General features: G+C 40.7%; 6 protein-coding genes and 1 long non-coding RNA gene across 8 annotated transcripts; 5 read left to right on the top strand and 2 right to left on the bottom strand.

The window, feature by feature from the left end:
- Positions 1 to 7,719: 7,719 nt before the first annotated feature.
- On the bottom strand, positions 7,720 to 12,612 carry LOC121585660 (homeobox protein XHOX-3-like). The gene is made up of 3 exons (XM_041901980.1): positions 12,016 to 12,612; positions 10,542 to 10,777; positions 7,720 to 9,523 (listed from the first exon to the last, which is right to left on the bottom strand). Exons 1-3 carry the CDS (start codon positions 12,386 to 12,388, stop codon positions 8,996 to 8,998), a joined length of 1,137 nt encoding a protein of 378 aa, XP_041757914.1. The 5' UTR covers positions 12,389 to 12,612; the 3' UTR covers positions 7,720 to 8,995.
- Positions 12,613 to 30,545: 17,933 nt separating this feature from the next.
- LOC121585659 (homeobox protein Hox-A13a-like) lies at positions 30,546 to 32,663 on the top strand. Its single transcript, XM_041901979.1, has 2 exons — positions 30,546 to 31,271; positions 31,709 to 32,663. The coding sequence occupies exons 1-2, from the start codon at positions 30,602 to 30,604 to the stop codon at positions 31,954 to 31,956; spliced, it is 918 nt and encodes a 305-aa protein (XP_041757913.1). The 5' UTR covers positions 30,546 to 30,601; the 3' UTR covers positions 31,957 to 32,663.
- A 6,693-nt stretch (positions 32,664 to 39,356) lies between these two features.
- On the bottom strand, positions 39,357 to 42,755 carry LOC121585658. Its single transcript, XR_006003881.1, has 3 exons — positions 42,665 to 42,755; positions 42,254 to 42,373; positions 39,357 to 39,734 (listed from the first exon to the last, which is right to left on the bottom strand). It is a non-coding gene; the product is annotated as an uncharacterized LOC121585658 (long non-coding RNA).
- A 2,794-nt stretch (positions 42,756 to 45,549) lies between these two features.
- On the top strand, positions 45,550 to 48,688 carry LOC121585656 (homeobox protein Hox-A11a). The gene is made up of 2 exons (XM_041901978.2): positions 45,550 to 46,436; positions 47,280 to 48,688. The coding sequence occupies exons 1-2, from the start codon at positions 45,794 to 45,796 to the stop codon at positions 47,510 to 47,512; spliced, it is 876 nt and encodes a 291-aa protein (XP_041757912.1). The 5' UTR covers positions 45,550 to 45,793; the 3' UTR covers positions 47,513 to 48,688.
- Positions 48,689 to 49,997: 1,309 nt separating this feature from the next.
- Positions 49,998 to 55,988, top strand: LOC121585655 (homeobox protein Hox-A10). Of its 2 annotated transcripts, XM_041901977.2 has the most exons (3): positions 49,998 to 50,165; positions 52,988 to 54,019; positions 54,991 to 55,988. In XM_041901977.2, exons 2-3 carry the CDS (start codon positions 53,131 to 53,133, stop codon positions 55,263 to 55,265), a joined length of 1,164 nt encoding a protein of 387 aa, XP_041757911.1. In that variant the 5' UTR covers positions 49,998 to 50,165; positions 52,988 to 53,130; the 3' UTR covers positions 55,266 to 55,988. The 2 variants fall into 2 exon arrangements, with proteins under 2 accessions (XP_041757911.1, XP_045082594.1); XM_045226659.1 differs by lacking the exon at positions 49,998 to 50,165 and having other exon boundaries at positions 52,914 to 54,019.
- Positions 55,989 to 58,536: 2,548 nt separating this feature from the next.
- LOC121586683 (homeobox protein Hox-A9) lies at positions 58,537 to 62,774 on the top strand. The gene is made up of 2 exons (XM_041903601.1): positions 58,537 to 61,263; positions 61,635 to 62,774. The coding sequence occupies exons 1-2, from the start codon at positions 60,687 to 60,689 to the stop codon at positions 61,877 to 61,879; spliced, it is 822 nt and encodes a 273-aa protein (XP_041759535.1). The 5' UTR covers positions 58,537 to 60,686; the 3' UTR covers positions 61,880 to 62,774.
- A 3,518-nt stretch (positions 62,775 to 66,292) lies between these two features.
- On the top strand, positions 66,293 to 68,875 carry LOC121586684 (homeobox protein Hox-A7-like). The gene is made up of 2 exons (XM_041903602.2): positions 66,293 to 66,951; positions 68,491 to 68,875. Exons 1-2 carry the CDS (start codon positions 66,531 to 66,533, stop codon positions 68,871 to 68,873), a joined length of 804 nt encoding a protein of 267 aa, XP_041759536.2. The 5' UTR covers positions 66,293 to 66,530; the 3' UTR covers positions 68,874 to 68,875.
- The last annotated feature ends 2,860 nt before the right edge of the window (positions 68,876 to 71,735 follow it).

Below are 71,735 nucleotides of genomic sequence, written 5' to 3'. Positions count from 1 at the left end.
AGGCAATGTTCCCTTTAAGGTAGTCATATAGGCAATGGTCCCTTTAAGGTAGTCATATAGGCAATGTTCCCTTTAAGGTAGTCATATAGGCAATGTTCCCCCAAGGTAGTCATATAGGCAATGTTCCCTTTAAGGTAGTCATATAGGCAATGTTCCCTTTAAGGTAGTCATATAGGCAATGTTCCCTTTAAGGTAGTCATATAGGCAATGTTCCCTTTAAGGTAGTCATATAGGCAATGTTCCCTTTAAGGTAGTCATATAGGCAATGTTCCCTTTAAGGTAGTCATATAGGCAATGTTCCCTTTAAGGTAGTCATATAGGCAATGTTCCCTTTAAGGTAGTCATATAGGCAATGTTCCCTTTAAGGTAGTCATATAGGCAATGTTCCCTTTAAGGTAGTCATATAGGCAATGTTCCCTTTAAGGTAGTCATATAGGCAATGTTCCCTTTAAGGTAGTCATATAGGCAATGTTCCCTTTAAGGTAGTCATATAGGCAATGTTCCCTTTAAGGTAGTCATATAGGCAATGTTCCCTTTAAGGTAGTCATATAGGCAATGGTCCCTTTAAGGTAGTCATATAGGCAATGTTCCCTTTAAGGTAGTCATATAGGCAATGTTCCCTTTAAGGTAGTCATATAGGCAATGGTCCCTTTAAGGTAGTCATATAGGCAATGGTCCCTCTAAGCTGCGCGCATCGCGGCCGCGGCCCCGAACCTCCTCCAGGACTGCCGCGAAGAAGAAATGCCAGGCTGCGCAGAGGCGCAAGAGATTGAATTGAGTTCACCCCATTAGTTTGCACTATATATACTGAACACAAATATAAACACAACATGCAACAATTTTAAAGATTTTACTGAGTTACAGTTCATATAAGGAAATCAGTCATTTGAAATAAATTCACTAATTTGTGGATTTCACATGACTGGGCAGGGGTGCAGCCATGGGTGGGCCTGGGAGGGCATAGGCCCACCCACTTGGCAGCCAGGCCCACCCACTGGGGAGCCAGGCCCCACCAATCAGAATGGCTTTTTCCCCGCAAAAGGGCTTTATTACAGACATAAATACTCCTCAGAACACCCCCCCACCCCCCTCAGACGATCCTGCAGGTGAAGAAGCCGGATGTGGAGGTCCTGGGCTGGCGTGGTTAACGTAAGGCCGGTTGGACGTACTGCCAAATTCTCTAAAACGACGTTGGAGGCAGCTAATGGTAGAGAAATTAACATTCAATTCTCTGGAAACAGCTCTGGTGGACATTCCTGCAGTCAGCATGCCAATTGCATGCTGCCTCAAAACATGAGACATCTGTGGCATTGTGTTGTGTGGCAAAACTGCACATTTTAAAGTGGCCTTTTATTGTCCCCAGCACAGGGTACACCTGTGTAATGATCATGCTGTTTAATCAGCTTCTTGATATGCCTCACCTGTCAGGTGAATGGATTATCTTGGCAAAGGAGAAATGCTCACTAATAGGGATGTAAACAAATTTGTGCACAGAATTTGAGCGAAATAAGCTTTTTCTGTGTATGGAACATTTCTGTGATTTTATATTTCAGCTCATGAAACATGGGACCAACACTTTGCATGTTTCATTTATATTTTTGTTCAGCCCAGGACCTCAACGTTTTTTCTGTGATCAAATCAACATTATATCAGTCCCTTTTGAATGCAACAAACCAAAACAAATCTAACTTTGCAAGATTGAGTCTGTGATTTTGTTGTAGGCAGAGCCAGAGCGCAATGGACTAGAATTTGGGCGCGTAGCCCAGGAGGGGTCTTTCAATTACCTGCGAGTGAATGAATGTGCTTTTCAGATCAGTCATATACAGTGGGGAAAAAAAGTATTTAGTCAGCCACCAATTGTGCAAGTTCTCCCACTTAAAAAGATGAGAGAGGCCTGTAATTTTCATCATAGGTACACGTCAACTATGACAGACAAATTGAGGAAAAAAAATCCAGAAAATCACATTGTAGGATTTTTAATGAATTTATTTGCAAATTATGGTGGAAAATAAGTATTTGGTCACCTACAAACAAGCAAGATTTCTGGCTCTCACAGACCTGTAACTTCTTCTTTAAGAGGCTCCTCTGTCCTCCACTCGTTACCTGTATTAATGGCACCTGTTTGAACTTGTTATCAGTATAAAAGACACCTGTCCACAACCTCAAACAGTCACACTCCAAACTCCACTATGGCCAAGGCCAAAGAGCTGTCAAAGGACACCAGAAACAAAATTGTAGACCTGCACCAGGATGGGAAGACTGAATCTGCAATAGGTAAGCAGCTTGGTTTGAAGAAATCAACTGTGGGAGCAATTATTAGGAAATGGAAGACATACAAGACCACTGATAATCTCCCTCGATCTGGGGCTCCACACAAGATCTCACCCCGTGGGGTCAAAATGATCACAAGAACGGTGAGCAAAAATCCCAGAACCACACGGGGGGACCTAGTGAATGACCCGCAGAGAGCTGGGACCAAAGTAACAAAGCCTACCATCAGTAACACACTACGCCGCCATGGACTCAAATCCTGCAGTGCCAGACGTGTCCCCCTGCTTAAGCCAGTACATGTCCAGGCCCGTCTGAAGTTTGCTAGAGTGCATTTGGATGATCCAGAAGAGGATTGGGAGAATGTCATATGGTCAGATGAAACCAAAATAGGACCTTTTGGTAAAAACTCAACTCGTCGTGTTTGGAGGACAAAGAATGCTGAGTTGCATCCAAAGAACACCATACCTACTGTGAAGCATGGGGGTGGAAACATCATGCTTTGGGGCTGTTTTTCTGCAAAGGGACCAGGCGACTGATCCGTGTAAAGGAAAGAATGAATGGGGCCATGTATCGTGAGATTTTGAGTGAAAACCTCCTTCCATCAGCAAGGGCATTGAAGATGAAACGTGGCTGGGTCTTTCAGCATGACAATGATCCCAAACACACCGCCCGGGCAACGAAGGAGTGGCTTCGTAAGAAGCATTTCAAGGTCCTAGAGTGGCCTAGCCAGTCTCCAGATCTCAACCCCATAGAAAATCTTTTGAGGGAGTTGAAAGTCTGTGTTGCCCAGCGACAGCCCCAAAACATCACTGCTCTAGAGGTGATCTGCATGGAGGAATGGGCCAAAATACCAGCAACAGTGTGTGAAAACCTTGTGAAGACTTACAGAAAACGTTTGACCTGTGTCATTGCCAACAAAGGGTATATAACAAAGTATTGAGAAACTTTTGTTATTGACCAAATACTTATTTTCCACCATAATTTGCAAATAAATTCATAAAAAATCCTACAATGTGATTTTCTGGATTTTTTTTTCTCATTTTGTCTGTCATAGTTGACGTGTACCTATGATGAAAATTACAGGCCGCTCTCATCTTTTTAAGTGGGAGAACTTGCACAATTGGTGGCTGACTAAAGACTTTTTTTCCCCACTGTATTTAGCTAGCAACATCATGTAAAATACCAAACCCAAAAGTTTTTGCAGTTTGACTAACATAATTTTGGAAGAAACTTGTTGACCAATGCCAGAGTTACTGTAGGCTATATAATGATGAGATGGTCGTGTCTCCGCCCTAACAATGGGAGTCGTTGTCCCAAAGGTGGGAATGCCGACTTGGTATTTCCGAGTTGGATGACCGTTGAAAACCATTTTCCCAGTCTGAGCTCATTTTTTTCTAGTTCCCAGTTGTCTTGAACGCACTGAGTCAGAAGTTGGAGATTTCCGAGTTCCCAGTTGTTTTGAACGCTGCACATGTGAAAACCATTGTGAGGACTGGTCATGTGATGTCATGTGGTGGAACTTCTACATCAGATTTCACAACAATCATGTTTTATCAATGACACGCCAGGGCAGTCAGTTGGTGTTTACTACCCATTAGACTATTTGTTTTATTAAACACAGAAGTAGACGGTAAAACATTTTTTTTAATTAAGAGGAACTCAGTTTTGGTATAAGGCTATTTGATTGTGAACTAGCTACATCACCTATTCCAGTAGGCCTATAGGCTCCTAATGCCGCGTTCACGTCAACGATTTGGAGCTCTCAGGTGCACGGAAGGAACGCAAGAACTATTCTCACCATTGACTGCTGAACTCAGGGCCATGTTTGTTTACATTATCAGTGGTGCGTGACGCCAGAGTTCAGCATCTGAGAAAGATCGGGGTCCAGAGATCATACCCGAGTTTCTTAGTCATAATTACGAGTTGAAGGGGCGTACAGGTGCATTTTTCCCAGTAGGCATAGGTCGTACTTAAGATTTCCCGCCATCACGTGAACGCAGCATAATCTACGCGAAGTTCGTGGTGTTTCATAGACAGGGAACGTTAAACATATACCGTCTTATCATGAACCTGTCTACCGCCTGAAGCAAATGTACCGACGCTCCAACGCTGTCTAAACGTTAATACGCCTCGCTTGCAATATGGTGTTAGAGCAATTTGGAATTTTCACATCGGCAAGAAAAAAAAAGAAAAAAGGAAAGGTTAAATTAGGCTACTACACACCTTTATAGGGTTAGGGTTCCCACACCGCCATGTTACATCGTTTGTTTACAGAAGACAGAGGCAATCACCTGCTCTAATTAGCTTTTGAAGCATCTCCTAACACCTGTGGGTAACGGAATCGCCAGAATTAGTGTTGTAACCGAAAAATTCTGTCGGCTGCAACTGTGTTAAACGCGGTTAAAACGGTGTACAGTAGGCGGCCTAAGTGTATATTTTCTATTTGTGAAATTATTTTGATGTGATGTGAAAGTAGAGGGCTTTATGTTTCCAAAACCATATCGCAAGCGAGGATTATTAAGGTTTTTAAACGTAAAAACAGAGCGTCGGGATTGTAGTTCACAATCGGCCATCTGTGGTCCATACCTTCAGCTGAGAAACCAAGCAGGGGAAACTGGAAGCCCCCTTGAGCCCCCTTGGGTTCTCGAGGGCTATAATGTTTCCCAGAAGTGTTTGTGGAGCACAGTTTGGGTGATTATATTTGATAAAGAATCACGTAAATAAACAGGGATTTATGTAATCATATTGACTTAAAAGATAACGATAGCGTTGCAAAAAGAGGCAGTTTGAAAGCATCCCCTGTTTATTTTTTTATTTTTTTATTTTACCTTTATTTAACTAGGCAAGTCAGTTAAGAACAAATTATTATTTACAATGACGGCCTACACCGGCCAAACCCGGACGACGCTGGGCCAATTGTGCTATCTTGCCTCTTGCCAGCCATTGCTTTCTTCTTGTCTCTGGGGCTACATTGTGTGTAAACATATGGTGTAAACATGCATACATAAGATAGTGGGCCGTTAAACTCTGGCTTTATATCCATACAGCTCTATTAGTTGAGGGAAATTGTTATGGGCCAGTCTGAATTGACTCGCATAAACAAACGCTATAGCTACAACCTGTTTAGTTCCACCGGAATAAAATAACCGGTGACAATTGAAGAGTCACCCCAACTCTCTCATGTCACCAGCTCTGAGCAGCCGGGCCCTTCTACCTCCTCCCCCCTCCCGAGCCAAGCCCGGCATAAAAGCCCTCTCCCGTGCGCCGTAAATAATGTTGATAAAGACGCCACCGAAAACGACTTTCACGCGTCGCCCGATTGATTTAACGTGACCTCCGTTTCCAAATGATATTGGAAGTCTATTTAAACAGATGAAGGCTTAAATTGTCTCGCTTGTATGTGCATTAATTCCCCATTCATCATCATTACTCAGTGATTGGTCCATCCACGCCTCCTCGCCAGCCCGCGCGCTACGACAAGGGCCTGTAAATTAGAATGTAGTGCAATTTAAAGAGCAGCAGCAGCCTCGGATAGGATGGCTGTGTTTTTTCTCTCTTCAGTGGACAGCTGCTTCGCACCTCCCCTATCAAAACGCTATGTGCTAGTCAGGGTTCCGACGAGCCCGGAGCCAATTCTCACTAATAACATATTCTAAGGCCGAGGTAATTGCTGTTATGTGCGCAATATAGCAGCCCATCATATCTTGTAGCTCGGTCGTATACTTTCAGCGATTAAATGGAGTGTTGATGGTGGATTAGGCAATTGAGGATTTAACGTAGTGAGGGAGAGCTGGGGATCCATATGCGTTGTTGGGTAAATGTGGTTGTAATTTGTATCACTTATGTGTCATTCTGGCACTGTGACGCGCGTTTGAAAAGATGATCATATGGTGGTGGGGGTTGCTACTGTATGGGCCCCAACCAGTCCTGGCCGCTAAACATAACTCACACTGTCACTGTCCAATGGGAAACAATTGTGAAATGGCCAATGCATTTGAATATGTATTTCCTTTACATTTTATTTTACGTTATTATTTTATTATGCACAAGCCAAAACAATTTTCCTTTCCTTTCTGCAACCTCCGTGTAAGGTAAAAATATGGCGTGATGGCTGACATAAATCTGCCTTGTGGCTTCGCCCTGACCCGGGCGGCTTAAACGGTGTATTATTCCAAACATATGCATTTTAATCAGCTTGGTCACACTTACAAGAACGCCAGTTAATAAGGCGATCAATCACAAGGGCGCGCATGGGGTTGAGGGTATTTGGGGGGGGGGTAGCTGGTGCTGCCTGATTAGTACGAGCCTTTTACCTCGTGACACATCGGAATGCACGCCGGATAGTAGCATGATTTAACGAATAATTAGCCAACACATTATTTTCTCTTCAGATAGAAAAATAGATATAGGCTAATATATTTTAGAAACTTGTGTTTATAGGAAAGGGAAAGGTATCACGATAATAAGACCGTATTGTTTGCTAAAATGTTGGGCTAAGTTAAAATAACAGTAAGCTAATGCTGTCTCGTTTATTCGTTAGATAACCATTGGAGATGAGTTCATTAGAGCGCGAACATGACTTAGTTTATCTAATTTTAGACTCAATACATATTTAGGCCTATACAGATAATTTGTTACTGCGTTTTACAGGAGCATAGAATATTGGAACGCTTTTATCCACCCTCGATTTAAATGTCACACATTTTCACTAATCATTTGCTGAAATAACTTCTAATCTACCCTCTCGACGATGTAAACGCCTATTAAAAGCCTCTGAGCTCGTGGTGCTACAGCCTCTTTCTAGTGTCCCACTATATCCAGAAATCTGTCATTTACCGAGAGCGCACGCCTCAATTACGCGTCAACAAATTAAACTCGCGCTGATTGGTTGGGCCAGTTGGATCATCGATCTTTTAGCATTCCAATATCTTCTCGAGACAATTAATTCTGCCGTTGTCTATTAACCGGTGGGAGAGAAAATAATGACTGGCTTTAACCGAGCCCGGGGACCGCTGAGCTGTCATACAATCTCGCGCGCCCATCACAAGACTACGCCCAGCAATTCTGTATTTTGACACCGACCACTTCAGTCAAATTACTGCTTTTGTTAGGAGCAATATGCAATGACAATGCCCTGTACCTTAGGCCTATTGTATTTTATATTTTCCTATGGCATTTGTCTATAATAGTCCTACAAGTAAAGAAATCGCTAGGAAGTTCCATAGGCCTACTTCTATTATTTTAGGCCTAACAATGTGCAATTAATTCGTTCTATATCAATAGAATATGAATAACCTTTTGGAATATATATTTTTTTATTTGATTTAGATTAGGATTGTACATGTAGGCCTTCCCCTGATGCCAGGCTGCAATGAAAACTAGTAGGCCTATTCCGTGAGTTGTAGAATAAAACATTCGATGGATTTTGTTGTTTGAAATGCTGTTTATTGCAAATTTGAAGTCCAGAACAATCCAACAATATATTCAGCAAGAATTACCAGAGAGTTCAGTTCCTATATGAATTCGCTCTCTTGAGCCTTTTTACAGTACTATCCCTAAAACATGACAGGGTTATTTCGATAAAATACTATGCCAGTAACAGTGCAAAGCGATAAATGGACATAAAGAAATAATAGCAATTTCCTCAAACTATTTTAGAATGAGTATAATAAATATAAGGCTTATAGTATCAGAATCAGTCGTTATCAATGCATTTATCCAAGCATTCGGTCTTATGAATTGGCGGTAGGCAGGGGCGGAGAGGTGGTAGCAAGTGTTCAGTCGAGGGTATATGGGTGAGATGGGCAGCTCGAGCGAACTCGGCCTAATTTGCCTGGTGTGATTGTCCAATGGCTTCTCTCTCTTCCCGGGTCAAGCCAGAGCGAGCTAATCCGTTCCCCTGGCGCCTTGTTACCGTTTGGCAGAAACGATTCTTCCCGGCCTCCGCGCGCCGCCGGTATTATCATTAATTCAACACTCAAAATTCATCCGCCACGTACATATACATCACTTACTAATTTTACCAGCATCTGCACATTTCGGCCCCAGACCGTCAAAAAAGGGACACTCAGGCAGGGAGAGAGAGCCATAATGAGACGGTGCAGTCTGTTAACAAATTCCCTTGTTAAAAAAATAAGATGGAAAACATCATTCTAGTGTAACTAGCCTCCCCATATATGTAGGTCGAACTGGACATGTGAAGAGACTACAAATAATGATAAACCGTTAACGCCATCCATCACGGAGATAAACGTTTGTCTGTAATTCCCAGTCCGCCTGAGCTCTCTCTTTCCTCGCACCAAATTAATTTGAGATAAATCAAATGTATTTTTTGTACGATCTCGGAATATTTCATAGTCTGCATGGGATTTTGTAACTGAAATGTATTTTTTCAGTGGATAGCGTGATGTGTGAGATCATCGCGTTGGTGCTTGAAAAAATATAGCTTAAAAACTGGGTAGGCTATTTTTACGCTCCGAGCTCGCTCATCTCTCCTTTTTGTTATGTAGCAGGTGTATGTAACAGCACGCGCTGCAGTACCTGTCGTTTATGCTGCTGCTTGTATGGAGTCTGCTCCACAAGAGCCTTCTATTCATGCTGTTTGAGTCCTGTTCATGTGTTTTCTTTAAGTTAGATAAAAGCTCATCATGGTAAAAGCGTATGGCCCTTTTCTGCGCTTCATTGACCCAGTCCAATGAACACATGTGGATGTGCTCTCTTCGTTTTATCTGGTCAATTGCACCTCCTCTCTCTGGTCCAAAGTCACCGGTGAGGACTTGCTCAGCACCGACGGTGTAAACGTCAGAAACGCGTCAGTCCTGCTCGTTGGGGAGCACGGGAAGTCTGACCCGGTGGGCCTCTGTGGAAAGCCGTTTGTTTGAGCGGAGTGACAGGCGAGGCAGGAGCAGGGGCTCCCCCCGGGACCGAGGCCGTGGGCCGGGCTGTGGTACAGGGACGGGTGCCTGAACGCACACAGCAGCTCTGGCCTCTGGTAGGGATGAGACAACATCCGGAAACTGTCGAGGGACCTGAGTGGGTTGGAGAACGGGGTGGCGGAGGAGGCCGAGCCGGCTCCGACCCCAAGGTGGGAGTAATACGGTAATGGAAGGTGGGACGGGAAGGAGTAACCGAGGTTCCCGGTGGCGGCCGCGTGGCTCATCATGTAAGTATAGAAGGCGGGGTCGGCGGGGTGAGGCCACGTCATGGCCAGACGCTGCCGCTTGTCCTTCATTCGTCGGTTCTGGAACCACACCTATGGAACACAAACATACAGACAGGTGGGGTAAAATATTAACCTTCATATGTCTGTGACGAGACAGACAACAGATTTACAGCTGTTTTTGCACTTTTACGCAAGGTTCCAAATGGCCTTACAGTTAGAGAGCAGTGGCCAGACATACACGGAGTGTACAAAACACTAGGAACACCTGCTCTTTCCATGACATAGACTTACCAGGTGAATCCAGGTGAAAAAGACATGATCCTTTATGGATGTCACTTGTTAAATCCACTTCAGTCAGTGTAGATGAAGGGGAGGAGACAGGTTAAAGAAGGATTTTTAAGCCTTGAGACAATTGAGACATGGATTGTGACATTCAGAGGGAGAATGTGCAAGACAAAATATTCAAGTGCCTTTGAACGGGGTATGATAGTAGGTTGCAGGTGCACCGGTTTGAGTGTGTCAAGAACTGCTACGCTGCAGGGGTTTTCACGCTCAACAGTTTCCTGTGTGTATCAAGAATGGTCCACCCCCCAAACGACATCCAGCCAACTTGACATAACTGTGGGAAGCATTGGAGTCAACGTGGGCCAGCATCCCTGTGGAACGCTTTCCACACCATGTAGAGTCCATGCCCCGACGAATTGAGGCTGTTCTGAATGCAAAAGGGGGTGCAACTCAATATTAGGAAGGTGTTCCTAATGTTCTGTAAACTCAGTGTATAGGCCTATGCAAATTCTTAAGCTCGCCCCTTAAATGTTTCCTGTTTAATCATTAACACAATGAATCAACGTTTTATTTCGGTAAATATTGCCCGTGAAATTGCATTTACTGTATTGTTTTGAGAACCCACATAAATATAGGTTAAGTAGCCAAGGCCTCGATTTGTCTGATGTGATTTCAAGTGAACTCACATTTTCTTTTTAGATTTGCAACTAAGATATGTCCTTTCTATGCCAAATATGTTGTATGGGCAATAGGCCTAGATGTAGTGGAGAAACGTTATGATGTTGAAATAGGCTAATGTTAAAGCCGAAGACCCTTATCCTACCTTGATTGTGGTTTCTGGTAAATTTAGTGAAGCCGCCAGTTCGCATCTCCTCGGCCTGGACACGTAATTCTCCCGGTAGAATTCCTTCTCCAACCGGCCGATTTGCTCCCGAGTGAAGGCTGTCCGGTACCGTCGCATCACGTCGGCCCCGTAAGACAGCGAGCCCTGTCCTGAACTAATCTTACCAAGATCCATGCCGTTGTCACTCGGGTGGCATGGGGAATCACCGTTTCGACCTGGAATGGGTTTAAAACATGAATCAGATCATTAGTTATTGAATAGCATAAAGTAAAGATACATTTGATGACAATAGTTTCCTACAATTATATGTTGTACATGTTTTCTTTTGTTATTTTTGTTTTGTATAATTGTCACTGCAGCCTCTATTTTTCGTTTGATTGAGGTTGACATAAATCGAAAGCAGAGCACCACAACTACCCAAAATGCATCTCATCATATATTAAGCCTATATAGGCCTAGAGTAAACTAAATAATCCAGATAAATGAATACCATAGCTAACTGCAGAAGGGATAATTATATTAATCCATCATTGTGATATTTTATGCAGCACCCAATTGAATGTGAAGAGAATAGAATATATAATCATTCGTTCAACATGTAGGCTACTTTTTCCCATTAATTTGAAAACAGGTCCTCAAAATACATATGGTAATAATCAAATCAAATCAAATATTATTTGCCACATGCGCCGAATACAACAGGTGTAGACCTTACAGTGAAATGCTTACTTACAAGCCCTTAACCAACAATGCAGTTTTAAGAATATAAAAAAAGTGTTAAGTAAAAAATAGATAAGTAAAAAATGAAAAAAGCAAATAATTAGCATTAGACAATTCATTTGGAGCCTATTTTTCATAAAGACATGGCCAGTTTGATGTCAGTTCTCCTTGAGTATGGTCCCCAGATAATTCCAATCAGTCTACCAACGAATTAATAAGGTATTCTAGTGTTTTGGGGTCTGTCATTTTTATTTGTGGTTTGTTTACTTAAAATCTCTACTAGTAGTATACGTGCAAATTGGTTAATTTGCTATAGGGTGTCTGGCGCCGGGGTGACTTTAAAAGTGACACTGTGGTTAAAACCCTAGCTAAGGGGGTGTAACCCTATAACAAGCTAAGATCTCTCATGATTGTGGATGTAATAATCTATAGAGAAATTAATTCATTCCAAATGAACGTTGTTAAAAAAACAATAATTATGTTCAGTAAAATGTCACTCCTTATCCATAATTCAATCGTACGGAATATCTTGCATATGTTACGCCATAATTTACTTTTTTCATTCTGGACGCTGCATTCACAGAAATAGGCTACTACGAATCGATTGTAGACCATGTTTACAGCGTCACATCGATTGCATTAATTCGTTTAGATTTTCCCAACTTCAAAATCACATCCATGCAATGTGTTAAAGAAAACGAAATGAAGAGTGCCATTCCGTTTTATTCATTACCTTTCCCATCGGGGTAGTCCATGCTTTCTGGCGTGCAGCTCACATCAATTTCCTCATAGAAGTCTGATTCTGTGTCCGAGCTGCTCGTTTCTTTGTTGGTGTGATCTATCCGGTGTCTCTCCGTAGAAGAGGACATGCCAACCGGCCTTATATCGGCGCACACGCGTCCGTGTGCGCCCTCCACCTCCTCGTCCGCTCTGTCTCGCGAGTAGGGTGCAGAACCAGGGCTCAGGCAGTTCCTGTGGACCGTCTTTCCTTGCGGTTCTCGCGCGGGGCTTCCAACTGCTTCCGAGAAATTAGAGCTCGTCTTGCCAACCGCCTTGCCAAGTTGACCACCCTCCGCAAGCATCACCATCTCCTTTCTGTTTTCCATTACCGACGAACGAACGCGAGTCGAATGAACGGGCGCCAAATCACTATGGAGAGAGCCAAGCTGTCTGTGACACTGCAGGCTACGGGTGGCGAGTGGATTCAGTCGTGAAAGTGGAGAAAAAAGAGTAGAGGAATTGATTGAAATGAGAGGAGAGAAGAGAGGGGGATGTACGTTCTGATCCTGCGAGGCGAGCGCTTCAGAGTGCGGCACAAGCCCTGGGAGGGTTCACCATTGCATGCTCTTTCTCTGGAGCTGTCATTCTTAATAGGGCAGTCGTCATAATGGCACCCCTGATGACGCCACGCATCGATTGGATGTGGATAAACAGAGAACGAGCAATCACGACGGCGGGATGAGGGATAACAGGGAAGACAAGCAGCTTTGGAAAGGAGTGTAGGCTACAAGCACATTATCAATTGGTAGTGCATGCCGCTTGCAACGCCAGGGTTGTGGGTTCGATTGCCACGGGGGGCCAGTATGGGAGAAGAAAAAAAAAGTATGCACTCACTAACTGTAAGTCGCTCTGGATAAGAGCGTCTGCTAAATGACTAAAATGTCAAATGAGCTAATGAGCAAATTATTTTGTGCAAGTATCAAGAGTATATATAGTCCACTGAACGTCAATGTTCTCCAATCCTCAACCGTTCGAAACGATGAATTCTGAAATATCTTCAAGATTTCAATGATAGTTTTTTTTAAAGGTTCTAAAGGTCATTCTTAGGAGGTACTAAGTTATTAAGATGATGAACACTATTGATATGTAAATTACAATTATAAATAATGATTTACTAATTTCTAGGACACCAGGTTATGTGTAATGTGATGCATGAAATAATCCATATTATTAACCCACTATATACATTTTTGACAAGGGACACATTATTTGCGTTGTTTGTTGTGACGTGGTCATCAAATAACCCATACATATTTTGGGGGGAAATATTATAGTGTGTATTTGAAGCTAAATGGTGAAGCTAATTGGTTTAGCATTGTGATATTTGTAATCCACAGCAGGAGCACAATATAACAGTATGGTGACGTGTCTTACAAAGTGCCAAGGCTCCCCTTAATTGTGTTATGTAGTACTGTATGTGTGAGTGAATCTGAAGTTGTCAGCTTTCTGTCTAAAACAAAACCCAATTATTTTCAAACGTCTGTGAATGTGAAGGACAATGCATAACAATATAAAGCCTGTTATTCAATTGAAATTCTGATTGCAGTAAACTGCACTGGACAGAATGAAGACCATATTAATATATTTGCCACGTTATTCAGTTTCAAGGAAAGCGTTGCAAGCATTGCAATAAAAAGCATCGGAAAGCGTTACAATCAAAAGCATCGTGGCCACCAATGCATAGGCCCATCTTATAACAAAATAATCACGTTGTTCTAATACATTGTCCCTGAGACTTCAATTCCAAAGGGAAGTTAAAGCAGATCTATTCTCAGTGGTGCTTAATAGAGGCGTTTAAAACATGTTCCATTTGGAATAACATGCTTTATGCGCACCTCGAAGCGTCTAATGAAATGAAATGGAGATGTCCACTCTTTAGTGGCCTGTCCAAGTATCCATGGAACACTGCGTAATTGGAACGGAACACGCAATCTTCGTCACATTTCAGTGTCCCGCCCTATCCCTCTCCATCCCCTCTCTCCCCAATCTCTCTCCCTCTCTCACCCCCTCCTTAAAGTGGTGCCAAGTAAAGTGCTCAGTCTTGGTGGCCAGAGTTAAGATTACTGACCATTTGACTTGTGATTACATTCATATTAGTCTGAACAACCAACAACATGGGGCTACACAGCCTGGTCTCATAGACTATAGGTAACATAGTAAACGTAAATCCGGGACACCCAAATTAGTACATGTTACTAGGTATGCAGTGGCGGCTCCTGAAAAAATTCTCAGGAGGGGCAATTTTTCTGATGATTTAGGTGACCTACACACATTTTAAAAAAGATATGTCCAGCAACAACATGAAGACAGGGGCAGCATATAAGTCAATACCAGAAGCATTTATTGACTGATCTGGGGAGATGGATTCCAGTTTCTGTGACAGATTATAAATAATCTCTGATGCCTTTGTTATATTAGCTTTTGGTTGAATGTACTGTCGTAGTAAATATATAATGTTATAGCTTGGTCTGACTAAAATCTTGTGCATGACCCATTTTGTGTTGGGCGTTTGTTTTCAATCAATGCTGTTCCTATCCTATAACAATGGACAAAAGAGTCCTATCTTGTCAGCCTTGTCAGCAGGTGGCCAAGGACAACACCCACGCCATAGGTCTCTCAGTTCATCCAACTCACGAGTTCTTGCTCTGAGGACACACACACACACACACACACACACACACACACACACACACACACACACATCATCACTGATAACACACACACACACACACATCATCACTGTTAAACACACACACACACACACACACACACAAATCCCCTCTCTTTAGGCTGAACATTTGAAGACAGAGAACCCGACTCAGAGCCAATGCAACAGTGGAGGGGACCTCGCCCAACTCATCAGGACCAATCAGAAGATCAGAACTACTAGATTCAACCTACATCATTTATTGTATAAAATGTCTGCACACAATGTTTTCGGGGCTCTCTTCAGATAGCTCCCTAAGAGTTTGACGAACGAGTCCGTGCACGCGATTCCAGATATCTTTACCTCTGAATAAACTGCCTTTATTATACCATATCCACCCTGTCCAAAGTCTCTACTTGGTCTCAGTTCTCCAGTAAACTTGTGATTATCAACAGTACACAACGGTAACAAACAATTGGGGGAACTCACGGGGCAGATAGTAAGGTCGCAGTGACACAGAAAGCAGTTCAATGTCGGGGGTACAGAGTCGCTCTCTTACCAGGATCGATTTTCCCTGTGACTGTGTCAGATCGCGGTCCGCTCTGACCAGGGTGAAGCCGGCCGGCTCCACTTCTCTGTCCGGGACTCTGTCATCCAGCCAAGTCTCCCAGCTGTATTGGATTCCGCTGCCAGCAGCGTTTTCATTATTTAGTCCGTTCGTAGCGGGTATGTACACGATCAACAAGATCAGTCCAAAACCCACCACTGGAAATCCATGGTTGGCAGAATGTTTGTAAACTAAGTGTACAAATTAAAAACATAAAATAACGCCACTAAGTGTACAAATTAAAAACATAAGATAACGCCACACTGCAGGTCGCAACAGAGACGCTGCTAGCCGCTATTTTCTTAGTTACGTTCATGGTTACGTCACATATGACGAAAGCGCGTAAGTGCAAGCCCACAGACACCCATAGAGATTGTATTGAAAGCTTTGAAATTTGAAAAAAATAGATTTTACATGGGAGTCTATGACAGACTTCTGGGCGATTTTCAACATGACTGAAATCGCCCCAAAAACGGGCGGGGCCATTTGAAGCACGACTTTAGCCTGATTTGACATTTAGTGGCAGTCAGATCAGATTAGAACACTGATAACTACTGTTGCCGTGATATAATTGATTAGAAAAAAAATCCCTTCCTTTTCCCGTTTGGCAGTGCGTCGCCCATATCGCCCTATTGAACACACCGCCCCTGTAGGTATGGTTACATAGATGGTTACTTAAGGCAAAAACGAAAGTAGGGTGGTTGGTCGGGGTGGATGGGTGGGCGTACAACGCGAACGTCTAGCAACCCAAAGGTTGTGAGTTTGAATGGTATCATTTTTGCTAATTATCAACTTGTTTACAACTTACTACTTTTTAGCTACTTTGCAACTACTTAGCATGTTAGCTAACCCTTCCCCTAACCCTAACCTTAACCCTTTTAGCTAACCCTTCCCCTAACCTTAACCCTTTTAGCTAACCCTTCCACTAACCCTAACCTTAACCCTTTAACCTAACTCCTAAACTTAACCCTTAGCTAACTTTAGCCAGCTAGCTAATGTTAGCCACCTAGCTAGAACATATTATACATTTAGCAAATTCGTAATATATTGTACGTTTTGCTAATTCTTAACATATAATACGAATTGTAATTCATAACATATCATACGAAATGGGGGATGGACATCCACAAATGAACACATACCATACGAAACGTAATATATCATACTAGATGGAGCAACTCGGATTTACATAGAGAATAATACGAAATGCTCTGAGACCAGGTTGGGCTACATGAAAGGTTTTGATCACAACCCAAGACCTATAATTTAGGAAGCATTGTTTTACTGTAATTGCAGTTTTATCAGCTATACTATAGCCTGCATTATGGCTATGGCATATTTGAACATAAAGGGTGAAACTTTATAAAATATAAAATAAGCATAAAAAGGATCAACGTCGGTAACTTCAGAAATATTAGAGGGCTATACATTACTGGACAAGTCAACCATTTGATTATTGTGAATTTAATTTTCTTGTCAAGCCATGTCTCCCGAGTAAAACAAAACAAAACCATTTCTGACATTCTCTGTGCACACACGCCTGTGTTCTATGGGGGATTGCGCATGCGCAGATAAAGGCGACGCCGTGCATGTTGGATGGGGGACGTCTCCTAACCTCTCTTTGATCTATGTACTCTAGCGCAGTAAAAAGTCACTAAACACAGTGATAAAGGACAAGGCTTTTAAGGCTATGGCCTTTGGGGGAGGTTGAACTTGAGATTACCACTCTAAAGATTTCACGGTGTTTTAAGTTGAGCCCTGGAATCGTAATGGGGCCGGTTACAACTCTCTGGCTGTTTGTTTTCTGCTTATGCATCACGCATTACACATTACGCATAGCATCCTCAGTATTCTTTCTATTTACTATTGAAGGATGGGCTCATAGAATTAGGGATTAGAATACGTAATATTAATTTAAGAGGATTTATATGGATAGGCTCAATGTAAGCATCCAGATCAAGCCGCTATTAGCTAATTGACGGAGATGAAGTATAGAAGGCTGGGTCCCGATTCTCCAACCTTCTACCAAAGTACACTTGCACAACCATAACCATCGTGGATGAAACCATGGTGCTTACACCAATGCAATGCTTTTAAATCCATGATGGGGAGTGTACAAGTGCACACTTTGGGAGAAGGGTGGAGAATCGGGATGCTAGTGAAAATCATTCTTTCTCCACTCCTTATTGGACTATCCAGTTGTTTGTTCCTCTGATTCCACTGTTAGATTGAGCAGGTTAGGGATGGGTCAGCAGACATGTCTGTAGAATAGGTGCATTGACTCATATTACATGTCCTACAGTTCACACACAGTATCAGTGTTACTGGGGACTAGGATGACGTCAGGGGTCGTCGTGAGAAGGGGATGCCACCAAGTAGTCTCGCGCAGCCATCGCTGTCCTCGTGCGCCCTCGCCTGTTGAAAAATATGAAGACACACGAGCCCTCACGGATTTTTTGGGGGGCGCCTGACCGAGTGAAATTCCTCTCTTGCACACAGGCCCACCTCCCACCTCCGCCTTCATTTTCTTCTCTAGCTCTCACTCCCTCTACTCTCCGCTTACAATGACAGTTCACAGTAAAGGTGTTTGAGCCGGTTCTGTAAGGATATTAGATGCCGTTTTTAAGGTCTGCATCTTTTATGTCGCGATTCTCTGTATCCCTCTGAAACACACTACAGTATGCTGTTAAAACTATAAACGTTTCGTATACTCTTATTCCATTGTCTAATTATAGGCTACTCTCTTCCCCTATAGGTCATTTTAGAGTTGCTTATCAATTGTTGTATTCTTTTCTCCCATCTGATGATACTCTGTCTGGTACAAGCAGTAACTTGTTGCGCAACAATTCTGACTCTTCCGTACCAAAAAGCAATTCTGCAAAAAGCAATTATATATTTTAGATGTCTATTTCTGTCTGTCTTTGAATTTTGTAAGAAATGAAGGCTACATAACTTCAATCACTTGAAGCCCTAGTAGGCTACCATACAATTCCTCCACCTGTGTGATAAAATGGAAGTCCTTGAAATGAAAATGAGAAAGTGGAGAAAATAATGTTATGTTATTGTCCCTCCATGAGAAGTTCTCATTGAGTACGTTGTCCATGCTATAGATAGATAGATAGATAGATAGATAGATAGATAGATAGATAGATAGATAGATAGATAGATAGATAGATAGATAGATAGATAGATAGATAGATAGATAGATAGATAGATAGATAGATAGATAGATAGATAGATAGATAGATAGATAGATAGATAGATAGATAGATAGATAGATAGATAGATAAAGTCAAGACAAGCACGGGAGACATAAATGTTTATGACGTGTCCGATCCACCCAGTCACAATCGGAACCATAGTAATACAATGTTTCATTAGAACCTAACTAATATTTCGCTTTTTACTTCAGTAGATACAATTCCACCGTTTGGAAAGACACCGAGAGGGAAATGATTTCGGTAAGACAAGACTGTTTCCTTAAGCCTGTGTCCAGAGATAGGGACCTGGCTACCTGGATCAACCAACACTACTGAAAGTGTATAAGCTCCTCGATATTTAGAAGTTTGAGTTACCAACAAGACCTAGCATACTATGTTTTAAACTATTGTGGGAGGTTTGAGAAACTTTGCGTTATAGGCTATACCCTATATATACTGTATAGAATATATAGCCTATATTCCATTGAGTGTTGCTGTATTCATAATATTGCTTTAATTGATACCAAAATGGCCTATTTCTTCAAACTATCTTGTTTGGATTTTGTTAACACTTAAAAATACTTCCCTTAGGCCTACAGTGTAAATAAGTTCTGTATAACAAGTTATGTCATCATTACTATTACTTGTTCAGCTTAAGCATGACTTCCACACCATGATGCATGTTGGGGTGAAGCTTAGGGTTAACCTGCTGCCATAAGTACAGTGTCACAATGAGTAACTAACTGCAATACTAATTCATGCCGACCATTGTACCACGGGGATCTAGGTCTGCTTATAATATTGGATGAAATGATCATTTAAAACTGTGTAAACCGAAAATCCCAACATCTGTTGGTTAGACCGTATGCTATGTTCCACTCTTGTTCAACTGTTTTCCCTCCATTCATCTGGGTTCATGGAAATATACCGACTTGTCTGAGAACACTGAAACTGCTTTTTTAGCCCAAGGCTAAATATTTGTAGTAGACATACCCACAATCACAGCCCTCTGTCTATTTTGGCAGAAAAGGATACTAGGCTACTCCATAGGCCTAGCTACATAGTTGGTTATCAATTGTTTTATTCTGTATCTCTGATCTGTTGATATTCTCTGTGGCACAATCAGAAAGTATCTTTTAGATTTTTATTTCTGCCTGTTTTCGAGCTTTGCAAGATGATTTTGAGTTTTTAAAACCATATAAACGTGTTATACATTAAATATGGATTAGTATAATCCTTTGTGTGGGATTAAATAAAAATGTTTTTATTTTTTACTGTAACGCCTATTTAAAAGGCAATTCCATTGCTCTATATTTGTTTCTAACCACTATACCAAGTAGACGGACATGTGGTGAAATATTCAAGTTTTTTGCAATATTTCGTGTAGGCCTACATCACACGTTTCCATTTCTTGTATATTAGTTAGGCTGCTACACGTTTTGCAATTCATTTTCTTCAGGTTGCATGGGGTATATTAAAAATATAGGGAATCCTTGCAAGAAATAGTCGTGTTTTATTATCAGTGAATCCCTAGGGTGAATTCGGTATAAGTGGGACCAATTTGCATTTCAGTCTTCTGTAACCTATTTTGACATCTATCCAACATATTAGCCCAACACATGAAACATTTCCGAAATCCTGAAGATGTTTCCTAATGATACTCACACACAAAAAAAGTATATCTTATTCACAGTAGGCATGACACATCCATTTGTGTACACTGAGTCAAAACCATATTTTCAGTTTGCATTTGGTAGACTGCGACAGCAGGTTAGATCACAGGTTATCCATTATGTTGACCAGGGTCCGGTTTCCCAAAAGCATTTTAAGGCTAAGTTCAGCATTAGAACCATAGGGCCTAAAGATGCTTTTGGGAAACCAGGCCCTAATACTATTGTGGCCGCTCTAACAATGAAAATAAATGTCTTACAAAATGAAAGGCAGTCGGGAGGCGGCAAGATCAAGTGGGACCATTCTAGCCAATGAGAAGACAGATACGCGTGTGACCAACATGCACAACGGTTTCCACTAGCTACCACAGCCACAAAGTCAGAATTGGCTATATCATAAACATTTATGAAAACAATCATTTGCTTTTTGTTTTTAGGTTTAGGTATAAGGTATAAGGTTTAAGGTTAGCAGTGTGGTTAAGGTTAGGTTTAAAAGCCATTTTTAAGAAGCGACATTTTAGAAATAGGCGGGGTTTACAACTTTGTGACTGTGGTAACTAATGAGGGCTAGCCACAACTCGGATATAAAGTGTTTTTTTCTCAAAGTTGCCGGGATCTTAGGTATCCTACTTATATCAGTGCACTCCTAACAACCTAATGATTAGCAAATAAGCCATTCAATTAATTGCTATCCAAATTCGACACTCTCTCATTGACCTCCATTCAAAAACTCTGCACTTGGTGAACGAAAAAACGCCTCCCGCTGGAGAAGACAGATTTTGGGCCCAGTTATCCCTCTCGCTTCGCCTCTTCCTCTCTGGTTAGATAAACGGGACACCATTATTATAGTCCTAATTATACCCCAATGGGTTTCAGAAATGTATCATGTGTTGGGCTAATTACATTTACGTAATTTAGCAGACGCTCTTATCCAGAGCGACTTACAGTTAGTGAGTGCATACATTATTTTTTATTTCTTTTCATACTGGCCCCCCGTGGGAATCAAACCCACAACCCTGGCGTTGCAAACGCCATGCTCTACCAGCTGAGCTACATCCCTGCCGGCCATTCCCTCCCCTACCCTGGGCCAATGGTGCGCCGCCCCATGGGTCTCCTGGTCATGACAGAGCCTGGATTCGAACCAGGATCTCTAGTGGCACGGCTAGCACTGCGATGCAGTGCCTTAGACCACTGCGCCACTCGGGAGACATATGTTGGATAGATGTCTGAAGAGGTTACACAAGACAGAAACGCAAAAAGTGTCCCACTTTTTCTGAATTCCGTCAAATAACAGTACAAATAACAGTACTACAATAAAAAATGAACAGGATATAGCACTACAAGAACCAGAGCCCTGCCTAACCTAAGTACAGGGGTCCCTAATGTAAACGGGATCTCTTTCCTCCATTGGAAAAGTCTATAAGACTGTCCCACTTTAGCTACTCATGCTGTCCTACTTTAGCTATGGTTGGTAAAGCCGGACAACAAAAAATACTGAATTATAAAATGTATACATAATATTAGCAACTTTTTTTAATGCATTTTGATGCACCAGTATATAGTATGCACATTTACATCACAATTTGGCACTGTGCATCATTTATGACAGTTTTATAACCTTAACATAAAAACAGAATAAAAGCTATTTCACTGATCTTACAATGTGCTTCATGGGGTGAGCATCCTGTTTGAAGCTTGCTCTGCCCACCTCTATGATGTCACACCAACTAAGTAATGTGAGTTTGATCATGTGGTTTCTCTGCAAGGGCCTTAACAATAGCTTTCATTTTCTCTTGCCAGACCAAGAAATAAACACATCAGGAGTAAACTGTTATGATGTCCCAGTCTTTCTGAATTCACCCTACCTCCTATTTTTCATATAGGCATATCTCATGCCCTCGTGGGATATCCTTTTATGCCACTCTTTGTGCTATAGGATACAAGATAGCCCCTGGGTGTTACCTATGAGGAGTTATGTAACATTGCAGTCAAGACTAAAATTACTAAAATGGAAGACAGATACTATCTTGTGATCTGTCAGCAGATAGGCTAGAACTTACAATGCTCTTTTGCGCAATTCGAAGATGACCTTGTTCGTTTACAGTAGTGGCACTTTATTGTGTGTGTTTTAGATACGGGACTCGGAGGACACCGGATGGGTTACTATGACTCGCTCATTGTTGATTGTACTCGAAAACATGTCTGTTCGCCATATAGGTGGGCAACATAAGTGCAAGAACCGAAAGGAAAACGGGACGCAGTGTGTGGTTTTGCTCTAGTCTTTGCTATAGTGTCTTATACACCGAGATCAAAAAGGGAAGCAAACATTGCAGATTGCGCCCCTCTCGGTTTACAAGCGGGCCTAGCGTGAACTTGACCATGGAGTCTGCGCAGTGCGCGATGCAACCCTGCGAATACTGTCTTAGTATTTTCGTTCTGAATGAGAGTGAGCTATTCCATCAATACCCACCAGGGCAAAACAAATCAAACACGTTCAATTTCAATGGATTTGGTAAGGATTGTTAGTAAGTAGATAAGCCAATGGAATAATATATTTTCTGCTCGCACCTCCACCCTCCCGGCTTCAACTTGGCCTTGAAACTGGATGACGCAGCCTCCAGAGCTTTAAATGCGTTGACCTTGGAACGCGCCCGGAAATATGTCTAGAGAGTTCAAGGTGGCTCGAGCTGCAGATCTCTTCTTGTGTAATTTTAAGCCCCCTTTGATCGCTCATTGCGCCTCTATTTGTTACCACTAAACTGCTCTTCTCACACGCACTGCATTCCGCATAACGAAGAGGTTACCGAGCCACTGAAACCTACATCACGCCATTAAAACGAAAACACCATTCAGTAGCCGACCAAAATGTCAACCGTAGCGTGGAAAACCGAGACGCCCAACACTCACCTGGCGCGAACCTTGAAACGCTCCATAGGCCTACCTGTTTTCATTTGGATCACTATAACTCGGCTCACCTTGTATTTCCATACAGTGGCTTGCGAAAGTATTCACCCCCCTTGGCATTTTTCCCTATTTTGTTGCCTTACAACCTGGAATTAAAATTGATTTTTTTTTTTTTTTTTGAAACAGAAAACTTGAGCGTGCATAACTATTCACCCCCCCAAAGTCAATACTTTGTAGTCAAAGTCTCTTGGGGTATTTCTCTATAAGCTTGGCACATCTAGCCACTGGGATTTTTGCCCATTCTTCAAGGCAAAACTGCTCCAGCTCCTTCAAGTTGGATGAGTTCTGCTGGTGTACAGCAATCTTTAAGTCATACCGCAGATTCTCAATTGGATTGAGGTCTGGGCTTTGACTAGGCCATTCCAAGACATTTAAATGTTTCCCCTTAAACCACTCGAGTGTTGCTTTAGCAGTATGCTTAGGGTCATTGTCCTGCTGGAAGGTGAACCTCCGTCCCAGTCTCAAATCTCTGGAAGACTGAAACAGGTTTCCCTGAAGAATTTCCCTGTATTTAGCGCCATCCATCATTCCTTCAATTCTGACCAGTTTCCCAGTCCCTGCCGACGAAGAACATCCCCACAGCATGATGCTGCCACCACCATGCTTCACTGTGGGGATGGTATTCTCGGGGTGATGAGAGGTGTTGGGTTTGTGCCAAACATAGCGTTTTCCTTGATGGCCAAAAAGCTAAATTTTAGTCTCATCTGACCAGAGTACCTTCTTCCATATGTTTGGGGAGTCTCCCACATGGCTTTTGGCGAACACCAAACGTGTTTGCTTATTTTTTTCTTTAAGCAATGGCTTTTTTTCTGGCCACTTTTCTGTAAAGCCCAGCTCTGTTGAGTGTACGGCTTAAAGTGGTCCTATGGACAGATACTCCAATCTCCGCTGTGGAGCTTTGCAGCTCCTTCAGGGTTATCTTTGGTCTCTTTGTTGCCTCTCTGATTAATGCCCTCCTTGCCTGGTCCGTGAGTTTTGGTGGGCGGCCCTCTCTTGGCAGGTTTGTTGTGGTGCCATATTCTTTCCATTTTTTAATAATGGATTTAATGGTGCTCCGTGGGATGTTCAAAGTTTCTGATATATTTTTAGAACCCAACCCTGATCTGTAGTTCTCCACAACTTTGTCCCTGACCTGTTTGGAGAGCTCCTTGGTCTTCATGGTGCCGCCTGCTTGGTGGTGCCACTTGCTTAGTGGTGTTGCAGACTCTGGGGCCCTTCAGAACAGGTGTATACATACTGAGATCATGTGACAGATCATGTGACACTTAGATTGTACACAGGTGGACTTTTTTAAACTAATTATGTGACTTCTGAAGGTAATTGGTTGCACCAGATCTTATTTAGGGGCTTCATAGCAAAGGGGGTGAATACATATGCACGCACCACTTTTCCGTTATTTATTTTTTCAATTTTTTTGAATCAAGTTATTTTTTCAATTTCACTTCACCAATTTGGACTATTTTGTGTATGTCCATTACGTTAAATCCCCAAATCCGAGTTATCCTTTTGAGTTGGTATAGCCTATGGAATACGGGGTCCCGAGTGGCGCAGCGGTCTAAGGCACTGCATCGCAGTGCTTGAGGCGTCACTACAGACCCCCTGGTTCCATTCCAGGCTGTATCACAGCCGGCGGTGATTGGGAGTCCCTTAGGGCGCCGCACAATTGGCCCGGGTTTGGCCGGTGTAGGTCGTCATTGTAAATAACAATTTGTTCTTAACTGACTTGCCTAGTTAAATAAAGGTAAAATAAAAATACACAAAGCTTGCCTAACTGAAAAACCAACACACCTCATGGGATCGAGAAGATCCACATGTTGGCTTTGGGAATCGAAAACGGAGATCGCCTTTCCTTGATATGAAGCCATTGAAATGATAGAATTTTATAAATTATAGAATTTTATAAATATGGCCTTCAACGAATGTCCTGACTTTATGTAGCCTATTGCATCATGGTCACACGTTTATTTGTGTTTAACCTTTACAAGTTTGACCAGGTTCACCGAAACCTAGTTTCACTGAAATCCAAATGTTGACCACATCATTTGTAGCCTATGTGCAAATGTTATATTGATTAAGAAGGTGAGACGAGATGGGTTTGTGCATTGGTTATATAACAATGCAACTGGAATGTAGTCTAATCTGATATTAATTGTATTGTTTCCAATACGATTTTCATGTTGATATCGGTGTGTTATTGTGTCTACCTGTGATGTATTGGGAGTTATGTTGTGTCGACGACGAAATGAATGAAATGACGTGATGAAATGTCTATCGAACGTTGTTGAATGACCAACTGAATGTGACATTGTGCAATGCTTTGTGTTTCTTTAAGAATGTATATTTATGTGAAATCGAAGCTCGTTGTAATGTGATTAACATGGTATGTCTTTGAGTAGACTACATTTTATTTTGCATATTTCAGAAAGTGAAATCAAGGTTCTATTTTATTATATCTATTCAATTTTTCCTTACAAAATCGTGTATAGCGGATAACCATTGCACCATTGATTGTTTGTTTTACTAATGCAAAACTTGTAGGAATTTCCTTTTAAAAAAAATATATCCTTTCGAATGATGAGACATGCGACTAAATCACGAAGGGTTAGAGGTATTTCTTAACCGAGGACAAAGTAAAACATAAAATGCATAAAATACAATTTCGTTCACTGGAATCAAAGGTCTGTGAAGTATCGACATTTAAAAAATCAAAACCAACGGATATCAATAAAGTTTGGCTTTTGGACAAATTATGTTTGTCTTCTTGAAAACCATGAGATGTAAAATGTAGGCTAGCCTATATATTTAGGCGAATGGCCATTATTGTTGAACACTTGCAGGCTATAGGTTATAGGTTTGTTGGTGTAATTTGTTAACACTTTTTTGATGTTTCTGTAGACTATTGTGAAATATAGACTACTGCTTTCTAATAACTTTATTTTATGTTAATGCTAGTTGGAAATTCTGTTTTTGCTGTCAAGTTGTTTTGTTGTTTATTGTTAATGACGAATCGTTTTGGCCATACAAAAACGCAAGTGGTTATATAGTGAAACATTTGTGCCATAGTAATAACGTCATTAGGAAAGAAATTGGTAAAAGAAAAGGTTAGCCTAATTCCATGATGACTCGATCTGAGTGAACTTGATGATGGTTAGTGAGTGAGTGACTGGATGTTCTGCAGCATATATACCGACGTCTTGATTAGAATTTGCGTTGAACATAATGCATTTCCCTTTATATGTTAACTGGAAAAAGTTCCACGGCCTCGTCCTTGTGACAATAATGTTTAGGAAGGGCCCATGTCATCAGAAAGAGCTACAGTGTATTACAGGGGCTGGTGCAAATTAGCCTAATCCGTCCACTCATTGAGGACTGGTAGCATTTGAAAATGCAACAGATGTGCAAATGGCTAGCGGCTGAAGTTTCATTGAAATTAACTGTAGGCCTATATATTTACTGGGATTCCATTGTGCCAATAAATGTAACATGTAGCTTACAGTTTTAGCAGCCCGTTAACAAAACGTTTAAGACTACTTTGTGACGCTTTGAGTCAGAGCGAATGTATAACGGAGCTGTCAGTCAAAGGCGCGATTCAAGAGCCACCCTGTTGACTCTTATTTGCCAATTTCCTTTTTATTTTATCCTTTATTGCCACATCACGTTACGGTCCGGAGAACATGGAAAAGTTACGTGCCAGGCCGCCCTGTGGTTCACTAGCTCTACTGCATGAACATATTTGTATTTCTCTGGCTATACTTTTTATACCACAGTTTAGTTTCACATCACACCATAACAACTGGATAAGGCACATTTTTCTCACTTTAGGGATTGGAAAGAATAGACGGGATGGGAATAGGCCCGCATCTTTGCAACGTATTCTGCATTGCACCAATTGCTATTAGAAAATGGTAATATGATGATAACATTAGTTCATAGCTTTCCAAATGGTTTAGATTTTCCTTTAATGGTTGTACAATTATTTTGTAGGCCTATTGTTACGTCACATATGATGAAAACATTGTTATTTGCTGCGCAATGACAATGCCAGTCGAAACTAAGAATTTCCATGCTCTTGGTAATGACTTTACAGATGGGTCTCCCTAGCCAGTAGAATGTCTGGGCATTGTTGTGGCGCATGGCGGTGATCTGTTCATCGATATGGATGTCTGGTCTGGCCAGACCACGAAAGGTTGGACACTGGCTCAAAACAGACTGCATCTGCGCGCGCCGCAGTCTCCGTGACAGCTCCGGATTTGTTTTGATTGCAGGCCCATCTCCGGAAAACCCGGGTTTAAGACAGAATCTCGCTTACATTGCCATTTATTTTACTAGTTCATGTAAATATTTAATGCACTGTAGTACCATTTCAAACTTTTGATTTTGGAACATCTTTGTTGGTTAAACTCATGTTTATGTGAGCAAAAAGATAAAGTCCAAATGATGTGGCCTGATGATTCACACCTGATTCACAAAGCCGTTATATTTGTGTCATAGCTTCTTTGTTATAGGTCAGTTAGGGCTTTCACAAATCATGGTTAGCTACATTTTAAAAAAAGAATTACAAAAAGTTGGATATTTGATTACGCTAAGTCGTGTCATTTCACGATATATATTGAGTAGCTTTCTCAAAATGTTTTATGACTAATTAGGCTATAAAGATCAAGTTAAGCACCGGATGTGGGAATGATGTCTAATAGGCCTATCTCAAAAGCTGAAATATTAATGCATAGATCACAGATTCTCCTTCCCGGAAAATGAAATTGATCAAACATAGGCTATAGATTAGACATATAAGCCACATATAAGCCACACATATAATTGTTGGTTAATGGGATTGTATGAATGTTTAAAAAATAAAACACACATATTATTTCAAAATTGCAAGAATAGCCTTTCACAAAAAAGAGGTACAACGTCAACAATCTGTATGTCCGACGAATTAGGACTGGGGATGTTGTTTTAGTTTAATCAAGTTTATCTAGGAAGATATCAGTCGTCTACTTCTTAAGGATATACATCATGTAGAATCTAGGCTATCCTAACAGCCTAACAGATGTATTGATGTGTTTTAATGACATGTATTTTGAGTCCCGTTACCGCATGTTAACATCTGAGCGCATGGGCAATCTCTGTCATAATATTATCTTGCCGATATAGCCTACAGGTTAAACAATATTGAGTACATTTGTATTGGAAATAATGTAGAATAATAATGTTAATCAATTAGGTTCATGTTTTTCAAAAATGTTCGTCTTCAGATAGACATTATTTGAGGCTTTATGTTCTGTCTCTCGTTTTAGCTATACCTGACGTCTGATACATTAGTTGTAGTATTTATTAGGATCCCCAATTAGGGGATCTACTCTTCCCGCCGTCCAAGATGACTACGACAGTTTATTAAGTCCCATCCAGAATGTTCAAATAATAGGCCTACAAAGAAAGAACTGGTTTGACGTGCTAATTCATGTCCACGTTTGTTATTACCGTGTAATGGATCATTTGGACCCTGCACGCGATCTAGCTTTAATAGCGAATGCTTAATGGTGGTCTTTAAACTGTGCTTTTTACGTTTTTATTAACATTATTATGACGTAATAATAGATAAGAATGCCTATGGAAAAATGCTTCCTGAATTCTGTGATTGCATCACAATAATAGTATTATGACGCGAAAATAGGCAAGAATGCCTATGTAAAATGCTTGAATTCTATGTGAATGAATCTTTTAGCACTTTTTTGGGGTTCCATTTATAGCCAGAAACAAACTTTGCCATTTGACGGCTTGCATTATTTCATTTAGGCCTATTATTTGTGTTACAGCGCTGAAGTTCACTAACTACAACCAATTTACCATATTTTTCATGGCATTATACTGTACCCGAGAAAATAGGCTATAGGTAAGTCTAGGCTGGTTTTGTCTAGATTATTCTTGCTTTTTCTCCTGAAACAATATATTTGGAAGGAGAGCCGTATGGAGAGCCGTAAACACCACCAAGCAGACAAAACACAAGGACACGTCTATACTACTTCACATCATTTTCACACGTCTTCACTAAAAGTCTCCAAAACACGAGACTGGCTTGCAAATACAACATTCCGATTAGCCTACTTTTCCAATGTGAGAGACAGAAGTGTGCAAAACACATGATGCATAAAATGTTTCCTTAGACACAACGAGAATAAAACGTTTGAGAAACCAAAATGATAGTAAAAGTTAATGCCCTCCAAAGCTTTCATTCGGCCAGGAATTCTCACTCCTCTTCCGCCCTTTTCAAGAACTCAGACGGGTCCTTCAAAGACTGAATAACCCAACAGACTCGTCGGCTAGACAGCAACTTTCAACTTGACCTTGGCCTCTAGCCGCGTCTACCCCATAGGCTATGTAAAAAACAACCGCGTTGCCAGTCTTGAGAACTGTTTTCTGTCTTTGCATATTGTAAACATGTCGGAAGCGAGGGGTATGGTATTTGCTGTGCACACTGTCTATCCGAATTCTCACTCATTTCTTGAATGCTCGAAGCTGTCGCTCTCATTTGAGTGATATGAAAACGAGGCATTTTGATTGAGAGAATCTCCCATGGATTTGAGCGTATTTATCTTTAATTGCAAAAGGAGATGGACGTATTCCAAGTCTATATATGTTTTTTTGTTCTAAAGCCTTGTTTATTTTCATTCTTATCTGATGACTCCCTATCCGATACGTGTCTCTTGGATGAGTCATCCGTGTTCCCCACAGTGTTTCGGTCTGTTCAAACACTGTTAACATTAGCTAGTAGTCCATCTCCATCGTCGTTTATGGGATTTTGGGAAACGTGTCCTTGGCGACCATTCCTTACGCTATCTACTAATTATGTGAGCTGTATTGGGGTGTGTGGCCTTGAATGGATTATACTTTGTGGAATTAATATAGGCCCACCATGTACAAAATAATCAGCAATGACACTGTATCATCGACATGTTTACACGGACAGCCTTTATGTGCGTAAAAGCAATGTGTATGGATGGATTTAAGTAGGTGAGTCACCGCAGTCTTTTGAAACAGTCTGGACTACTAGGTCCTTTTTATTTTGCTGTCCAATGATAAAAGAGAAACCTTTCTCAAACCAATTTAGGTTTGAAGTGTAAACCTATATAGGAGTGATAGGATTTTTTTTGTGTGGATTTACTCACGAAACCCGTCTCGTTTTGTCTCGGCAAAAAGACAAGCCAAATCCCTTGATAGGTACGGTCATCTTACAAAGCCGCATTTTTCTACATTTAATTATCTGCACTGGGAGATATTTATCGTCCTCTTTGCATAGCCTATCACGTGCCCCCTTCTTGGCCAATAGAGGCGCGACCTTGGTGCACCCGGGCGCGTCAGAGTCGCTTACTCTCTCAGAATCAGTATCTCCTTTTTTCAGCCTCTATGCTTTTTAAAAAAGAGCCAGAAGCCTCAATGCTGGATGTCGTGCTATGACAACGTCACTACTCTTCCGTCCTCGCTGGGTCGACCCGTCGGTGATGTTCCTCTACGACAACGGCGGCGGTTCCGATGAAGTGAGCAAGAACATGGACGCTAGCGGTGGTGGTTTTGCAGGAGGCAACTTTGCGGCGAACCAATGCAGGAACCTGATGGCGCACCCCGCGTCCCTCGCTCCGAGCACGGCATACTCGTCAAGCGAGGTCCCTACCTCGGGTATGGGCGAACCATCCAAGCAGTGCAGCCCTTGCTCGGCTGTGCAAAGCTCCTCCAGCGCGTCCCTGCCCTATGGATACTTCGGTAGCGGCTACTATCCGTGCAGAATGTCGCACAACAGCAGCATAAAGTCGTGCAGCACGCAGCCCACCTCTGCGTACGGGGAGAAGTACATGGACACGTCCGCCTCGGGCGATGACTTCACCTCCCGGGCCAAGGAGTTCGCCTTCTATCCGAGCTATGCGTCGGTCCCATACCAGCCGGTACCCAGTTACCTGGACGTGCCCGTTGTATCAACTATGAGCGGGCCAGCAGAACACAGGCACGAGCCCCTGCTGCCAATGGAGAGCTACCAGCCGTGGGCTCTAACTAACGGCTGGAACGGGCAGGTCTACTGCACCAAGGAGCAGCCTCAGCCCGGACACATGTGGAAATCCTCCATACCAGGTACAACATAGGTAGAGAGCCCTCAGGTTTTACGCAATAAACCAGAACGACTTTTCATTGTGTTTTTATGTAGCCTAATGCCTAATGCTTAATCCACAACAAAATGTTAGAAACGATGCCTTTTCTGTAAAAAATTATAACGCTTGTTTGTAAATTCGTTTGAGAGTATACACTCGTAGAAAAAAGGGTTCCAAAAGGGTTCTTCAGCTGTCCCCATAGGAGAACCCTTTTTGGTTCCAGGTATAACCCCTTTGGGTTCCATGTATAACCCTCTGTGGAAAGGGTTCTACATGGAACCCAAAGGGGTTATATCTGGAACCAAAAATGGTTATTCGAAGGGTTCTACCTATGCCGATGTTTTAGATATTTAAAAAAAATTGTGTTTGGCTTGTGAACGGCTTACTATATCTATTTTGTATTCTGTTTTGCTCCACCAGACGCGGTGTCTCCTGTAGGAGGGGACCTGAGCTCCTTCCGACGTGGAAGAAAGAAGCGCGTGCCATACACCAAGGTGCAACTGAAGGAACTTGAGCGCGAGTACGCGGCCAATAAATTCATAACGAAGGACAAAAGAAGGAGGATATCGGCCCAGACGAACCTGTCTGAGAGACAGGTCACTATCTGGTTTCAGAACAGACGCGTAAAGGAGAAGAAGGTCGTCGTCAAAGTGAAGAGCATCAGCTAGTTCTGACTGATATACAACAATGGGATAGGAATTAAACACACACACACAGTATGCTATTCACGCTTTTTGATTGGAACAGTAGAATCCTTATTTACCACCGAACATGATTCACAAATGTACTCTGCCAAATGCGTTCCGGGACCTTTATGGAACGAAAATGTAGAAAAACTCTGGACCTTCCATTTTCCTCCATGGTGTAAAATATTGTTCTCGGCGAATGGAGCCCAAAGCAAGGAGAAAGCTAGGGCTGTATAATTTTTGCAACTGGCATGCAGTAACCTCAGGAAAACAGACACTAACTTCACGGTGTGGAGAAAAAAACCCATTTGGAAATCCCCAGGAAGTGATGGCATTTAGGATTATAGCTTCCACGGTTAAATATTAATCCGTTCCATTTCCCCTTCAACACTCCACTCAGCACGTGCATCTTAATTTAAAGTTTAGCTTCTTCAAACGGTTCTCATGCTCTCTCTCATAACGAATCCAAGGTGCATTCCCGCTTGTAATGCATACATAGTCGTCTGGGAAGTGTGTGCCCATGTGTACCATATATATTTTATATTGTGTGTGTATTCATGTGGTTGTATATAAAGGTAAACTATACAGACAAAACTATAATATGTCAAGGCTATCTGTGTCTGTTAAATATGTCGGTGTAAAAGTATTGACACAAAAATCCGTCCCAATAAAATCTGGACATTGTTGAATCATATATATCCACGAACTCTGCTTTGAACATCCGTCCAGTATATTACAGAGATGGTTTAGTTTTTGGTGTGACATTTCAATGTCAATTGTGACATTTTGTCATAGCTATTCAAATGTGAAAGGATTAGTCATAAATTGGTTAAAGTTATTATTAGATTCAGAAGCAGTGTGAGAGGCTCGATTATCAGTGTGTAGGCCTGTTTACCGTGTGTGAGGAACATGTCTGACCGGCATATAATTTTCTGCTTGACTGCGGAAGATCCTCGTTTGGCCAGACTGTGTACAGCTACTATGGGCTCTATCCATTTCGACGTTAATTCCAGGTGTCGCCTGGGTGCGATGGTATTACGAAGTGTCTGAATCTATCTATTGAGAGCGTCGAAAATGTCTCACTCAAGCAAATAATGGAAGCGTTATTGTGTATGTGGATTATTATAAAGCCAACATCGCCATCTAGTGATGAGATTGTCTCAAGCACCACAGTTGACTGTTAGTGGAGACGCACTGGCATCTGAATAGGCCTACACTACTAGGCTACTTCAAGTAGGCCTACTACCACAATCTTATAATAATAATAATAATGATAATAATAAATAGGCCTATAGGCTACATTTACATGATAACATTGTGGAAATATTTAGGAACAATATTTACACAAACTTTAGCCTATTTGAAACGATAGGCCTACTTGCTCCAACATTTCTCTTTGTTTGGCCTATAGTGTTTCCTGTAGACATCAATTGTGTGTATGTTCAGTTATTTTCGATTATTCATATTAATTTACATGCTCTTATTATTTAACATTTTTCCAAAGGCATGCTTGCCTATTATCGCGTCATAGTACTATCATTGTGACGCAATTATATAGAATTCAGGTATCATGTTTTCCATAGGCATTCTTACTTATCATCACGTCATAATACGATTAATAAAAACTTCAATCGGATGCACGTTGCCTCAGCCACAGCTAAAATACCAACATTGAGTAGGTCACAGATTTCAACAATTTAAAAATTGCTTCCATATAAACGCTTCATCGTCACAGAGGTATCAAATTTGGGTTTTTGAAAATGAGTAGGCCAATGTGCTGCAGATTACACCAATGCGGCGTTTATCGTTGTTTTTGATTTCCTTGAGGACTTGCACTTAACTTTGGTTTTGACATTAATTTTCAATCATTTCTTCAATAATTTCGTCATCCCAAGGACACAGCATGTATGAAAATGTTTAGCATTTTGGCATTTCTTAATCCCCAATTATATTACTGATAATATTTTGTTATAACAGGTGAGCGTCTCGCTTTCATGTCTGCTGATAATAACAATATCACACCAGATCACAAAATGAGAAGCGCTTTCAAATGCCAGATATTATTTGTGCACATCTGCATTGCGAATTCGTTCAGCTCTAAACTGGTTTAGATTTAAAACATGCATGGGAATACATACTATATTAGGCCGTGTTATACAGAACTACAGTATCAGTAAGGTAACTTGATGCAGAAGGCCATGAATGCAATACCATTTTAGCTCTGACTTTTTCATTTTCATGGAAACAAACTAACATATAGATAATTAATTACATGCACATCTGTAATATGTAGGTCTATAGCCCTTGAATGTGACATCGAGAGAAAAAATAGGCCTCAGCATTTTGATTCGCTGATGCTGCAGTACACCACCCCACCAGCGGTAGCAGTACAACTATTAGCCTATATGATTGTGACTAATAAGGGGTTTAAATTTATCATTTCTAAAAGATCAATTTCTTAAATACTATTCTGACTTGCACCATACTCTGGTGACTGATGAAGATCATAATTTCTAGCGTGTTGCTTGATGATAGGCCTACCACTTATGGTTATATTACTGTACTAGTGACATCATATCCGTTTGGTCTCTGTGCACTAGGCTTAGGCCTGTATCAAACATATTTACTATTGCACAGCCCACTGGGCAAAAACTGGTTGAATCAACGTTGTTTCCACGTCATTTAAACCAAAACAGTAAATGTGATGATGTTGAATCAACATGGAAAAATGATAGGATTTGAAAAAAGTCATCAACATAAGGGAATTTCGTATTTTTGTCACCCAACTTTTAACCTAAATCCAATGACATGGTGAAATGTTTGGGTGATTTCACGTTGAATTCACGGTAGTTGACAACTTATTCCAAATGTAAATCAAAACTAGATGTCGAACTGACGTCTGTGCCCAGTGGGAGACCACTGCAAATATAAAAAACAAAGCAGACATGAAACTAGCAAAGCAAACAAACACATGGTGATTATAGAACGGAAAGGGTTTGCACTTACAGAACCCGTAGCAATGACTTGTGCTTTTATTGTTGTAGGATGCCAAAAGCTGCTTGTCGTTATCTTCGTAAATGCAGTCTATTAACATTTACTACAAGCATTTCATGATCAAATAGAAAAAATAATTCCTAAAATGAATCCTGCAGTCACTGAATTTTGGCAAAAAATATAAACGCCTAGAAAAAAAGTTAATAAAAAATTGTTTTAAGAGCTGTGCTAAGATGTATCCCGCGAATCAGTCTGTAGGCTTTCGCCAAGGTTGGCTACATATTTAAATTTCATTGAGGTAGGTTATGTTTGTTTTCTGAATAAATATGCTGAGTGTAGACTATGTTGCATTGCACATGCAATGCGTTTAATGCATGAAGCAGCAAAGTAAACCATATAGCCTCTACAGGGAAACATACCAAAATATTCGATGTTTTCGCCCTTTAAGAGTTTGTACTATCCATATTTTGTAAAGATATTGATTCTGTTGCTGCGGGAGAGTAGGCGTTAACAGAAAATACATATGCTTAAATTTTTTTAAAGAAAAGCCTTCTCCGTGGCATAGGGCATAGTAGGATATAGTGCATTGGGAAATAAAGAGAACGTAGCCTACTCGACACATTATGCTTGTAAGCTACCTGTACCCTTGTCTTTTGCTATTCTGAATCAGTGGACTCACACCTGTGGTGCATGGTATTTGTCTAGCCACCACTCATTTGGACTCATACATACATTTGGAGTAGAAACGGTCGTGTCCTTATATTGTTGCTGGTTCAAAAAGTTGCTTCTATGATGCCAACTATTAAACATCGTTGTAGAGTTTATTTTCATAGTCTATAGGCCTAGTCAAGGCAATACTAATGGGTTATCACATCAAAATGGTCTAATTTATGAACATATCTAACCGAAATTAGACTATAAGCTTAATGCCGCAAGTGCTCGAAATAAATGGTTTATACATTTATTTACTTTTGTATTAGGCTAATAGTAATACATTAATAAAATATGTTTCATGGTTGATAGTAAATTATAATTTTCAGTTTATAAAATAAATAAAAATTGGTAACAAACTATATAATAATAACTGTTTAAACAGTGATGAGCAAAACTTCAAATAATGTGTTGTCCAAAATTCATAAAGAATTATAATGTAAAAATTTGCTAAATGTATAAAGACGCATGACTTTTAACTTCTTAGTTTGTCAATTATGATTTATTAGACATTACACTATTCCTCTTTCTGACTAATTGAAGTCAGGGTCAAGTATGCCTCAACTGAGAGCACTGTCTGCGTAAGCTTTCTGCGTCCCGTACACGGTTCAGACGCAAACACACGTGAACGTGTACGCAACCCAGGGAGAGAAATATTCAAACTGTGGCAGGTGGATCCTGCAGAGCAGGCTGGACTGGATTCCAAATTTGACACCATCCCGGTGCTCACTGCAGCATTATTGGAGTTTTGCTACCACCCAAAGGCAAAACCAGGCATGACACCTCCTGCAAATAATCAAGGGAGCAATTCAATTTGGAATTCCCTGTTGCGTAGAATGAATTAAATAGGTTGAGAGAGCTCCACGTTACTCACTGTCTTGCTTGATTCACGCTTAATGGCAAATAGGTAAAGTGAAGTAAGAAGTTCATGGTCGTCTGTAAATCTTTTTTTTGCTGCGCTTTCAAATCAACCTGACGTGTTTAAGGGCTTTATCATTTCACTATACCATTTCCATTTCGCATCTGCACTGAAAATGGCTGCTTTTAATGAAACCACAAAAGGTCATATCCTCTTGTTTTTTGCCTTCTTCCATGGAGTACGAATTTTGTATGCGTTTTAACGGCTATTGGTGTCGATTCACACAAAACAAAAACACAAAAATACATTTTTTTTAAGCTTTCAAACATAAACAAAGAAATACAAACCCATATGGATAGGCTATATGTAGGCCTATTGTATTAACCTAATAGTTGTCTGGCGGAGGAGCAGCCTATACTCTCACACTGCGCCCCGCTCTTATTTTACATTTACACGTTAGTCATTTAGCAGACGCTCTTATCCAGAGCGACTTACAGTTAGTGAGTGCATACATTTGTTCATATTATGTATGTGTATATATGTATGTGTATATGTGTATGTATATATATATATATATATATATATATATATATATATATACATACACACATATATATATATATATATATATATATATATATATATATATATATATATATATATATATATATATATATGTATATATACACACACATATATACACATATATATACACACACACACACACACACACACACATATTTACACACACACAGTACCAGTCAAAAGTTTGGTCACACCTACTCATCAAAACTATGAAATAACACATTTGGAATCATGTAGTAACCCAAAAAGTGTTGAACAAATCCAAATATATTTTAATATTTGAAATTCTTCAAATAGCCACCCTTTGCCTTGATGACAGCTTTGCACACTCTTGGCTTATATATATATATATATATATATATATATATATATAATTTAATACAACATAAATTGGGGTTAGGGGCACCTCCGCATTGCGTGGGTGCGTGCTATGCCACTGCTTAGAACTATACTATACTATCCCCAGTTTGTCAGGCGGGGAGGAGATGAGTGAAGGCCGGGGCTAATGCTGTGCTCTTTACTTTGACCTTCACTGTCTACCTGGGTAATGGAGACAATGGCGAGGGCTGTAACCTTCAGCTGACCGAGATATACCGATGGCGTTTTCCATATGCCTAGCCTGCTAGCCAGAATAGCGCATTCAGTTGTGGCTTAAGATCTTGCAATATATTAAAATACCTTAAGCCGGTAGAGAAAGTGGAATACTCCGTTTTAAAAGCAGTCAACCTTAGGCTGGTAGACACCGTGGGAGACCGGTGTTTTAACAGCAGTTAAGCAGAGGATCTTGACCGAGATGATGTTCAACATTCCCTTGTAGGCTGCACTCTCATGCCCTGGCCTATACATTTACTAATTTTGAGTAAGCGGTGGTATTTTATCCTCTGCCCATATAAATCAGTAGGTTTATTCTCAATTTCCACGAGGAAGGTCTATGGACGCCAATACATGATTTTGTAAGCCTCTCCAAAAATTAACCTTGTGTGCGCGAAAAGGAGTCTGGCAGTGTAGTCGTTTCTTTAAAAAAAATGTAATTAGGTCTTAGTTACACACATTCATTTGTGTCTTAATTACATGATGCTATTGTTCTCCACTTTGCATTGACTGAATATGGATACCCTACACAGTCGTTTTTTTTTGGCATTTTGCTTTGTTGTCGATGGAATCCTTTGTTATTTTTGAACAGCAACACAGCTCATTATAAACTAAAGAATAATCAGAATTCCATCTGAAATTAAATGGATAATGCTTGAAATATTATACATATTGATTTCATTTTTATCGATTTAAGCACACAATATTTGTTCTAATATAGACTATGTCTCATCATAGTATAGGCCTATAACTCAAGGTAAGGGCATACATATCATTATAGACCCATGTGGTGCGTTTTCGCTTCATACCGTTCCCTGTATAGTTTCTTCCCGTATTTACTTATACTCTGAATTCTAAAGCATTATATTATTTTACGGTATAGCCTACTATAAGTTAGATTCATATTTAGTAGCCTTGTTGAACACATTGAGTTGTATGTTAGCTAGGCTATATTCTCTGTTAATATTCTAGCCTAAATAAATATCACGCAGAACATAGGCCTACAAACAGGCCTAAATCATACACAAGCCATTTTTAAAAATGTGTTACTCAGATATAGGGTGAACTTAGAACCAGAGAAAAATAGAGTGTGTATGATTCAGGCCTGTTTGTAGGCCTATGTTCTGCGTGATATTTATTTAAGCTAGAATATTAACGGAGAATATAGCCTAGCTAAAATACAGCTAAAATACAGCGCAATGTGTTCAACTAGGCTACTAAACATGAAACTAGAAATTGGCTACAGTGGAGACATAATTTAGCTTTTGATTGAGCTAAATGTCGAATTGACCCAAGGAACACAGTGCACACGTATACATTGTTGTCACATCTCTATATGGTTAACTAATTTTAGTATCTACATTTGTTTATTTCACCAGTGAATAATGCAATAGAATAAACACAAGTTACGTCCATATGAGAAAATCAAGTTCAAACGCACGATTTGCGTCGACAAAAAGTAGGCCTGTTTTTGGTGTTTCCGTCGTCGTCAGAGAAAACACTGAACAGGCACATTTTTTGGATACGCATAGGTTGCTGCTATTGGTGGATCTACTTTACCCTATTTTAGACTTCATGCCCAAAACTGCTGTGACTCCTATAGAAGTTTATAAAATGGAGAGAAAAAAAGACGCAGTTTTGTTTCACAATTTATTAAGCTATAGCCATTTCAACATTATTTTCAAAGGTCCATGGCAACAATTTTTGAAATGTGCCTTTTGCCTTGTGAAGTTATTTGCTCGCCAATTCCAACACAAGGATAGTTCTGTTCTTGCGGTTGTCCACTCTCCATCTCTGAGGTCATTTTACTCGTTTTGTGGTACTCTGTCCTTGGGAGTTCAATGCGAGACTGATAGCAGTCGTTTCCCTTGAATTGATCCAAGAGATAGTAAGGCTAAAGCCACGTCCTCCCATTGACCATGGAGTTGAATCGTGTTCCCACTAGTCGGTGTTTTTCCTTGTGTGGTCCCTTCTCCGTCCCTCTGTCGTCGCCATCGCCCTCTCCCAACATTTGTGTGACCTGTGGATAAATCAACAGTTCTTTACTGATTTAAAGAAAGTTCACGCCTCCTGGTATCTTCGTGTTTGTTCATTCGTATTGAAGTAAATGCCAGGGCTTTTTGCTCAAGTTTCATATGAATATATCTGTGTAGTAGTAATCGCCCTCCTTGACGACCTCTTCGCTTATAGACACAGACTTGATAACGGCCTACAACTCAACAGCCAATATGGGTTATCATTATAGACACAGACTTGATAACGGCCTACAACTCAACAGCCAATATGGGTTATCATTCAAGTTCAAAAACACCTATATATTTAAATATGGGCATGAGATAATCGCGAGCTAAATTTTAGTCTTACTTTTTACGAATCAACATATGGAAAGGAAGCACATGTTTTGTATGGAAACCCAGAGCAGGCTCGTTAATTTTAAAGGCGATGTGTTTTGTGTTGAGGCTGAGTAATTAAGTAGCGCCTATGCAATTCAGCATCACGACTTTTCATGTAATACACAAGCTTTTGTTATTAGTATAACAGTTAATGAACATTATTCGACCTTTTTTTATTTTGTATATTGGACGTTTTACAGCAGGCCTAATCCTTTATTTAAGTTTCAAGTTTTAATGTCACGTGCACAAGTACAGTGAAATGCCTTTCTTGCAAGCTCCAAACCCAACAATGCATTAGTTAATATCAATATAGCACTAAAAATAACATAAGGTAGAACAAAAACACACGATCAATAAAAATAAGAAATAAGAAGAACACGATCAAGTAAGAAGCTATATAAAGGGTCAGTTCCAATACCATATTTACAATGTGCAGGAATACTGGAGTGATAGAGGTAGATATGTATAGGGGTAAGGTGACTAGGCATCAGGATATATGAGAAACAGAGTAGCAGCAGTGGAAATTATGATTTTATTTTTGCACTTTCTCTATGCACACTCACGGGACTCTACACACTCACGCACACTGACACTCCAACACATACATAACATGCGTAGAGTCAGTATAAATGTGTGTGCATGTTATGTGTGTGTTGGAGTGTCAGTGCAAAATTCAAAAATAAATGCAAGGGTCAACTCAGATATTCTGGGTTGGGGTTAGAATTGATGTTATTGTAACGTGAGAACGGGTTGATGAGATAGACACATTATGCATATAGCCAATTGGAGTAGCCTATTCGAGGTTTACTTTGAACATGTAGAAATTGTTGAAGATGTGTAGGAGATCACCAACGTGTTTTCTTTGAAAACAGTAGACTTTACGCCTAATGCAAGGTCAATTTAAGTAGACTATGCCTGCGCCATTTTGTTTCCCATTCATTGACTCTAAGCTGAACAAATAAACGGTACACAAAACATGGTACACACCACAAATAAATGGTACACACCACTTTCTAAATGGTAAAATCGCACTTTGGTCAACAACAAAAGTTAATGATTAGTCAACAGCTAACTTGCTATTATTGTGTAAACTATGAATAATCCTTGGACTTTAGTAGTAAATCTAAATGTAATTGAACAACAAAGACAGAAACAATGTAAAATGTAGGGACATTTTAAAGACATATCCCCGGACAGCAAATATTTAATTGTTTCATCATGTAAAAAGATAGGACAACACCAATACTGCAAAAGTACCTAATATTGACTTGGATAGGTCTAAAGTTAGTGTTTGGCCTTTCTCTTTAATAATACTTATTGTGGCAGTCCTATCACCTTTATTACCATCAGTGGGACTATATAAATGCCTATTTATATCCCTTTGTTGAGAACAGATCTAGTGAAGTGAACATTTTACTGTGCGTAAAGTGCATTGTTTAATGTAGCAAATGGAGAACACTATAATCCATGGGTTCTTGATCATTACAATTCTCTGATGTAATATCAAGTGTGCTACTAATCTCAGTGTAAACTTACTGGTGTCTAGGGCTCTACTGAAAACTACACAAACAAATCAGCTATTCCGAAGTCTAGGCCGCAGTCCACGAAGGTTAAGTTCATTTTTAGACCTCATCTCACACATGCAGACGTCGATCGGTCTTGTAACCTAAAGCCACCTTCTCTTTTCCTCAACCCACAGTGTTGCTGCCAGGAGCTGAAAAGGGATTTGTAATCAGGGAAACTTCATCCGGGGCATACCGTGCCCTTAAATGGCGTCTGCAGTCCTTACTTTATGGGCCTACCCCGCGAGCGGTGACCCTCTCCCTCCCCCGAACTTGAAGTCGACCGCACAGACAAAGCTATGTTGTGGGGGGCTTTTACGTAGAAATACCATCTCGTTTTTTGGCCACCAAAGAAAACCCACAAGAACTAAAGAGGGATGTCGTAGGTTCGACTGGAATCAAGTGTGTTGTCTTCCTCGAACATAAAAACTGTTTACATGAAATGTTGAAACTTGAACGTCTATCTATTGCTTATTTCTAACTTTAGCTAATTATTTAAAAATTCGGGGTCAGTATAGACAAATTGTTTACATAGACAACAACGTGTTTGCAGCGCATTCATTTTTGATAAGAGTAAGTCTTACCTGTCCTTGTTTAGGTTTAGAATGTCTAGTTTTTTATATGTCGCTGGACGGCTTCGGCTCCTGACTCCTGAGTCCATGTAGGTGGCAACTTCCTATCACGCCTGGTTGGTTTGATGGTGTCTGGCCGAGAAGGAAAAAAAGACGCAGTAGACTACTATAGGAGCTATAAAAACTCAGGTCTGTGCAGAGCAGCCCCTGGTTTTCCTGGGCACCCTGTGCTCAATTACGGCTTAGCACAAGTCGTAGAATGTGTCTGGGTTGACGAAGAGGCGGAGCGTGTGGTTTTGAAAGCACTGTGTTTGTTTGTGTCCCCACAATTATTTAACGTGACAATGCATGGACGAATGCCCAGGGATATTCTGATGCTTCGCTTTTTTTCTATTTTGGAAGAGGGGTTTAGCTCATACTTACCGTTTCTTTGTACATGTTATGCTTTCGAGGTCGTATTACATTAGGCCTACATGTGTCATGTTAGCGCGTCCTGAAGCTCCGTGTGTGTGGAGGGTAGGCAGGGTAGATTTGGGTAAAGCGCGGCGGGGCCAGGAGGGAGTCCCCGCGGTCCTAATCCGTCCTCAGGTCGCTCATTCACAGAACATTAGCGTCAGGTTCCACCGTCTCACAAGACACACCGCTGTGGTCCTTTACACGGATGTTGTGTTTTAGAAATAAAGGCATAACACGCAAGGAGACTGATATCATAGTTCTCCTATAGTCAAGAGGATAATACTATACTCTTAGGATTGTAATGAAAAGGTATCATCAAATAACAAACTCCAAAAGGATACATCTAAATATATGTTGTTTTGTATTTCAATACAACAAGTTAATTGTATAATACACATTATTGGGTTGTTCATAATTCATAGGCCTATGTGTTTTCATTCTATTTAATGGATGCGAAATGGGTAGGCCTACAACACTCGTGAGGAACATGCAGTTTATTGTATTTTGTGTAATTATGAGATACAGCAGTGGCCTTTTTTTATGTTTAAGCATTAACCTTTTTTGACTAGTGTTCCACCTTTGGTTATATTGTCTATACATCACGTGTTAATAATTAAATAAGTATTTACCCAACATAGTCTTTAGAATTAATAATGGTTTCGAAAATAAATATTGCCCATAGGCCTACGGATTCCATTAAAGTTGTTTAAACGTTTCTTGGGAAATTGGGTTTAAACGAGGACAATATCTGGAGAAATCATTAAAAACAAAAAGTTGATTCAACATCAATGTATTCCACAATGCTGATAGTTGTAGTGTGTTGACGTTCTAACCACGAATTCGAATATTGTCTGGACTATTGTCTGGACCGCTGAAGGGGTGCTCAGTCGGTAAAACTTAATTGTATTGTATTTCACAATGTCTTGTAGAACATAGAAATACAGTTTTATTAACACATTGCATAGCAATATCTGTGCGTAAAACGGGAAGTTACGCATTGTGCGATCTGTGCGTATTAATATTCTTAGCCTAGGCTTACTTATAGGCGGTGAGAGCTATATTCATATAGACCTATTCGTTATAAATGATGGATTTCATGCTGAAAACAAACTAATTGTGTAGTAGAAGCCTAATTGTGTAACCTAACTAGTAACGAACTATAATTTGTATAATATATATATGATTCAACAAACGTCAATTTCCAATTAGGCCTATTGTTGGTCTAGCTCTGAGTTTTTCAAATATCGAGACATATACCCACAATCAACTCATGCACATTTCTCTCTATTTACATACTTCCTGCGCTACAATATGAAGTAGGCCTATTGATCCCGTGGCTCCTTGGTTATCGCTGTCATAAACAACATTGTGCAATATTGGCAACTTTTAAAAAACTGCTTACAAAACCTCCGTTCTTTTTTAGGTGGCAAAAGTTAGATGATCTACGGGTTTGGAGTATTCTAACAGCCAAGCGTCGATATGAGCTATGTCTGTTGGTGTTGTATACGTGGTGCATGGCCTAAAATGTCTGTTTGGTAGCCGCTTCGTCGACACCTGACTGGAGAAAGGGCCAAACGTCAAGGGTTACTTGAACATGACCCTGTTGCAGTGAAGACAAACGGTCATAATATAATGTTGTAAAGTATGAGCACACACCTCTGTGACAAACATCAAACATAACATGAGAATAATATGTTATTCGTTGTCTTGGAACTAGTAAAAATCATATTCAGTAGTATAGGATAAATAAGATAGATAATGACTTTATTATCCCTATGGGGAAATGTTGGTTGCCGCTCTGTGCATACATAAAAACACAATCAAAGACAGACAAGGAAATATACAGACAATAAATACAGAAAGTGCAATTCATGAGCGATCAGAGATTATCTGTACACTATATAGGCTACACTACCCACTGGGCACAGATGTCAGTTCAACATGTGATTTACATTTGGTTGAGTTGTCAACGTGAATTCAACAAAAACAATTCACCATGTCATTGGATTTCGGTTAAAAGTTGGGTGAAAAAAATACGAAATTCCCTTACCTTGATGACTTTCGACAAATCCAACTCGTTTTCCACGTTATCACATATATATTTTTGGGTTGAAATGATGTGGAAAAAAAGTTGATTCAACCAGTTTTTGCCAAGGGGGTATACACAACAGAACACTCTGTCAACTACAATGTTAGCTGTAGGCCAGCCCGCTGGTCCTACTGGTGGTTTTAAACATTAAGGAGCCTTACTGCCGCTGGGACAAAGGATTGTTTGGAACTATTTTTTTATGCCCCGGTGCCCTGGATCGTCTCCCCGAGGGGAGTAGCTCAAACTCCTGGTAAAGAGGATGTCCGTGGTCCATCAGTACATTTCGGGCTTTTGTGAGGGCTCTTATATCATAAATGACCTCCAGACCTATTGATTGAAATGCTAGTCCTTTGGTCAAGTCCAGAGGATACAGATATTACACGTGTTGGCACGCCTCAAATGCATAAGGTTTCCAAAGACGACATCAAACCCTCAGGAATACCATAAAGCTTACAAGACGCATGGATTCAATGATTACCCCCAGATTAAATGTTGAAATGCGCATAGCATTTTTAAAATTGATATTGAATCAGGTTAATCCTTTGATAGCAATATGTCACTTCTCTACATTTTAACAACCAATGCAATTATTTTTTTCTCTGACTTGCTGCATGTAAGGGAATTCATTTTAGACCAACATGGCGATAAACCACCAATGTCAAGCTTCAGGACAACTAGCTGTCTGTCCCTCACTCACACTCATTCACTGAATAACTGCTCATGCTCGCGCACGCGTGTGCACACACACTCGCACATACACTCACTCATCGAACATACACACACACTCTCTCTCTCTCTCTCTCACGGGAAAGCTGTCAATTTCTGCCGCTGGTCACGTGACCCACGCCTCCCTGGAATGGATGGAGATTGCTCTCCACGTCAGCCTACGTCTCAAAATTTCTGCCTCGCGGACCTGCTTCAAAGAGGCACGAGCCAGGGCGCTCCAGAGCCATGTAAAGGGCGGCTATAGATGCATGACCCAGATAGAGTAGTAGAGTGCAGGAGTGATGGATTTTGACGAGCGGGTCCCCGTCGGTTCGAACATGTATTTGCCCAGTTGCACCTACTACGTCTCGGCGGGGGCAGACTTCTCCGGTCTACCCTCGTTTTTGTCTCAGACCCCGTCTACTCGGCCCATGACATACTCGTACTCTTCTAACCTGCCTCAAGTCCAGCCCGTGAGAGAGGTGACGTTCAGGGACTATGCCGCCATTGACGCGTCGGGTAAATGGTCACACCGGGGGAACCTGCCCCAGTGCTATCCCACCACGGAGGACATGGTGCACCGGGATTGTCTGTCCTCGCAGCCCACCATGGGGGAAATGTTTGCCAAGAACAATCCTACCGCCGCTGCTGCCTATCACCACCACTCCGGCGCGGGCTGTGCGGTGTCCAATTTCTACGGGAACGTTGGCAGGAATGGGGTGCTGCCCCAAGCCTTCGACCAGTTTTTCGACACAGCGTACGCCAACGCCTCGGAAACTCCGTCGTCTAACGACTACTCAGGGGACAAAACCGCCACCAAGCAGACAAGCTCCGCCGCAGAACACGCGCCACCGTGCCGGGACACGGAGGGGAAGGAGCCGCGTGAGGATACCAGCAGCCCGGAGTCCTCTTCCGGCAACAATGAGGAGAAATCGAACAGCAGCAGTACGTATTAAATCAGCACCCTGGTTATGAGAGAAAGTTTGCAATCTAGCGCGCTGCTGTAAAAATTTTTATATGCTGTTTTATAAGCGTATAAGGTTTATAGAGGGCCTGTAGATTTCCCCCAACAAAACTTTGTTATAAACTGCAGGATCACGTGCTTTGAATTGAAATTGGCCGTGAAAGACATCAGGGCTAGTGATTTTTCTAAACATTCCCTAAAGTAGAAAAAAAACACGTAGTATGACTGTGAATTGTAAAGTAGGCCTAACACTCCTGGTCGTACATTCATCTTTTGATTAATAAATGTAGCCTATTTTCACGGTTTTCTTAGCGTTAAAATAGCACTTACGTGTAATGAGGGTGGTGCCTCTGGTTTAGGGGTTAGCACATTCGAGCTCGTGCGCTAAAGCAATCAGGCAGTCTGTGTTTTACACTAGTATGATGTTTGTTCCTAATGTGAGAAATCATGACGCTGATCAAATATAATCTATTGATGTGTTATTACTGTTTATATTATTTTATGATTAATTGCATTTTGTCTTTATATACTATAGTCTTACATGCATGCTGCAAACTGTCAATGATCATGTATTAGTGTTCATTCGTATCCAGAACACTGCATATGCTATTTAATGGTTTCATATTGTAATTTAGATTACTGCATAATTAAGATGTAGAAATTAATGAAGTCAATGACAATATTTTATTTGGATTGATTTGGTCAATGCGTAGTTATAGTCTACCTAAAAGCCTATATAACCTTGCCTATAAATCCTATAACATAGTCATGGATGATTTGAGATATTTTTATTTTTATGTGACCGACATTCTCTTCTCTTCTAGATGGACAGAGGACTCGTAAAAAAAGATGTCCTTATACAAAATATCAGATCCGAGAACTGGAGAGGGAGTTCTTTTTCAGTGTGTATATCAACAAAGAGAAGAGACTGCAGCTCTCTCGTATGCTGAACCTCACCGACCGCCAAGTGAAAATCTGGTTTCAGAACCGAAGAATGAAGGAAAAGAAATTAAACAGAGACAGATTACAGTATTACACCACGAACCCGCTGCTTTAGGAGTGACTTGTCATATGCGTTTACAGACTTATTGACTCGCTTTGGTCGCGTTCCCCTGACATATGTGTCAGCAACAACAACACAACAACAGCAATGGCTGCAGCTGCAACACGATGCTCAACTGTTAATTTCAAGTTCGATGTGCAATGGCAGCAGAATCTCTCCTGATTTCAAACAGTTTGAGAATGAGCATGATTTAACTGACACACTGATGGAATTTTGGCCATCAGACTTTGTTTAAAAAAAAAAAAATCTGCGGATGTTGTCCTCACCAAGACTATGTTCTCTTTCTTGTGTATCCTAATATTATTGTGACACAGAGTCGCCTTAATTTTCTTCTCACAACGCGGACAGCCTTATCAGTCTACCAATGACTGACCAGGATGATTTTTTTAAAATCTAAAAGCCTCTTGTAAATTAAGTTTTCGGTTTTTAAGATCGTACGAGTGGTGACGTGGTAGGCCAATATGTTTCCTGTGGCAGTGAATATGTGATGTTGTGCATTTAATAATGGAGGCTAGGACTTTGGTGTGACCAAATAATGAGACTTGGGAGGGCGAGATTGTAAAGTGTCTTTGTTTGTAAGGTTATTTATTTTGTAGCCACTGATTTCCTAAAGAATACCAACTGTAAAGCTCTATCGGTAAAATTATAGGGATTCGGTGTTAAATTGTGTTGACCCCAAACCGTGACTAGGTCATTCTACCATTGTAATAGTTTCAAAACAACATATGTAATCTAGCTGTTTATATTTTCTGTACTTGATTACCACACCTAATTTGGCTTTGAATTTGATGTTAATGCACGAAAACCCACAATGAGAAGAATGTTACCCCCATACAGACAGAACCAGATATAAGCTTGTTTAACCTCATTGCTGTAGCCTATAGTCGAATTGTTGCATCGCGACATTCCTGTAGATAATACAGGTAATGTACGCAACAAGGCCACAGTCTTTTGATACCCAGATTAAGCAAATATGCATCCAGGTTTTGTTCAAATAGGACGAAATATTTTTTCCATTATTCACAGGTCTTCTTGTTTTTCATTGAAGTAACATGAATGCTAAATGCGTTTTGAAATGTACTGTCAGGGACATAATCTTGGATCAACTGCTTGTTATGCCCAACATATTCTGTATTATCCTATATTTCCAAATAAAAAATGAAAAGATTATTGAAGGAATGTGCAAATGTGACTGGTTATTGTACTCAGACTCGAAACCATTTTGAAAGCTGTTATTTCCGCACACTTTACCTTCCCACAGGCCTATTACGCACAACTAAAATACAATAAAACATGACAATAAATAGTTCAAACTGTTTTGTTAATTCATAATTGGTAGATTAAACATCCAACATTTGGTAATTATGTTTATGAGTAATTTACTCGAATATGAAACCTTATTCATGTGAGCGATATTTGTGTGAGAGATTGATTGTTTGATACCAATATTTCATCAAGCTACCAAGATTACTTACTCATCGTAAACGTTGATATGCACCTACATGTTAGGCTACTAATTAGTTAGACTTATATTTCTTATTTGTGTGAGGTTGCATTTTCTAATGACCTTTGCTCATGGCAATTGTATAGGGTGACATGCATGCATCCCAATAGGCAAAAACTGGTTGAATCAAGGTTGTTTCCATGTAATTTCAACCAATACAATCAATGTGATTACGTTGAATCAACGTGGAAAACGGATTGGATTTGCAAAAAGTCATACATGTAAGGGATTTTTTTTTATATCCAACTTTTAAAGTAAATCCAATGACTGGGAAATTGTTGGTTGATTTCACGTTGAATTCACGTTCGTTGATAACTCAACCAAATTTAAATCATTACTAGACGTTGAACTGATGTCTGTGCCCAGTGGGTTATCGCTCAATGGAGTTCATTCATTGGCTTTGAACTTTGAATATTTTTGTCTCAATTACCCACAGCACTGATGGTAAACAAGCCTAATACAGTCACCATGTGCATCTAATTTTCATTCACCTACTTCTGACTTCTGATAAAACCACCCCTTCTTCAACAACATCCTCCTAAGTGAGCATCGCCATATTTGCTGTTATTATCACTCTGTTTATGAGTGCGAGCAGCAGCGCAATGGCGTTCATATATGACAGTCAAATGGGCCATTAACGCGGGGAGAGAGAGGCTGAAGTTTATGGTTGCTTCTCTCTGCCATAGTCCGGCCTAGCCTTGCCTGGCTCATCCTTTATGGCGCGCTGGAATTCCGTGCCTAATTACTGGACATCCTCCCCGTTGCCGCAGCAACGCGACCATAAAACCTGTCTGAGAGTCTGGAGCATTTGTACAATTGGAGTGCAGTGCAATAAACCGTCTGAGACCCAAGGTTATTCACTCTCTTACCAAGGAGGCGAGAGCGACGATTGAGGAGAGGACGGATAGGAAAAGCCTCTGCTCACTGGCCGCTTCGACTTCATTTGAGAGTGCATTTCCCCCATCGCGGGTTGTCCTCCTTGGATCAGAGTAGTGGCCATGGGCTGGTGCTCAATCGCAGACGCTTCCTCCTGCCACCGGGCGGCGCTGTTGAGATCAATGTCATTGCCGTGGATCTTTTCGTCTGCAAAAAGAACCAAGCACAAGAAGCCTTCAAGATTCTCGAGGGAAACTTGAAATGCAGGTAAATTCTCGAACTAAGCCCTTACATAGCCTCATACTCTGTGAGATAACTGCCTTTCCCTGTTTACATAAGTCGATTATTTGAACAATTTTTTAATGCACAGCTGTATTTAAATATTTATTTAATTTAGCTGTTTTGATCATTAGGTTGCACATGTCAGTATGTATTAGAGAATGATTGGCAGTAGAAATGTTGAGGGCCTAGCTAAGATATGAAATGTAGCAACCTAGTAATGCAACACATCTGTGCGATGCTTTGTACTCTGTTAATTTTGTAAGACTTGTATATTTTATATGTAGGCTATGAGCAAGGCCCAAAATATATTGTAAAATCTCTGCCCAAAATATCCAGCACACAGGCCTACTTTAAGATATTGAGGTAATTTACAGGCTGAAAGTATTCTTTCACAATCAGGGACAGATGGGAGTTAATGTCTTATCTAAAGTATTTAATCATTAAATATTCAGTCAGTGGGTGTTTAAAACATATGTATATAATTAATGATTTTTCTGATGATCAGGAGCTAATGTAAGCCCTCCTAAATCACAAAAATCACCTATGAAGTCACTACTCTCACTCAAAGCTGGGCTTTTTGGAATCAATCTGCCTTTGGTGTCCTTCCAGAATGCATTACACTCTGGGCCGTGCCAAAAGTATAAATGATGTGATTGGAAAAGTATTTGATTGTGAAACGCCAGGAACGTGTGTCCCGTTTCCTTCCTGTTATAGAAAGCTAAAGAGAGGGGGAGAGATTCGGTATCAGACCAAGAGGCGAGGGGGGTTCTCCATGGCTCTTGCATGCCCGTGGACTCCCGTCTCCTACTCCTTTGTTTCTCGTGAAAAATAAATACTTCCGCCGGATGTAATAAAACTCAGCATTATTGTTCAACATGATCCGTTCAAAACCGTCTCCCCGGCCACCACTATATGAGGTTGATCAAAGACACTGGCCAGAGTAAACTGTTTTGGGGAAAATGATAGCTGGACAGCTGTGAAATGAAGATTTAGTAGCCACAATTAGGCTAATAACTGTAACACGGAGCTGTAACTGATAGGTTACACGTCAATACAGGAGCGTGGGGTGTGTGTGCTGACGTTTCCGAGCTGCATGTGCACAGCATTAATTAATGTCAACATTGAGTGTTGAATTTCCAATGGCTGATATTTCATAAGATCATAGGATATTTTTTTGCTGATGCTGTTTTTGCTGGTGTGTCTGGTAGTTAAGTTCACACATAATGGTATGCAAAATTGACTCATTGTTCAGTTTATAGAACAGGCAAATAAATGTTCGGCGCACGGCATTTGTCCCCGGTATATAGTCAATCCCAGTTATGCATCATATAAACATTTTCGTTCCTTATACTTTAGAATTGAATAAACTATTACCAGTTTCACATCTATGTTTAATTGTGAGACATATTATATAAGATGTAATTTTTCCTGACAGTGGAATTTAAAAAATGTTGACCATCGGTTAGCCTATATCAAACTAGACCTACAACTATGAACCTATATACATTTTAATTTATAATTCTATCTCCATTTTGCCTTGAGATGGACACCACAGGGTGAAAACAGAGCCGGAGGGCCACAAGCCACCTGGCCTTGGTAATGGTCAAAGCTGACCGAGATTAACTTCAACCTGGGGATAGAGAGAAGGCGCAGCACCATTGACGCAACAAAATGGAGGGAGACCAGTCCCTATAATACCCCCAAAGCACAAACGTGGCCTTATATGTATACCTATAACCCACAGTGATATTTTGCACGTGTGGTGAATTGTGTGAATAATAAATGTATAGATTCATTAGGACATGGCACACCTTTTTATATTTTGATAAACGCATAATAATGAAGATCTGCAATAGTTTTTATTTGACAATGCCTTTAGAAGTATAACACGCTATTACACATGGTATACATGGTAACCACACACAACTTACATCAGCAGGCTTTATGTTATCATGCTTCGATGCTAAATTTACAATTATTTAGAATTAATCAGACACCCAAAAATAAATCTAGTGCTGCTATTTGTCAGATATACACAGTCTATTTTTATATCACCATATTTATATCTTATATATATATATGAAATAGATCTAAATCAACGATTCCTTTGAACATCGAGGCAATTGCCGTGCGTAAAGCTTATTAGGTTCCTGGTCATTAGGCCTACTACCTTCATCAGTCTTTTATTTCTCTAAAATCCATTGACTTGTCAATTAATGACACCCACGCAGTGATCTCTTTTATTAAAGCACTGTAAAGGAAAGTGTAGTTTTCTTGTCTTGTTTACGCCCTGTTTACTCTACCTGTTTGAACCTGAGAACCTTAATGTTGACTTACAGTTGTCACCTACAATTGGTGAGGATTGTTGAAAATGTATACGCATGAAAAGGTATAGGCCTTTATTGGTCCTGTTGTCTTATTTGAATCGAAAATGGTTTCCATTTCGACTTCTTCTGTGAGATTTATGCGTATGGAATGTATTAACTATAGACCCATTGGGAGCAATAGGGAGCCATATAGGGCTTATATCAAACGAATCATTTGATAATAATTATTTTATTTTATGCACAGTTTAAAAGAATAGGGGTTAAGACAAACTTCTCTTAATGCTGCAAACCAAATTGATAGTCGATAGGTATGCTGCACAACTCCCTTATGCGCATGCACGGGCGTGCATAGACTACTTTTTTATTTATTTTCGAATGTTTGCATTCTGCACATAGGGCCTCGCCCCTCCGGCATTATGGTGGTGCATTAAAGCGAGGTGAGAGAAACCCACTGATTCCTGTCTCCTTTATCTGCCTCAGACCCATGATGGATATGGCCCCGGTTGCCACGTGGCCCTGGAAGGGGATGGGCCCTGCGTATCCGAGTGTTCCTATTGGCTCCAGAGTCTGCACGGTGGAGAGGGGGGTACCTCTAATCATATCCAGCATGTTTTGCACAAGAAATGTCAGCCAGAAAGGGCTATCATCTCCCCTCGCCAAAATACACCACAATAATGGCATGCTCAGACAGCCCCGCAGGAAACGCGTTTTTTGTGGATTCTCTGATCAGCGGCCGGACCGAGGGTGGAGGGGGACACTACTACCCGGGCAGCAGCGTGTGTCTGCCCCATAACGCCGCCTCAGACGTGCCTTACGGGCTACAGAACTGTGGATACTTCCCAGGTATAGGCAAGCGGAGCGACGCAGGTCCCCAAAACATGATGTCTGCCGCTTCAGGCGCGTATATGTCAGGCATGGAGATGTGGATAGACGCGCAGAGGTCGTGCCGAATGGACCAGCAACAAACTGTGGGTCCCCAGGTCGCGCCCTGCTCGTTCCCGCCGAGCATTAAGGAGGAGAGCGCGTACTGTCTCTACGAGCCGCAGAAGTGCCCCAAAGCCTCGACCGCGGAAGACCTGACATACTCCAGGCTAACCACGACAGGCTCAGGTTCAGGCTCGTGCACAGTCACCGACGGCGGTGGTGGTGGGGGTACTGTACCCGTGCCTGGCTACTTCCGCTTGTCTCAGATGCACGCACACACTCATAAAGTTTACCACGGTGCCCAATCGAACCCCTCTCATTCTCACTTTGGCCTACACCCCCCTACACAGACTCGCTTCCACACCCCGACCCCCCCGCAGTCCTCAGCCTTAGTCTGCTCAGCCACGGCGGCTTACAAGAGGAGAGACACGGAGGAGGCTCTGTCTTCCGGTACCGCATCCCAGCCCCAGCAGACGCACGCCCCACCGGGGGACGAGGAGGCGCGAGCGTCCTCCGACGCGGAACCTTCATCTCCCGAGGAAGCTGAAAAGGAGCTCGAGAAGGAGAAGCCAGCGAAAACACCTAAAGGTGAGCTGAGGTCATTAAAAGGTGTGGTCACTCATTCTGCCACCTTTGGTTTTATTGCGTGCGGTATAGTAAAGCAGGTATGGCGATGCGTAAAAAGGTTATATGGTAACACCTGCCGAGAGACTGATTTCCTCTTTTGCATTCTGAGGACATTCATGTGTTTGTTTTTATTCAGGGTTTATATATGGTCTATGTGGTCTTGCCGTAACCCAAAGGCTAAAGGTTTTGTAATTAGCAGTAGCAGAGGAGACACCATGCTTTAGTTGAGAGAATTTCGCTGCCTAAAAGTCAAGCGGGTGTTAAAGTTTTGGAAAAAAATGTAAAAATGCTGTGGGAAAAAAACAAAAATGTTATTATTAAAAATAAATGCTATTATTTGCTTAGGCTTAGGCTACTGCAGGCTTATTTTACATTTTAGGCCTTTGTTTCTTTGGACTAAAAATTACTTGACTGCCGCTCAATATAGGCCTAACAATCGTATGTATACCCATAAACAAATAGGCTACTAAAACAGTTTTTATTTTGGGGCGGTGATATTTGTTCTTATTATAGTAGATCTAGAATGACAGAAAATGTTATACATTTCAGAAAATATTTTTGACTTATTACCTGCAAATGTTTCAAGTTCAAGCAAAGTACACAAGGCCATTGAACCGTCCTTATGAAAAGGTCTATATCAAACCATTGACTTGCACAACACACACATACACACACACACACACACACACCTACTCACACACCTACACACACACACACACACACACACACACACACACACACACACACACACACACACACACACACACACACACACACACAGACACACACACACACACACACACACACACACACACACACACAAGACACACACACACACACACACACACACACACACACACACACACACACACACACAACCTATCTTACATGCATAGTTGTCAGCCTAAAAGCATGTATCCCATTTTCTTTAGGAGACACAGAAAGCGAATGCACGGCCAACTGGCTAACAGCAAAAAGCGGACGGAAGAAACGTTGCCCATACACCAAGCACCAAACACTGGAGCTCGAGAAGGAGTTCCTCTACAACATGTACCTGACTCGCGAGCGTCGCTTAGAGATCAGTAGGAGCGTGCACCTGACGGACAGGCAGGTCAAAATATGGTTCCAGAATCGCAGAATGAAACTGAAGAAAATGACCCGGGAAAACAGGATTCGGGAGCTCACGTCAAATTTTGGTTTCTCGTGACAACGTTGAATGTTTTCAATAAGCTTTGAATTAAACTAGCTTTAGTTATAATGCAAGTGGTAAAGAGCACATCTTTAATAGGCCTACAGACAAACCTAGTCTTTGCATTGTCCTATGTAAGCTACTGGTAAAACGTGAACGCTATTGTTTTTTTTTTCTTTCTTTCTTTTTTGACAATTGTTCGTTGATTCGGCTCTGTTGCTGTCATTTGTTGGGATAGGTGTCTTGAGTAAAATAATGGATGGAATTTGCTTTGGGTCGTATAGGATTGTAGCCTACCAATACTTTTATTTTTATTTTTTATAGTTGGAGATACAAATACAAATCACATTTGAGATGTACGTTGCATATATTTGGGGAGTTTCCTTTACATGTATACTGCATGAAACAACATGATTCAGACCCGTCTTTTCCTGCATTTTGCAATGCGGATCACACTAAAATTTAAGGCCTATGTATCAACAGTAAGGGAATAAGATGAGTCGCCCTATAAATGTATTCTTCCGATATAATGTATGTAGATATTATGATGAGCTGATTGTAAGTGTACATAGAACAACATATTTTATTCACTTTGAGGATAATATTGTTGTGTAGACTCGAACTAAGGGAAATGTAGGCTAAATGAGCAGTCTACATTGTGAAATTGTTTTTATTGTGTATATCATTGTGTACATATCAGGTTGTGTTTTTGTGTATTGCGTAATAAATTATCAGTTCACATATACTGGATTAGTATGCTTTTTGATGTACGTGTTTATAACTGTATTTATCGCTATTTCTTTGTCTGTAAAAGAGAATAGGCATTTTGGACAGGCCAGTTGAGGTTGTAGGTGCACTTTGAGTTGGTTGTACATTACTTGGCTTTTGTCTTCAGAAATGTTTTTAGGATCCATGGAGTAGCTCTCGGAAACGATTTAGATATGACACCAGCCATTATGTCTAGGCCGTATAGGCATATACCACTGCAAGCCTAACCGGCTTTAGTAGAGTTTTATGACTTGCTCGTATATGACGATTTTCACCCTCCCCAAAGACTAGCTTCAGTCGAGAGAGCCGTTAAGCCGGAGAGGAGGCTGGAGACAGTGGTAGAAAGTTACACTGCATTTAGACAGAATTGTCCGAAGTCATCTTCTTTTCCCTTGTGATTGGAATAGTGCAACAACTTCGATGAATGGGTGAGTCAATTTGTTGTTATGGATTTGGGTTTTCGGGACTCCACATGTTTAAAAAAGCATGTTTCCAGCGGAAAGATTTTATACTGAACATGTAAAAACTTTGTAGGCTATTTTTAATACAGGCCTCTTCTGAACAGCATGGGTGTTTGAAATCGATATGAAAACCAAAGAAGACGTGACGTTATGCATTGGCTGCTGCGCGTCTTGAGGCCTGGAGCGGACTGTGGAGTGGTTTAGGTAGTTTCATGTTGTTGGGATCCATTTTCTACCTCTACAACACGAAACTGTCTTAATTGGCCCAGTTTAATGCATCGAAACGTCAGTCAACTTAATCTGGGACAGGTGCAATCTGACTAGATTTGATGTAATAGTATTAGGAGTGTTATTTGTGTTGACATAAATATATGGATAAAAAATAGGACATTTCTAATTGCCTTTACCTGTTGGGAAAGACTTGCTGTCGTGTATGTCTCTTAGCATATCGTCAGTAATATTTATACAAACTCTACTTGTTATTTTTCGTCATTAAATTAAGCCCCTGAATGCCTGCGTCCTATATTTATCTTGGTAAAAGCTCAGCTATAGGCGGGTTGGACTTGGAATTAGCGTAAAGCTATAAGCATGTTTTCTGTCAGTCGTGACGCGGCGACGTCAGACAAGGCCTCGGTTACGACCACTGCATTGGAGAGGAAGGGGAAGTTGAGTGGGCAACAGCGACCTCAGCGGCGCGCCGGTAGGCAATAGAGCCGAATGCTTCGGCTGCGCAATACAGCCTGAACACAAAAGAGGCGAAGGGCTTTATGGCGATATTTAGATCAACCAGACAAGCTGTTATCTGCGGGCAAAATAAGTGAATAGCCCCAGCGGTAAACTGGGTCCTTGTTAAGAATCACCCTGATTTAGTTTACAGCCTTAAAGTGCCATTGCCTTCCCTTGTGTCTTTTCTTTTGAAGGTGTCTGTCTGTTCTGTGTTTTAGTGCACGTAGCCTTTCCCTATCCACCAGCCTCTTTATTTGTTTCTAATGTCTCTAACACATTTTCATCCATGCCTTATCTGATTCTGCACAGTGGTATACGTTCGAAGATGAAATCATATCTGTTCAGTTATTGGTGTGTGGCATAGCCTACTGTTTTTTCATTCAGTAGGAAAATATGCTGGAGTGGATTCTTTAGCAGCAGTGAATCGCCTGTGGCCATGTAGGGTGTTGGCCTAGCTTTCAGTTTTATTGGATGGTAATAAATAGAACACGTATTCTGTGGGCAGCTATCTCCGTTCTCTAAAGCTATGGGGGGGGGGGGGGCAAGGTTCGACACAATGTCTGTAAAGTGTTACAACGCGTTATGCAGCCGTTTCCTCTCTTCCTACTAGTCCAGATATTATCATATGTTGTGTCCAGACTTGGGGTGCATGTTCAGTAGCTTCTCCCCTGTTCTTGAATTTCCCCACATGCATTAGTTTGTATTGTATTGCTTGTCCATTGAAAAGATACATCTGAAAATCAAATGCATATATAGTGTAGGCTTGACTATTATTTCCAGCGTTCCTGTCTTGGTTTATGTTTCGAGTTTCAAGTTTTAATGTCACAATTGCACAATTGCAGTGAAATGCCATTCTTGCAAGCTCTAAACCCAACAATGCAGTAATCAATAACAATGTAATAATAAAAATAACATGAGGTAGAACAAAAACACAAGAGAAATAAAAATAAGAAAGGAGAAGTATACGATAAAGTAAGTAAGCGTACTATATACAGGGTCAGTCAGTTCCTATACCATATTTACAATGTGCAGGGACACTGCAGTGGTAGAGGTAGATATGTGGGCAGGCCTATATGGGTAAGGTGACTAGGCATCAGGATATATAATAAACAGAGTAGCAGCAGCGAATATTATGATTGTATGTCAGTCGGTGTGTGCAGAGTCAGTATAAATGTATGTGCATATAATGTGTGTGTGAGCAAATGATGGAGTGAGTGTTTGTGTGTGTGTTGGAGTGTCAGTGTGCGTGAGTATGTAATACCCTGGTGAGGGTCAACTCAGATAGTCCGTGTAGCCATTTTGTTAGCTATTTAGTTAGCTATTTAGCACTCTTGGGGATAGAAACTGTTCAGGAGCCTGTTGGTGTCAGACTTGATGCACCGGTACCGCTTGCCATGCGGAAGCCAATAGAACAGTTTAGGGCTTGGGTGTCTGGAGAATGAAAATATGTTTGATTTCTGCTTTCAAATTTGATTACAACGTGATCTATGTGTCTGAATATTGACATAAACAACCCCATGTGTAAACTATTTAGTGCCTATCTATTATCTATTAGTTGCATGTAATTGTCACGAGGTAGGCCTATCTCCAATTTTTAGTAGGGAAACTCCTAAACTCTTAAGTGCTTTAGTAGTTTACATAATGCTATCTTTGTTATAATGTTCTACTTAGTAGTGTATTATTGTTTTCGTTAGCCACAGCGGATTCCATAATTGGCACGATAGTGCTGGTATTTGTAGTAGTGCTAGTAGTTTTATGATAGTGGGCTCTCATAATAGGCTAATAACATTCCTAGTAATAATAGGATATAGTATTTGTAATTTCTAGTAGCGAAATAGTATTTGTAATTCCTAATAATAGTGGGCAAGTATTTGTAATTGAAACGGTATTTAAAAAAGAAGCCAGGTATAGATTGACATACTTCTACATCTGCATCTGCATTGCTTGCTGTTTGGGGTTTTAGGCTGGGTTTCTGTATAGCACTTTGTGACATCTGCTGATGTAAAAAGGGCTTTACAAATACATTTGATTGATTGATTGATACAATGTGCACAATATTTTCTACATCGAGTTTTAATAATTGTCATTTATTTGTTTTAGCTTAATTATTTAAATATGCCACAATTAGGCCTATTTCCGTGCTTTTATGCTTCACTATTAGGCTATTGAGATATAGGAATACATGTGTATGTTTTTTTTTTTCTTTAGGCCTAATATAATAGTTTTTAATTCCTCGGTTCTGTTTAATATCCAGAATATATCCTGGATGCACAGGTTTTTCTCATATCCATGGATATACGAATATAATATTAGCCTAGAACAATAACATGATTTTTCCCACAAAAAAAAAAAAAAAAGACAGTGGTAAATCTATAGCTATGAGTAAATTAGCCTACCATGCAAACACAAATAAAATACTATACTCATTTCAATTTTTCCGTATTTTCTTGCTCAAAATAATCTTACATTAACTGAAATAATTTCATTTTTTCCCCAGTAGGTGATATAATAACAAATCATAGGACCTTGATGAAATAACAAATGAAGCTAGTCGGATATTATTCTCAGCAGGCTTTTGGTCTGATTAGTCTTTAATATGATACTATATTATATTATTATTGTATAATACCAAACTAATATGTTATAAGGCTAAACAAAATAGCACGATATAGCACAACATTATGAGCTTATCTTTAATAGGGTGTGTGCGTAAAAAGTTTTTTCTTTTGGAATGTTGTAGGTTCGGTCATAACTTTCTCTGGTTCTAGGACAATGGAAATATGAAAGGTTGAAACATTTTGACCGAGGATGGAAAGCGTCCCAGAGCATTAGTTTTAAGGAAGAATATCTACATCATTTACGTTCCTTGGCGCCATAGAAAGAATGCAGTTTAAGACATTTGGTTTCGTTAATAAGCCCCAATATGGAGACGTTATTCTGGTTAATTTCAGCCCTGTGTGTTTTGTTGTGAGTATCATTGGTAATGCATATTACCCTCTAACATATGTGTAGATATCCCTCGTTAAATGTGTTTTACCTAATTTGGGAGGATTATATTTTGGATTTACTGATCTATACTAATAGGGACAGATACTTTCAATGGTCTTTTTGAAAGGTACTTTTCTCAATGGAGTTTAGCCTCTTCCTTTTCATAGCCCTACATTTATATCAGTAACAGCCTACTAATCATATAAAATAAGAATAATTTGCTTTTAAAACTAGACGTTCTCACGTTTTAAGACAAGAGGCCCGCGAGCATTTAATAGCCAAAGGGATTGATTTATTATTTATTGTTCAGCCTTTATGATCACGTGCGCGCATCACCCAATCGAATGGCAGCCCTGCGTCCCAACTATTAGTAGACTGTAGTTCTTTGTGGTGCCAAGTTGCTACTTGATTTCTTCAGATTGTTATTTTGTGAGAGTGGGGTTTAGTGCGTGTGTATGTGTGTGTTGTGTGTGTATCAGTGTATGTGTGCGTACATATGAAAGTCTCTTTTGCCATGTCGACATCTGGAACGTTGACTAGCTACTACGTCGACTCCCTCATCTTGCCCGAGAGTGAGGCGCTCTCCGCGCCCAGATACTCCTCCGGTCCGGGGGGGCTTCAGCACGCTAGGCAGCCCACATCGCTCACCGATCACACTGAGCTTGGGCCCTACACCTTCCCGACGAAAGCCCCGGTCTTTAGCCCGTCCTGGGGTCATGTACCGACCCAGTTTCCAGGCGCCGTGTCGTCGGTGTACCACCACCCATACGTGAATCACCGAGGCCCGGCTCCAGGCGACGTGGAGGGTCGCTACATGCAGTCCTGGCTGCTGGAGCCCATGTCAGGGTCCTTGCCTTTGACTGGATTACCGACGAGTCACCACTACGGGATCAAACCAGAGAGCCTGGATGCGCGAGCGGACATCGCGCTGCCTGGATCCCACACCGCGCTGCTCCTGTCCGATTTCGCCGACGGAACGGTGGCAACGACGTCCCCGGTGGACAAGGACACACTACCGGGCCAGACCGGGGACCTGAACGGGGAGATAGAGGAGAAACCAGCCCTTGATCCAAGTAAGTGCTGCTTCATCCTTTGATATTTGATAATACTATGTTCTGTAAAGCTGCAGGGATGCAGGTAGAAACGTGTGATTAGTAGAGGGGGCGCGTGTTTGAAAATCTGACACTCAAGGCGTGCCATTCATTTATAGTGACTTGATAATAGGCTAGCTTTCTCTCACTCGTTTCCATGTTGTAATACTATGGGTTTCAGATTTTAAACAGTAGCAAGAGCCAAGTATGGGAGTGCATTGCTGCTTTGGAACGCATTTAGATGTTATATTCAGAATTGATATCCAGAGCCTTTGTGGGTCATATGTTTTTATGACATCTTGCCCAGCAGCACCGGGCTCACACCAGTGTCGTCTCGCACTCCCTCTCTCCAGATAACCCGGTATCCAATTGGCTCCACGCGAGCGCCACGAGAAAAAAGCGCTGTCCATACACCAAGCACCAGATCCTCGAGCTGGAGAAAGAGTTCCTCTTTAACACTTACCTCACGCGGGACCGTAGGTACGAGGTCGCGAGGCAGCTCAACCTTACCGAGAGACAGGTCAAAATCTGGTTTCAGAACCGCAGAATGAAGATGAAGAAATGTAATAAAGATGGTGGACCAAAATATGATTTATAGGTATGATTGATTGAATGGGAACGTAAAAAATATCAGAAATAAGGGGGATATCTGTGAAAAGGCTTTTTCTCTGCTGGACTGTATTTTTAAAAGCCTTTGTCTCATTGTTTTATCCCTAACAGAAGCTGTTATGTGTCTTGTAAAAAGCATGTCCGGCTCTACTCCTCGGTTTGATGCAACTAACTACCTTTATATTGCACAATTTAACAGTGCGCATTATTTTTTGTTATTGTTATTAGGATGTTAATTAATTAAAGCCTTGGCTGTGAGTGCATCTGTGTAAGGCATGTAGCCTATTAATATGCCTGTTCTCTGTACTCGTTTGTGTATGGATGTGTGTAGCTATGTGTGTGTCCTCTGGTTTGTAGATATAGGCCTCTATGTATTTCAGGTTACACTGAATTTAGTTTTAAAGTTTTTTTGTTGTCGTTATTTCAATTATTGGTAACGTTGAGTTAGGATCTAACGTTGGAGCAATAGGCTAACGTAATGGTAGCATTTTGAAGCGGGTGCTTGAGCATCAAAAAGCCACTTTGGCCTATTGGCCTATTGAAAATGTTATTAGAAGCTACATAGCAATGATATTGTGTTGACTACCTAGACTCTCTCAACTACCTATAATTACAAGAACCTAATTTCATTTTTACATGACTTTTCGTTGTGAAGAGACATAATGCTTGTATTGATAGTAAACTATGTCTGAATTTCAGGGAGTAACATTTGAGAGGACATATTTGTTAGAAAGAGAGAGAGAGGAAATAAATAAAAAAAAACACTGTATGCTACCTAATGAATACCTCATGGTCGGGAGACTTTCAGATTTTTGGTTCTCAAATGTAATTTGTACTATTTATTGAATAAAACAAATTATATCTGCGAATGCAGCCACATTGAATTATTATAATTTATTGTGCATTTGCATTTCACTGTTTAGTCTAAGGTTTAATTCAAATTAATGTGATGCTCTGAAATAAATTATCAAATACTTAAAGCTATTGACAGTCAGATGTATTGTAGTCTACCAAATGTAATGTGTATAGGACTATTCTTACATTAGTTTGCACATACATTTCCCCTCAAACAAAATATTGGAATAATACAAACAAAAAAGCTATTCATGGGGTGTACGGAAATAATAACAATCGACCCATTTATTTCATTTTCTGTGAGGAAATTCGAGACTGTGAACGCGCACTTGTATTTCTTTCTTCAAGCTCGCGCACAACAAACATACACACACAGACACATATACTATAAAACGGTGTATGTGTATGTGTATGTGTGTGTGTGTGTGTGGGTGGGGGGCAAACAGTCTGTAGTCCGGGAAAACAGGCAGACCCGGCAGATCGCTGCACGCTTGCTGCTCTGCTCTGCTCGGCGCGCCTTGGCAGAGGATGTTGTTAGCTGTATACAGCCATAAAAGACAATTACCACTATAACCGTTTATGGGGTGCAAAGCTCTGCAAGGCGAGAGGACACAACACAAGAAAGATGTCGAAAGCTTCGACAGCTGAGGCCTGAAATAATGTAGTATATGTATTCTTCAGCTATGATATGACACCACCGCTCAGTTTAGACCCCGTGCTTCTGGACACATAATGGCCGCCATGTTTTGAAACCTTCAACATGAGCAGGGAGGTCGAGGTATTCAGCCTTCAAAGAGTGACTATTTAGGATTTAGCTTTGGCGGTATTCATATTACAATATTTTGATCTGAGTTTCTATTTAACATTTGTGTCAAGAATGAGTTAGACCTATTGAAGTGGGCCTGCTTCCACCAAAAGCCTTTGGATTATAAGTCTAGAGAAGATCCCTCAAATCTGCGGTGTACCAAACTTTTTATATCGACAAAGAGTAGCCAATAAAATTTGAAATTAGAGATAGGCCTACTTGTGGAATAGGCTACAACTGGACCTTGGAACTGTAAAGTCACATCCTCACAGAACCACCATTGTTTTATCAGACAACATCATTCACATCAGGCTTTAGTAAATAAAAAAAGTAAAATAGCAGTTGTATGGAGTCATATAGTGGTGTTGTGACGCGCTAGGCCTCGAGGACGCAGATGGACCCCAAACTTCAAAGGCTCAGCCAGAGACAGAGCAATATAACGCCTGGTCTGCTATACTGTCTGGCATTCCACTTTTAATGGCTTTATGGCCGTCCAGACACAATTAGGCCGTTTCCAGAACTCAGCACCCATTTGTTTTTTCTCTTTCTGTGGGACTGCAGCATGGACAAAAGGCCTAGCGGAAATGATCAGCTTTATTGGCGTCTCCCCCGACTGTTGCTCGCGGGACTCATGCTCATCTTGAGCGACCCTTTGTTTGTACCTGGCCTGGGAAACGTCCTTTCTCAGTTTCTCTGGTGGTAGCTAGTGTTCTGTTCACGCGCTGAAAAAACTGAAAGGCAATAAAGAAACAGCATTATGTGAGTCAAGACCTAGTCTCAGTATATATGAGACCAACATGAACATCATTGGACCTCCAAAATCTGTATTTTATGTGGAAATAGAACCGCAGTCAATGAGAGCCACATACATTCATCGCATTCCTATTATGTGATTTATTTATTTATTTGGCCCCTAAGGGGGAATGGGTGTGATTGCAGTTATGTGGGCACTGCACCTTTTCCACCCTGCAACTACGTGTAGTGACCAGAGGATGGCGCTGATGTTCCATAACAAGGCTCAAAATGGCATCGTTTGAACAATTTCCGTTTGTGATTACTTTCGGATGAACATATTTTAAGAGTGCAACAAAGTGATTGAAACGGTATAGACGTGTTTAGGCCTATTGTTTAGGCCTATTGATTAATTTTCGTTCTATAACATTGTAATTCTAATTTTTGCTTGTTATTATAGTCTTTATAATGATATTAGCGCTTGTAGACGTTGGCACATCCGCGGCAGTATTTAATAGTAAACAGACTAATAAAAAATACTAAATAGTAGGCCTTAGTCTAGTTACAAAAAACATTTTGCACGTGTACGCCTGTCTTTTATTTGACGCTACAGAAAAACCTAAAACGTAGTTGTTCTGCGTGTCAAATGAAGGAAAACAGACTTTTAGAAGGCCTAATTATTATAGTTAGAATGTGTTTATTTCCTTCTTTAGTTTAAGCCTATAGGAATACTAAACACAAGTAGTGTTTAATAAACAGAATGCATTTTCAACATATGATTTGTACAGATGATTCGTAAAGTAATTGGAAAACTGTTTTGCCCTTTTCAAGTAGGCCTATCGTTCATATTCAACATTTGCAATAACCCTACACAAAATGTGATTTGTGTTCAATTTGCTTTAGTCTAATCAATTTTGGAATAATATGATATGGCGTATTAAAATATCAGATGTTTGATAGTATTTAAATTAGCCTAAATGGGTTAGCTTTATGCTCAGTAATTCCACCGTTTTTTTTTTGTCCCTACTGTGTTTTTTTTCCAGATAACATTGTGGAATGCGAAAGAATATACATAAACGTTACCAAATTAGGTCACGGCCTATTGCATATATATTTCAAAATAGGGCTTCCTCCAAGAAAGGCAAATAATACCAACGTAGTAGACGTTTAAATGTAGGCCTACAAAAAATGTTGTTCATTTTAAATATTCAAATTGACTTAATTTGCCTACGTAACTTTTATGTTTTTAATTAATACTTTGCTTAATCTAGCATTAGGTTACCACTCAAAATAATTCTCAAATATTTCGTTAGGCCTATACTTTACTTGCTTTTTCTAATCATTAAAACAAGTACTTTTATATTTTCTTATTTGAAACGCAACAATGGTAACTTAAAATGTTTACAATTGTAAATTGTATGATTTAAATCACCACAATACCAAAGAAACTGTAGTAAAGTTTATAATGGCATGCAATCCCAAATGTAGCCAACTATATTCTAATTCTATTTTGAATTGACCTGTCCTTTCTAGCCTAGGCATCTGCTCATGTTTTGATGTTTGTTGTATCACACAGTTCAGTTTAACTCATGGAGAAATGTATTTATATGAATTGAACGAAACCTTTTGAATGAATACACAATGCAGTTTTATACTCTTAGTTGTGTATAAATTACATATGTTATGAGGTGGTGGAAACTATGGTATTATGGTGGTATTATGGTGTATTATGGTGTATTATGGTGTATTATGGTGTATTATGAAATTAAGGGTAAATGCAACAGTATACGTTTATTTTATTTTGATGACAGTTTATTTTGTGTAATTTCATATGTATAGGCTTCCCACAGTGTTTATGAGAGGGTGTGTGTCCAAAGAGAAGAGAAAGTGTGTGTGTGTGTGTTAATCCTGGGAAATTCCATGGTAACAGGGTGATGCTGAGACTCAGATTGTTCACTTTAAAATGTAGCCTATGTAAAAAAAACAACAATGATTGCAAAGTTAAACAAACCATACAACTCTATGCACAAGGAGTACTTTTATCAATTTCCACTAGTTTTTGTTTGACATACATTTTCTCACCATCACTCTTTTACCATGGAAGGGCCCTCCTACTCTGCGGTCTGTGCACTTTAATGAAATCTCTGGCACCGCCGGTGATTGGCTACATCGGTCACGTGGGTGAGTTCTTCGGTCCTGGGGAAAATGGGGTTTGGTGTAAATCCAGGGTGTATTGCTGTCATATATCATGCTACCTCGTAAAAACGACACTGAAGATTCTGGCCCAACAAATCACAGAGAAAAAAATATGAGTTCTTATTATGTGGATGGTCTTTTTAACAAATATACGGCGAGCAGTTCTTTTTTCCCAAACGCAGACCTAGGTTCGTGCGCTCTTGGACCCGATGGAGAAGGACCCGCATCGGCTCACAGTGCCGCAGCCCCTGCCTTCCCACCGTCCCTATCCGGACTTTACAACGTCAACAATGCAATCTACCAGAGCCACCCAATGTTTAGCCCTTGTTATGGCCAGGGGCAGGACGTTCGCAGTCTGCACTGCAGCTCCTTCAACCAGAGCCGTCTGTTCGGGGACAGCTGCGTCCAGCCGGGGCCCCTCACCTCGCCAGAGGACAAACACTACCGGATGTACCCCTGGATGAAAACATCAGGTACAGTCTAACATGGGTCTTTCCTTCTGCTCCTGCAGAGCTCTGCTATAATGTCAATTAATCTACAAAACCTTGGGATAATGGTAACCTCTTAATGGTGCAATGAATTACTTGAAGCCATTGGAATTTCATGGAAAGAATTGTAAAACTTTTATTGCGCAAGTAATGAGTTCTGTGGCCATAAATATATTATCCCTTCGCTTCTGCAATGCTTTTTGCCTCTGCTTTCTTACTGCTTCTTCTCCCCTTTGTGCCAATAAAATACCAGACTATGTAATGCCAAAATAAAGGAAACACCAACATAAAGTGTCTTAAAAGGGCTTTGGGCTACCACAAGCCAGAACAGCTTCAATGCACCTTGGCATAGATCCTTGGCATAGATCCTACAAGTGTCTGGAACTCTATTGAAGTAATGCAACACCGTTCTTCCACCAGAAATTCCATCATTTGGTGTTTTATTGATGGTGGTGGAAAACGCTGTCTCAGGCACCGCTCCAGAATCTCCCATAAGTGTTTAATTTGGTTGAGAGCTGGTGAATGAGATGGCCATCTCGTATGGTTTACATCGTTTTCATGCTCATCAAACCATTCAGTGACACTTGTGACCTGTGGATGGGGGCATTGTCATCCTATGGGGGCATAGCCAGTGTAGCCAAAATAATGGCCTTCCCAGCATTTTTATATATGACCCTAAGCATGATGGGATGTTAATTGCTTAATTAACTCAGGAACCACACCTGTGTGGAAGCACCTGCTTTCAATATACTTCATATCCCTCATTTACTCAAGTGTTTCCATTATTTTGGCAGTTACCTGTAGGTTGTAGTGTAAATCAGTGCTCATGCGCTCTGCAGTTCGTCCTTTTGATTGGGCTCAGAATAGCAGTTGTGATGATCATAATCAGTTTCAGAAACGTATTTGTACACAGGGATATAATCTATAGTAATGGTGGTTGTAAATAATATCAGTAGTTGGAGCAGTGGTAGCCTATTGATAGTATAGTTGCTGGTTAGTAGGGAATTGGTAGGCAAGACATTGTTTAATAAAGATATACCCTACCAATGAAACTAGCAGTAGTAATTGCTTATGGGCTATGTGGGTATGACCTAGTAGTGGCATGCAAACACATGCTTCTAATTGGAGAGGCATGCAGTGCATTAGCTACAGGCTACAGGCTAGAATATTTTTAATGGAAGGAAGTCTTAAAAAACTATAAAGTTGATTAAATTGTATAGGCTACATGAGGCAAAACTTCATTGACTGTCCGAAAACATTTTGAGAAAGAAATCTTAATAAAAATGGCACAGACACAAACTGTGGCTATTGGCAAGTTTTTATTAATTAATTTATTAACTTCTATAGAAATAATACATGAATGCAAGATCACAGAATTGTCACATATGTCATTATCAATATCATGATGTTATCAGAGTTATTACATATGCCATGCTTGTGTAGGACATGGTTTTATGCATGGCAGAGCAATTTGTAGTATTTTTATTCTTGGACCTAGCAGATTGAAACCGTTCTCTCTTGTAGATCCAAACCGAAAGCGTGGACGTCAGACCTACTCCCGGTACCAGACACTGGAGCTGGAGAAAGAATTCCACTTCAACCGGTACCTGACCCGCCGGAGGCGGGTGGAGATAGCACAAGCGCTCTGCCTGACCGAGCGCCAGATCAAAATCTGGTTCCAGAACCGGAGGATGAAGTGGAAGAAAGATCACAAGGACGAGTCCTCGAGCTCGACCCCCGGTGCCACGGGCGAGGACGTAAACGAGGACGATGACAGTGATCCGGTAACCGACGGACAGTCCAAGGCCGAGGACGCCGAGTACGGAGACTCCCCGTTCACCGGTGTGGCGTCAGAAACCCCTGCAAGAGGAGATGGAGACATAGAGGCTATTAGAAACACTCCATAAATGTTTATATTTGTCATTAAGGAAATGTTCTAGATGTATGCTCTCACAGAATCGATACACTCTGTTCGATCATACTATTTAGAGCTTAGTAGTCTGATTGAGGAAACGACTTGCAGGGCTGAAATTGAGACGCACTTATTGAATGAATACAAGCTAGTGAAAACACTGTCTATAAAATGCATATGGCTATAGGAAGATGAAAGGGAACGGATACTACCTATTTACTCTACAGTATTACTATAAAAACTCAATTTGATCTTTGAATGTAGAACAAGTCTACTGTAAATGTTATACAATATTTAATGTTAATCGTTGGGAACTATTAGATATTTTACTACTGAAATAACATTCCTGAACAGAGAACTACCTAAGGCGACAGTTGCATTCACGCAACTTCAGAATTTACCTCCAGTTTCAATTGACTTCGAGGAACCTTTTTCGCACTCTTTTTGTCTCTATTTCAAAGCGAAATAAATGCAGATGTTGAATCCACTGGTGAATATCATTTACATTTTAGTCATTTAGCAGACGCTCTTATCCGTCTTTTGGGGCCAAGTAGAGATTGGAATATATATTCGCATGATTTCCAAACAGCAATGTTTAACAAAAAAAATGAATAGCCAAATGTGTATACCCTACCTCAGATTTTACGTCAGAGACTAGACCTATAGCCTGCTACTGTCTCACTGAATTTCAACACTGTGTAAGAAGTCTTTACATACACTGTATTGGTACGTCGTGTTGTTATTGTATTTTCATCTTAAATGTAGCTTTCAATTATTCTAACTAGCTATAGCCTATGGTCAATGTAATTGTTATGGACGTGAGTGTGTCTGCTTGCATGTATCTGTAAGTTAGGGAATTGGTGTGTTTGTTTTCTTTGAATCTAGGCTATACAAGAAAAGCGGTCCAATGTTCAGAAATAAGCATTTGTTTTGCAATTTGACCGGTGTAAATAGACCAATGCATTCGACACTCACCGCTTTGACTCTGCCGTATTCTTATTGTGACATTATGTAAGATGCAATAGTAATCGAATAAAAACAAAACCATTCAGTTTGGAAAATAGCTTCGTAACGAATTTCCTGTAAGCCAACCATACATTGATGAAATCTTTAGCCAAAAGGTTATGTAATACAACCTACATGCCAAAATAGATGGTACTACTCTAAATTACGCATGAGTGAAAATATTTTATTTTGCTTTTTCACTTTCATCTAGTTATACTAATATGTTTACATTTAAGCCATTTGTTTTTATATGACAATAAATACTGAGCCTACAAATATGCTATTACGCTATTACATAAGAACACAGTGGCCTGTATCTCACTTAGCCTACTAAGCAGGATAAGTGAAAAAAGAGATGAAACCAATGCCACATTTGCTTAATAAGTATGTTAACTGTGAGGACACGAGACTGGACAGGCTGTGTGTGTGTAGCCTTCTGTGAAGGGGAAATGACTGCATTCCCCCTCCTTTCGGTAAGATGGCGCCTAGTTCTGACCTGCCCCCTCCTCTCCCTCTCCGTTTCTCCCTTCTCCGTTTCTTCCACTCTCTCCCCCTGTCGCTCTCTCACTCGGTCATAAATCCGTTGTTGTTTATGAAAATTTACAACATAGCAATACAACTTTACGAGGCTCCTCGGCTTCCCATTGGTCGCCGCTGGTCACATGGCATGGAGCAGTGAACATGAACTTTTTATATATAATTTCCTTTTCCAGAATAGAACTGCACTGTGTCTGCCAACCAACCCTTTCTGTCCTGTAAAAGCTTTTGCTCTTCCATTTCTTTTCGTCGTGTGTAACGCTGTTTTGCTTTTTAGATGTTGTTTTTACTCTGCAGCGCAAAGATCAGTGCCCTTCTCTTGGAACCGGACGGTTTGGATTCATTACCGACGTTCTCCGTGACGGTTTGGCACAATGGACGGGTTGAGCGTGTCGTTGCCTGATCCCGGGAGATCTTGGATTCGTCCAGGGACCCAGCTGGCAGGCCAGCAGCACTTGTCAGTCCTCTCCCTGTGACATCACCACACGCCATGAGACCCGAACACCTCACATACAGTAAGAATACTACTTGCTTATCATGATTGGATATTATTTGGTAATCAAGCATTAAATAGAGTGAGCGTTCAAGTAAAAACAACTTGCTGTGCGTGTTTAGTTTTAAACAGTGATGGCTTTCAGAAGAGTGGTTGGAATGTTATGTTGTAGGGTTAAACGGGTTTTGTCCAATAATTTGAATTGACAATAACGATAGGATCATAATTTGCATGATTAAGATCAATGCTATGGTTCGTTGATTGTGGTCTCTAGACTTGACCTATCTAAATCTGTTATTCAATATTAATGTAGGCCTATGCCTTTTCATTATGAGGATTTGAATAATTTATTAGCGATGCATGCTATTTGTGTTTATTTGTTGCTATTCAAATTGAATGGTCTTTCACCAGCTCCGAATTGGAGCCAATAGGCCTACTCATTGTCGCCCTCTTGTGGGAGAAGTGTGGTCGTGTTTTGGTCACAGCGTTCTGTCCATTTACTCTCATTTACAGTCTATGTGTTAATTGTGCCAGCACAGAGCTTCCCTTTGTCTTTTTATTCGTGCTTTTCGTTAAACCACAAAACAGGGGTGTACATTGCTTTTTGTATCATGATAGCACGGTTTCGGGATATGTAGCAGTTCTTTTGATTTGAGGAAATGATAGATTAGCTCAATCAAGAGTATTCTTGCTCCAGTCTTCCTCTCCTGCTTGCTAGCCCTATGATGTAACATCAGCACCACATCATCGAAAGGATCTTCTTATCAATGACCCATTCATCTCGATATTGTTCATGCTTATAATATTTAGAAACAATATGGC

The sequence above is a fragment of the Coregonus clupeaformis genome, chromosome 17, assembly GCF_020615455.1.
Source record: "Coregonus clupeaformis isolate EN_2021a chromosome 17, ASM2061545v1, whole genome shotgun sequence".
Lineage (NCBI taxonomy): Eukaryota > Metazoa > Chordata > Actinopteri > Salmoniformes > Salmonidae > Coregonus > Coregonus clupeaformis.
Note: the sequence above shows the minus strand (reverse complement) of the source record. Positions and strands in the feature narration are given on the sequence as shown.

Coding starts and splice junctions, on each gene's coding strand:
- LOC121586683 (XM_041903601.1), top strand. CDS start 60,687: ATGAAAGTCTCTTTTGCCATGTCGACATCTGGAACGTTGACTAGCTAC. Junction 61,264..61,634: donor GAAACCAGCCCTTGATCCAA/GTAAGTGCTGCT, acceptor CCCTCTCTCCAG/ATAACCCGGTATCCAATTGG.
- LOC121586684 (XM_041903602.2), top strand. CDS start 66,531: ATGCTACCTCGTAAAAACGACACTGAAGATTCTGGCCCAACAAATCAC. Junction 66,952..68,490: donor CCCCTGGATGAAAACATCAG/GTACAGTCTAAC, acceptor TCTCTCTTGTAG/ATCCAAACCGAAAGCGTGGA.
- LOC121585660 (XM_041901980.1), bottom strand. CDS start 12,388: ATGGAAAACAGAAAGGAGATGGTGATGCTTGCGGAGGGTGGTCAACTT. Junction 10,778..12,015: donor GGACTACCCCGATGGGAAAG/GTAATGAATAAA, acceptor AACCCATTCCAG/GTCGAAACGGTGATTCCCCA. Junction 9,524..10,541: donor TACCAGAAACCACAATCAAG/GTAGGATAAGGG, acceptor TGTGTTCCATAG/GTGTGGTTCCAGAACCGACG.
- LOC121585655 (XM_041901977.2), top strand. CDS start 53,131: ATGTCAGCCAGAAAGGGCTATCATCTCCCCTCGCCAAAATACACCACA. Junction 54,020..54,990: donor GCCAGCGAAAACACCTAAAG/GTGAGCTGAGGT, acceptor CATTTTCTTTAG/GAGACACAGAAAGCGAATGC.
- LOC121585656 (XM_041901978.2), top strand. CDS start 45,794: ATGGATTTTGACGAGCGGGTCCCCGTCGGTTCGAACATGTATTTGCCC. Junction 46,437..47,279: donor GGAGAAATCGAACAGCAGCA/GTACGTATTAAA, acceptor CTTCTCTTCTAG/ATGGACAGAGGACTCGTAAA.
- LOC121585659 (XM_041901979.1), top strand. CDS start 30,602: ATGACAACGTCACTACTCTTCCGTCCTCGCTGGGTCGACCCGTCGGTG. Junction 31,272..31,708: donor GTGGAAATCCTCCATACCAG/GTACAACATAGG, acceptor TTGCTCCACCAG/ACGCGGTGTCTCCTGTAGGA.